General features: G+C 33.2%; 4 protein-coding genes across 5 annotated transcripts in view; 1 reads left to right on the forward strand and 3 right to left on the reverse strand.

The window, feature by feature from the left end:
• Positions 1–4,270, reverse strand: part of LOC115702345 (probable alkaline/neutral invertase D) — a 5,057-nt gene extending 787 nt beyond the window's left edge. The window contains exons 1-4 of the mRNA XM_030629808.2: positions 4,082–4,270; positions 2,981–3,398; positions 2,154–2,585; positions 426–984 (exon numbers count right to left, since the gene is read on the reverse strand). Of these exons, the coding sequence (XP_030485668.1) occupies positions 426–984; positions 2,154–2,585; positions 2,981–3,367 (1,378 nt within the window). The 5' untranslated portion in view covers positions 3,368–3,398; positions 4,082–4,270. The remainder of the gene's footprint in view (positions 1–425; positions 985–2,153; positions 2,586–2,980; positions 3,399–4,081) is intronic.
• Positions 4,271–30,351: 26,081 nt separating this feature from the next.
• LOC115702346 (uncharacterized) lies at positions 30,352–34,943 on the forward strand. 2 transcript variants are annotated; one of them, XM_030629811.2, is made up of 8 exons: positions 30,352–30,840; positions 32,590–32,647; positions 32,845–32,925; positions 33,035–33,070; positions 33,267–33,506; positions 33,600–33,741; positions 33,860–34,355; positions 34,684–34,943. In XM_030629811.2, exons 1-7 carry the CDS (start codon positions 30,662–30,664, stop codon positions 34,339–34,341), a joined length of 1,218 nt encoding a protein of 405 aa, XP_030485671.2. In that variant the 5' UTR covers positions 30,352–30,661; the 3' UTR covers positions 34,342–34,355; positions 34,684–34,943. The 2 variants fall into 2 exon arrangements, with proteins under 2 accessions (XP_030485671.2, XP_030485669.2); XM_030629809.2 differs by lacking the exon at positions 34,684–34,943 and having other exon boundaries at positions 30,353–30,840; positions 33,860–34,625.
• Positions 34,944–40,817: 5,874 nt separating this feature from the next.
• LOC115702348 (NAC domain-containing protein 30) lies at positions 40,818–46,247 on the reverse strand. The gene is made up of 4 exons (XM_030629812.2): positions 45,961–46,247; positions 43,899–44,079; positions 42,987–43,258; positions 40,818–41,986 (listed from the first exon to the last, which is right to left on the reverse strand). The coding sequence occupies exons 2-4, from the start codon at positions 44,056–44,058 to the stop codon at positions 41,270–41,272; spliced, it is 1,149 nt and encodes a 382-aa protein (XP_030485672.2). The 5' UTR covers positions 44,059–44,079; positions 45,961–46,247; the 3' UTR covers positions 40,818–41,269.
• A 22,831-nt stretch (positions 46,248–69,078) lies between these two features.
• The window catches only part of LOC115702349 (uncharacterized membrane protein At4g09580), a 4,089-nt gene continuing 1,078 nt past the window's right edge, over positions 69,079–72,089 (reverse strand). The window contains exons 2-4 of the mRNA XM_030629813.2: positions 71,867–72,089; positions 71,614–71,784; positions 69,079–69,486 (exon numbers count right to left, since the gene is read on the reverse strand). The exon at positions 71,867–72,089 is cut by the window's right edge and continues 48 nt beyond it. Of these exons, the coding sequence (XP_030485673.1) occupies positions 69,355–69,486; positions 71,614–71,784; positions 71,867–72,089 (526 nt within the window). The 3' untranslated portion in view covers positions 69,079–69,354. The remainder of the gene's footprint in view (positions 69,487–71,613; positions 71,785–71,866) is intronic.

Raw genomic sequence — 72,089 nt, forward strand, 5'->3', positions numbered from 1 at the left:
TATGAAGTAAAAACCTTGACATACAGTTTAAAATACAAACAAAACAAAAAGTTAGATTTATTCTCTTAAATGAATGGTACAGGGTATTTCCGTTTGCATAATTGCTTGCAGTACAGTACGTAGTACGTGTATTGTGGACATTATCCCACATGGAATAAATAGTAGAGAATTGAGCCATATTATTATGTTTTAAGTGATATCCAAATCGTATGTCTATGAAGTTGATTAGTAAGAATTCACAATTACTATCAAGATAACTGAACCTAAAATGTATCTCTCACTATAAACAGATCTTCAAGACTAAGGGTATGCACAGTTCTGATTTCTACACTAAATGACATGTCTTCACAGTGACAACTACAAGCTTTATCTAATAAAATTGTAATTATAAGAAATGGAAAATTGAAGAAAGTAAAAAGTAAAACCTGGCCAGGATCCACCATTGTGGTAACTCCATCTGGTATTCTTTGGATCACAACCGGTTACAATTCGCCACTCGTGACTTTCAATTGCAGGATAAGCTATTTTCAAAGGCATTTCACCAACCAACTCTTCCCAACGAGCTTCAATAAGATCCATGATAGCCATGGATTGCTCTGGAGTAGCAAGAGAAGATAGAATGGCAACACAGTTACCTAAACAGAACCAACGAAAATCCATCCTTGCTGGACTGACATTACCAATGAAGTAGCCTCCACGAGTCGGCATAAAGTCAAACACCCATTCTGGGATTGAGTCAGGGATCACATTAAACTTATTTACTGCTGTGTGTGAGTACTCCTCTGTCTTGTAACGATATATGTCATTTAGTTGTTGAAAATCAAGCCAGAAGTAACTTCTCATGTGATAGCTAAGAGCATGCAAACGTTTAACAATTCGCTCTATACATTCTTTTCCTTCTGCGTCATGTTTAAGCAATTGCAAAGCACATCTCAATGCCATAAAGAAGAGAGCTTGAATTTCAATAGGATAACCATAAATGCCCTGATACAAAAGAAAACAACTCATTTATCACAAGTTTGAATAAGATGTGTTTCTTCATACAACTTAAAAGATAAGGATCTCAATAATAAATAAAGGTGTTTCCTTGACCAGAGAGATAAAGACTACCCATTACAAAGAACTTTAGCCCTTGTGCGTTTGGATTTAAGACAATATGAAAAATGCAAACTAAAATGGAGTTATTGCCGAAAAGGAAAGACTAGTGTTTGGAAAAGCAAATGTTACTTTACAATCCCACATCATCAAAATAAACACTCTTAAAATACATCAGAATTGAAAATTAGAATGAGAAACTCTTAAGTTAATCAATCAGGTTAAGCTCTTTTGCTTAACTTCAATCAGTTTAAGTTGAAAGAACCTTTCCATTTCATTCATTATATACAAGATCTGTAAAATCATTTACCGTAAATTTGTCCTTGCGTTAAATAAATTTAACGGAAAATATATATTAAAAAAAAAAGAATTAAATAAAGGAGACCTGCACTCCATTAAAAGGCTTCTAAAAATTTCACGAAAAAAACATCACCTGCTTTTCTAGAAATCTCATTTATAAATAACCAAGAATGCAAGGGATTACGGAACAAAGAAATATATTGGTGATACATCCAAAAAAAATATAGTTATAGCCTAAAATTGTAGAAAAACAAAAGTGAATAGAGAAGCTAATAGGAAATTTCTTAATTAAAGTTATTAATTGATCTCCTTCAAAGACAGGCTTAATGCTTAATGCTTAATCCAAATATCAGTGTACAAAATGGAAACTTCTGTACTCAAATTTCATTCAGCTAAATCTATGCAAATAAACTCCAACTTAAATACATTATTATAACTGCGAAATCATCATACCAACATTTTAAATAAAAACAATCCCTCCAAAGACGATGGGTAAAAATGGCATTCCATTATGAATTCAAATAAATGTCATTCCATAGTCGGCACTGAACAAAATAAAAAAGGTAAAGTTTGGAGCTACTCAAGCTACTTTAAGCTCCATTTCGAAAATAAGAAAAAAAAAATGCTACTTTAAGCTGCATAATATAAGTTAAGTGGCTGCTAAAATATCATTTATGCCCTGAACTCAAATACCATAACAAGTATGATTCAGATTTATTGAAAAGCAGGTAAAGAAGGAAAAGCAAGAGAAGTCTTACCATTCTTCTATCAATCATAGAGCACCCATCAGCACAAAGCAAAGTTGGGAAAGTATCAAAACCCTCTGACAGACAAAGGGTTAATATAAGCTTCATTCCCTTCTGACACTCAGGTGTTTCCGCCAGAGTCAAATCCCCTGTTGACTTCGTATACGCACGAAGCAGAATAATCCACCAGAAACCAGAGTCAACAGGAGCAACTCTACCAATTGCGCTCTCACCAAAATCTGCAACAATGGTATCTGTTTTCCGGACAGGATCGTGAAGAACTTTAAAGCTAGCAGGCATAGCTCCTTTCCCAAGCTTGAACCTGTCAATTCTTTTCTCCCACCCTTGAAGCTGCAGCGTCTTCAAAAGAAAGTTCTTCACTATTTCTGGTTCACCATTCATTAGAAAAGCCAGAGCACTTGGTACAAAATCACGTACGAAAACCTGATAATAACCAACAAAACTTGTAAGGACGGAGGCTTTTGCTAACTTCCTTTTTCATTATATTGTAGATGTAAATATCATAATGTATGACCATGTTACTATCCTTAATTGACTGTAAAAGGAATAGCAATTTTTTTTTTTTAAAAAAAAAAAACCAACTTTCCCTTATTCAATATCTTTACATTCTTGCCCAAACTATTATCCATTAGTATCTTTACAATTCTTTTTATTACAGATTAGTACAGTCAAAGTGGGCGTCTTTAATGTTCAAACAACAAATTCAACCAATTTTATATACACATCAGAAATTATATAGCTATATTGGATCTTAAAGTACCATCAAACTAAACAATATTTGTAAAGGTAAGGTAAAAGAAATCGTTCAGAGAGAAGACCTGATCATAGTTCAAAACTTCCTCCGAAGCATGATCATACGCAGCAATGGTACCAACCGGTTGGTCACGAAAGTGGACCAGAGAACGGCGGAGGGCATCCCATGCCTCAGCCACCATTGGATGTGGCTCGAAGGAGTTACGAGCAGAGGAAGCCGGAGTGTCAAAACCAGAGCGGTAACCAGGTGAGGAGCTATCCAAGTTGTCCAATCCCATTTTGCCGAGACCAACAGAGAGCTCGCTGAGTGACCTCTCGTCGAAAGACCTCTTCCTTTCAATGTTGATCCTGGGCTTGTCGAGAAGCCGAGAGAGATCGTAGTCATCCATATCAGAGATGGAGCAATGAGAGCCCACGTTTCTTAGCCCCGTTTCTCTGTTGGCTCCATCCATGTCTCTCCCAATAATCTCTCGCTACCGAAATCTGAGCGTTTAAAAGCACCAAACTTCTCATTATAAAAGAATTAAATAAACACAACAACTACCACTTTCCTTCTTGTACAAAATTAAAATAATTAGGGTAATTTTTATTTTGACAGAAATTAAAGAAGAAGATAAAAAAAAAAAAAAAAAAAAAAGCTATTAACTTCTCTAAACACCGGAGACTTTGGAGTAATTTCAAAAGTCAACTTTTCAACTTAAAATGGATAAAATAAAAAATAAATAAATAAATAGGAAAGAAAAAACAACAACAACTAAGATGAAAACAAAAACAGTGTAGTAAAAAATTAAAAAGAAAAAGGGTTTAAAATCATTAAATAATTTACTGAATGGTTTTAGTAAATCTGTAGGAAAAGTTCAGAAACCCGGAAAATCAGAATCTGAAAATAATAATAATAAAAATAATCGAACGGCTAAACTTTCTGGACGGAATTACGAAATTAACCTTGAGAATTTTATAAAGGATATTATAATACAATAATGGTAGATCAAGATCAGCCAGTATGAAAATGAAACCGGAGCAGACTAAATCAGACTTTTATCAGAAAGAAAAAATAAATCTGTATCAACAGAAAGCAGATCTGTGTGGCTTTTCGCAAAGAAAACTTCAAAAGGATTAGATTACAGAGAAGAAAGAGAAGAAGAAAAACAGTGAACAGCTTCGACCTTAGAGGAGAGCGAGAATGGCGAGAAAGAAGGAAGAAATTATCCGGCGAGTGATCGGAAAATGGCAGGCTTGGCTGGAGAAAAGTCGGCTTTGAGAAAAGTATTTATAAGTATATAATAGGAGGAGAAAAAGGAAAAAAAAGGAACATAAGTAGAGCAGTTTCTATTTATAGGGAAAGAAGAGATACAAGTTTCCCAATTGCATATCCAACTGCAAAGAAGTAAGTAAACCGGAAATAGCCGGTCAGACAGCACGAGGAAATTGCCTACGTGGACAAAACGACACAGTTGTTACCTTACTTTGACCTTATATTATATTTTGATTTGAAGTTTTTACTGGCCACTGCCAAAACCAATAGCCAGCTTTCATTTGTTTGGATTTCTTATTATCCATATGCTTTTATTTTATTTACAAAATTAATAATAATAATAATAATTGATAAACGCGTTTCATTGTTGAAAGTTGGGAACTTACGTGATTTTCAGAGTTATTTAATTGTTAATTGTTAATGTGGGTAGGTGAGGTGAATAATGAATAGTTTCATAATTAGGGTTGCATTGCAACATTACCATTAGCCTCCTTTTTAACTCCTTCTCCCTTACTCCTACCTAAAGCTAACCCTATTTTACATAAATGAACCAACCATTTCTTTCTCAATATTGCCCTCTATACTTGACATATTCCTTTTTCTTTTATTTTTTTTTATAAAGGGATATTCCCTGTATTGATAACCCATTATCTATTATGGGCCAGTTTGACACAGCTGTACTGTGGGAAAAAACAGCTGTAGTTGTGCTGTGAGAAAAAACAGCTGTAGCAAAAGTGTTTGGTAGATTAAAGTACTGCGAGTTGTTAAGATCTATTATAATGATAATGATAATGTTATAATCTAGTTTATTATAATCACAAATATGTAAAAACTTATTTTATATAATATTTTATTTTTTATATATTTTTTTTTCAAATATAAATTTACATACATTTGATAAAAATAAGTTATAGTATTTGTTTAATATGTTTTATCAAATGTAAAAAAAAAATTAAAAACTCAAGTATATAAAAAAAATTCTAGGTTGATGTTGTTTGTTAATATTAAAATAAAATATAAATTATTTTTTTAAAAAATAAGAGATTTAATAATTATTTATTTTATTATAATTAGTTTATTTTAATTTTTTTTATTTTTTTAATATGTAATAAAGAAGTAAATATGGTTTTAGTACAAAAAAAAATTATTATAGTCTTTTAATCAAAACAACTTTTTCTAAAAGTTGGGTCGGAACAGCTTTAGCTTTTAGCTGTAGCTTCTCCAAAAATTCTTCAAAAAGCTATTTTTTGACAATTTGTCAAACATATTTTTATCACAGTTTTTTCAAAAACCAGCTTTTAGCTTTTCCAAAAGCTGTGCCACCCTATACCATTAATCAATTCGTAATACATACCTTTTATAATTTATATTCTTTTAAAATTTTAAAACATTATGTAACTCTCCTTAAAAAAATATTATGTAACTTATTTGTAGATTGGGATATAAATTGCGTACCAGCTAGGGAAATGAATCTAATTTATATGTCAACAATCCGAAAGGAAACATTACTAATATCATAGATTTTGAAGTTTTAGTAGAGACTTTGCTTTCCTATTTTATTGTGTAAAACTTACTTTATGATTTCTTTCTTTAATAGAGTACCAAGTAATTAAGAAATATAATAATATCTTTATATATTTTCTGAGAAAAATACCAAATATATTTTTTTCTGACTTTTCTTTAAATACATATATTAAGAATTTGATAACTTTTACACTCAAAAAAAAATGTATAATATAAAAAATTAAAAATCATTTTGTATTTTTTTTTAAATATATATTTGTATAAAAATGTTCGGTATAGAAAAAGAATAGAAGGAGAGAAACTATAGGTAAGAAAAGTAAAACTAAAATTTGGTATAAAAAAAACGTGGAGAGAAAATTATTGAATGGTGTCTGCAATCTTTTTTCCCAAAGGAAAATACTGTATTTTTAAAATTTATAAATTAAAAAGAAATTATTTATTAATTTTTTTTAAAAAAAATAACATTTAAAATTTGAAAAATTTGAAAAAATAAATATGAAGTTTAAAAATATTAAAATTGAACGTACTCCTAATATTAAAAACAACAATAAAAAATAATAATACTACAAACAATATATTAATATTAATATTTATATATTATAATTAATCTAAAATATTTAAATTAATATAAAATAAATAATATTAATATTTATATACATTTATAAAACTAATCCTACTAACACTATTAAATTTAACAGAATATTTTTATATTCTTTAAACCAATAAAAATATGGTTAGATAGATACATTTTATATATAAAAATATATATATTACTAACTTATTTTTACATTAAAAAAATACTATATTAGTAATTTAAAACCAATAAATAAATATATTTTTTTCTATTTATATACCACACACAATAAATAAATGCATTTTCTATTCTTTCTTTCTAATTTTTTATCTCACTTATATATTTTTTTTTACTTATATGTCTTTTTTCTTATATTTATATGGAAAGAGAAAAAAAGGTATAGAGTTAGTGAGTGGCTCTCTAACATTTATTAGATTTTCAATTCAAATAATTTAGTGGAACGAAGAATGGTGAAATTTAGCAAGGATACTTATTAGATTAGTAACTACACATTGTTATCGTAATTTTTATTCATTTGACGTGGTATGTTCACGTGGCCAAGATCAATGACACGTAAGAGTATAACTCGTCAATAAGAAGATCAAGTCATCTACTCAATACTTCAACTAACGGAAGGTCCGAATACTTAAGAGGGATAAAAAATGACGAACCAGTAATCCTAAGGGAGTTGGCTGGCCAGCCTCCAAACTTTGTGGGGCCAGCCAGCCTACACCTGGCAAGTGCATGGCCGGTCAGAGCCTTCATCTATGGATAACAAGTTAAGTTGCGATTTAAGCTTCAACAACTCAAAAATAGGGGAAATATCAGCTACTTCTCTATTTTGGAGGGGTAATTAACTCATTTAAAGTTTATTATTTAATTATGTAAATAAGACTTTATTTTCCTATTTTGAAGGGATATTAGTGGTTAATCTTCATGTTAGCTCTACTATATAAAGAGCATTAGCCTAACCTTAATTCTCTAAGTGTTAAGTCTCTAAGCTCTCAAACTTTAAGTCTAAAACTCAACTTTTTCTTCTCTTCTTTCTCATACGCCATAGGCATACTCTCTCTCTCTCTCTCTCTCTCTCTCTCTCTCTCTCTCTCTCTCTCTCTCTCTCTCTCTCTCTCTCTCTCTCTCTCTCTCTCTCTCTCTCTCTCTCTCTCTCTCTCTCTCTCTCTCTCTCTCTCTCTCTCTCTCTCTCTGATAGCCACTTCAGATTCCACAACTCTTGTGATCTGAGTGGTACTATCTTTGGTATTAATACAAAGGAGAGTAGATCATTACCCGCTAACTCAGGGGGTCGATACTCTATAAAATCTTGTGTCTCTTTTACTTTTTTATTCTTATTGTGTAACACGAGGTAAACATCAGTAATAAATACGACTCCGGTGCCTGCTGGTCAAATCTGAGGTCAACACACAGCATAATAATTACATCATATTTTAAAATATAAGATGTATTTAGATATGAGATGTCAATTACTTATGAATTTCTAATATCTTGTTTTGCAAAATAGTTAGTAATTACATAAGAAAATAATAATATTAATTTTAGTACTTAATATTTAAAATGAAAAGTTTTTAGAGAGTGTATGAGAATTAGAGAGTTTGAAGTCTCTCAATTACTTTTAATTACACAGTTACAGTGTAATTATGTAGTCAAATAAATGTAACACTATGTAAACCTTCAATTGCACCTAATTACAATTTCATATTAGCTTTCCAAACGTGCCCAAATCTTGTACCAAAATACCCAAGAATATATATTTGTTGGTAGTAATTAAGCAAGTAGGGTTGTTATTTTTGTCTCTAATATAGTAGTACTTTCTTATGAGTATTTTAGAGAAATTTTAATTTAAATTGAGGGGCATGCCTTTTTTTTGTAAAGGAGGGTGCGTATTTTTTTATAAGTACTTTTTTTTGTAAGGGATAGGGCATACTTTATTTTCTATGTGGCATAACATGTTAAAATTGATACAATCTTATACTTTATGATATTAAATATAGTCTAAAGTAAGAAAAAATAATACTGAAAAAGTTGGCTTTAATGATTAAGTCATTAGATATAAGTTTTATTGGTATATGTTCAAAAAATATATTTTAAATGTTTAGAATTTAAACCCTTGAACTTTGTTGACCTCGCTTTTAGCCAACGATAATGAGTCAAATTAAAGTGATTGAGAATAAATTAAATAATAGAATATAAATAATATAAAGCAAAGAAAATACTAGAATTTATAGATGTTCGGCCCCTTATAGTTGATAATAGTCTACTCCCCTTTGATTGTATTGACTTATGAGAAGATGAACAAGAATGCCTTGATATCTCTTGAAAGCTCTTACAATGATCTCTGAGTAATTTACTCTTTGATTAAAGTTTTTCTCTTAAGTGTTTTTTCTTTGAATAAAATCGTGTCCCTGAATAGTGAAATGAGAACACTATTTATAGGGATTAATTACATGAAATTAGTTTCCTTAAATCAATAAGAAAAAATGGAAAACTAGTTTAACTTTCATAATTACAATAAGGAAGTAAGAAACTTAGGTTGATTGCCTTTCTTCTCTGAAGATACAAATCTATCCCATGAATTTAGGAATTATGCTGTGACTTGCAAGCTTGGAGATATTTGAGATATATCTCTGAAATTACTAACTTGCATCTCCTGGTCCATGCATGCAAACAACCTGTGTGATGGAAGCTGGTCGGATATACATTCTTACTTTGCTCAGATATCACAACTTCTATCTGTGAGCTTTAGAATCAATTCCTCCTGTACGACTAACTAAGAGTAGAATTATCTGCCCAAGTTAGGAAATGTACTCCGCGTGTCACCTAGATAGATGCCATGTCATTGTCAAGAAATTTGGGTAACATTTTCCCTGCAAGTCCACGCGGAATCTTTATGGTCGCATGTGGACTTCCTCGGCCACAAAGCTGATCGAATGGGTGACGTGTGTCTTGTTTCCATCTTTGATCCGACATGATTTGATCGTGCATCTATTCGATGTCTGGGACATTTAATTCTATCTTGAAAGTTGTACCTTAAATTACGCATTGAGGTTGCACGACACTGCATGTGTGACGTCTATACCATTTGCAATGAGTTCTAACGTTCAATTTTTAGGAGAAACCCAAAAAATTCAAATTTTGGATTAATTATCCCTCCCACATGCCTATAAAAGGGGTTTCAAGCTTCAGTGGGACTCTTTTAGCCATTTCATTTTTTAAAAAACCAGAGCAAAAATTTCTTTCTTCATTCTCAAATGTTCGAAGAAAACTTTATTGGAATCTTCATCGCTGAAACCCTCCAAGCACATTCAGAAAGCTTCAAACAGTGAGCAAGTTATCTTTTTCTTTCTTTATGCAATTTCTATTGAATATATGCATTATTTTTCAGAATTTTGTGTTGCAAAATTTTTTTGTTCTGAGCATGGAGAAGTTTTGCCAGCATTTCTGCAGCAACATAATCATTTCCCAAAAGGCAATATAGTCTATCACACCTAAGACTACTAATGGTATTAATCACAAGCCAAATAAATCCTAATTTCATTCGGAAGAGAACATGCAAATCCTACATTCCATAGTGGATTTAAAAACGCAATTAAAGGCGAGAAGGTAGACAAATACAAACCTGTTAATTGAATCGAAGTCACCAAATTGATCTTCGCTGGTTCTGGTTGAGGTAAGCGAGCACACCTGGCACGAATACGATTGGCTAGGGAAATCAGTGAGTCAATTTCAGAGTGAAAATAGATGTTTGCCAACTCACTCCTCTGGAAATGATTGATCACAAGGGGTGAATAATTTGGATGATAATTTCTCAGACAAAAGGGAATTTAAAGAGGGTTGTCGAAGGCTGGGTTCATTAAGTGCTAAAACTCTTCAGGCTCTCAAGAAAATTTGAATTCAAACGACCGAAAATCTGAAATTGGGAGAAAATTGGGAGAAAAGTGGTAAATGGTATCTTCTAAGGGTATTTATACCTAAGGTGGCTATCCACGTGAAGAAGAATGAATGATCCAAGATCGTATCTCTAAAATTATAAAAACATCCAACGACTCGGAGGTTTAGAAGCCTAGCATGTCAAGTAATTATTGCACTCTAGAATCGAGGCACAAATCAATGATAAAAATGCTTTTCTTAACTTTCATGCCAATAATGAACAACCGTTGAAGTAAAAGCTTTCTTGGAAAGAAACTCTTCAGTTTATGTGCTCCTCCACCACTAGATGACTACCATGTTTATTTCTAAAATTAAAGGCAGAACTTTGCCTTTCGTGACCAATTAACACCTAGAAAGTAACAAGAATATTATTTTTAAACCTCCACATGTTCACTCATATGGATTAGGACTAGCTACCACAATACGCAGTATTCTGGAAGCTTGGGGGTAAATGTTATCCGTGTTTCCAGCAAGGGACATGTGGACTCCAGGTTAGCATCTAAAGCCCACCAGTGGGCCCAAATAAGATAACCTGGGTCAAGCCCAACTCAGATAAGACCTTTCAGGAAGGTATCTTAGCTCCATGCTTAGGCAATAGCTTCTGCCAAGGGCAGCCCGTATCTAGAAGGAGTTCTAATACCGTGATTCTGGAGGGCCAGACAGCGTGTTCCTGGAAGACTAGTCCTGTTTCCCTTTCTATCCGAGCACACAAAAAAAGGAATTAACTCTCCTCAAATCTCCGATAAAAGATCGTATCAAGCGAAAAAGAAAAATTACCTAAAATGGAGATCAAGTAATTAATTCATAATTAATTACCCACAATTATAGAACACGGTAATGGCAGCTTGATCGTGTCATATATTCCTAGTCAGCTTGTCAACCCTTTCATGGGTTGGGCCTTACGAAACAACCATACTTTGTTCAAATAAACTACCCATTAGAGGAGAAAAGGGAAACCAAGTACAATGCCTCTAAATAATATAAATACCTAACAAATTCTTCGAATAAGGGTTAAATTCTCTTGCAATACATGCTCAGGCAAAAATAGAGAACTTATACTCATTGTATTCCTAATAGCTTTTCTAGCCTAAATACATATTAATATCGACTCATGGACTAAAATTCTTTAACGCCTTAACGTAAAAAACTCCAAGTGTTGTTCTATTCATTTCTTTGAATTATCTATTTCTTCAGTTCTAATTTCTAATAATTAGTTTAAAAACTCATCACCATTAACATCATTAACTAGAAGCGAGTTTAACAATTTGTAAATTAAATATGTCACATGAACATATCCTTACGTTCATATTTAATTTCTTTAACGATTTTGACGCTATATTCAATTTTAAAAAATACATTGCTATAAAAAAAAATTAAAAATACATATAATATTAACAATTAATTAAGTAGGTATGACGGTGTGAAATGCACATCACCTAACCTTTTTTTTATTATTTTACTTATGAGATAGAATTTGGTCGTTACTTATGTTGCTTTTGAAACACACATGTCTTGTACATACCATTCCGTATTTTGTAGCATGAATCATGTGTGAATTTTTCTACTAAAAAGAAGTCAATTTTATTTCATTTAGTTTTAAGAAATTCTAATATTTGAACTTTTCAATAATATTTCATTCAGCATATTAAAAAGATTCCTTTTAGTATTCCAAAGCAATATACACACACTCAGAGACGGACCTACTCTTATCAATGTGGGGTTATAGTCCCCACGAATAAAAATATTACCTTTTAAAAAATTAAATGTATTTTTTTTAATTTGATAATTATAAACCAAAATAATAAAAAAGCCCCCATAAAATTAAATAAATATAGTAAGAGTGATTATAATATAAGTATAAATATTTTTTAATAATAAATAAGCCCCCACAAAACAAAAATTCTGGGTCCGTCACTGCACACACTAGTACATGAATCACCACGAACAAAATACAACCTAAATGATATAGGATTTTCTCGAGAAAGGTTTATCATGCTATTTTTATTACCAAAAAATAAAATTATCATAAATATAATTTTAGTCACAATTTTATATTGGGGATTTTTTGTTAATATACGTAAATCATAAAGTAACTACACAAACGCCCTCAACTATTTTATAGTATGAAGATACCGCTCCTCTACTCCTACTCTACCGAATTACAAAAAATATATACATTTCTTATTGTGGACATTGTCCCACATAGAATAAATGGTAGAGATGTGAGCCATATATAAGAACATGGGCTACTCCACTCATTGCCAATTGGTTTTGAGATGGAACCCCATGATTCTCAACATGGTATCAGAGCCATATCCTTGCGGGCAAGAATTGGTTTTGAGATGGAAACATTTCCTTTGTTTTTTTTTTGTCTCCTTGAACAGTACCATGCTTTTTATTTTGTTTTTTTACTTATTTTTCTCTCTCTTTTCTATTATTTTAAAAATAATTTACAATCAGTTTAAATATAGTATTATTGTGACTTACATTTTAAAGTGAACATTTGAATATGTGAAAAGTATATATTTTTTTGTTGTTACAAAAAATGTGTAACTATATTCAAAAGCAACCTCTTTTTTTTTTTTTATTATTATTATATATAATTTGTTAACAATAAGGTAGCCAAACTTTAAATTTAAACAAATTCAATATATTTACTAATTAGTTACATGTTATTATAAGAATATGACCTAATTAATAAAACAAATAAATTATATTATTAAATTTTTTAATTCAAATAATATTATGTTACATTGTTGTTTAAGATACTTTTAAATTATTTTTTTTTAATAACATTTAAATTACCTTCAAAAGCAACATAATCATCACCGAGGAAGATTACTGTGATATAAAAAAATTATATTTAGCTCTTTTCATATTTTATTAAGAGATAAAACAACCAAACTTTAAATTAAAACAAAATTTATATATTCACTAACTTTTGGTTACTTAATCGTTAGTATTATTAAAATTATAATTTCAATTTAATATTAAAGTATGTATTTTATTGTTTAAAATACATTTTTGTTACTTTTTGTTTATTTTAGGTGACATTATATTGTCTTGCTGATTAAGATACTAATATGTTACCTCTACTTGCAATAATAAATTTATAGATATTTTTACTAACTTGTAAAATTGATTGGTATATTAAAGTTTGTTTGAGTTTTTTTTGATAAATCACACCAAATATATCACTTATCCAATTACCAATTAATTTTATTTGAATTGAAAGTTTTTTTTTTTCTATTAAATAGAAAAAAAAAAATAAAAAGTTACATTGAGCATCTTTCTTCTTAAGTTATTTAAAAAAAAAAAGAATCTATCAAAATGGTTTGTTAAAATAACTTTTTTAAAATACTATATAATTTTTTTTTAAAAAAAATCTGAATAATAAAGTATTTTTTAGTAACCTCTTAAAATCGATTGATGTTTCTAAATTTGTTGATTTTAATTTTTGGTTGATTAAGTAGAAAAAGAAAGAAAAAAAAAGTTTATATTTATTTCGGCAATTTATCTCGTAAAATCTCAACATGCAGAGGACCATGTCACTCACTTGCAAGCAATGTTCGAGATACTGTGACGATATAAAATGCGACTTAATCCTCTCAAGTGTGTCTTTGGTGTCGATCAGGAAAATTCCCCAAGTTTATGGTGAACCAGCGAGTAATTGAAGCTAACCCCGCGAAGATTAAAGCTTTGGTGGAAATGCGATCTCCGACCAAACCAAAGGAGGTCCAAAGCCTTACAAGTAAAGTCTCTGCTTTAAATCGCTTTATATCACGTTCCTCCAATAAGTGCAAAGATTTTTTTCAAATTTTAAAAGGCAATAAGAAGTTTTAGTGGGCTGAGATGTGCGAAGAGGCTTTTCAAGCTCTCAAGTCACATTTAGGGTGACCCCCAATCCTTTCAAAACCGATGTCCGGAGAAATCTTATCCATCTACCTCGCAGTGTCCGAATACGCGATTAGCTCAGTATTAATCCGCGAAGACCAAGGAAAACAGTACCCGGTGTATTATGTCAGTAAGCGTCTCTTAGACGCTGAAACTCGTTATCTGCAGATGGAGAAACTGGCATTTCCCCTGGTAATTGCGTCAAGAAAATTGCGACCTTATTTCCAAGCTCATAGCATTGAAGTTTTAACAAACTACCCTTTAAGGCAAGTTTTGGCGAAACCAGAGGCCTCAGGAAGATTGTTAAAATGGTCAGTAGAGTTGAGTCAGTTCAACATCACGTACAAGCCTAGATCTGCGATCAAGGGGCAAGCCCTGGCGGACTTTATACTTGAGTTCCCGAGCACTGAGGTGGCACTTATAGAAGAAAAAATTGATCCTGATGTACCAAACAGTGAAAGATGGACTTTATATGTTGACGGAGCCTCCAACAACGAAGGCTCCAGAGGTGGTATAATACTCATAAGCCCCAGTAACTTTAAGGTACATGCTGCACTTAGATTTGAATTTTTTGCATCTAACAATGAAGCCGAGTATGAGGCTTTGACTGCAGGATTGAAACTCGCTCTTGAGATGAAGATCAAATATTTACAAGCCTTCAGCGACTCTCAAATCGCTGTATGCCAAGTGAACGGAGAATATCTGGCTAGAGGCGGACGTTTGGCTAGATACCTCGCCCTAACTTGTGAGTTGCTGCAGAAATTCAAAAAAGTGATTGTTTCTCAAGTACCCCGTGCTCATAACTCTCATGCAGATGCCTTGGCCCGTTTGGCCTCAACAAGAGAAGCTGAGTTACTCGATTTAATTCCTGTTGATGTGTTAACTCACCCAACAGTAAGTCGAACCGAAGTAATGAAGATAAATACTGCCAGAGAAGTCACATGGATGACTCCAATAATAGATTACTTGGAAAAAGAAATACTACTCGAAGATAAGATAGAGGCTAAAAACTGCGGTATAGAGCTGCTCGATATGTCATTTATGACGGCAGGCTTTACCGCAGAAGCTTCAGCCAACCGTTGCTCAAATGTATTGATGGAGCCGAGTGCGATTACATACTCCGCGAAGTACATGGTGGCATCTACGGCAACCACGCCAGGGGTAATTCCCTTGCTTTAAAAATAATGCGGCAAGGGTATTATTGGCTGACATTGCTAGTAGACGCCTCAAACTTTGCTAGAAAATGTGACAAATGTCAGCGGATAGCCACGTAAGCCAACCAACCTCCAAGCCAATTAAACTCCATAACAAGTCCTTGGCCCTTCGCGGTCTGGGGCATTGACTTAATTGGAGAGTTACCCAAAGGGAAGGGCGGGGTAAAATACGCCGTAGTCGCAGTCGATTATTTCACCAAGTGGGCCGAGGCAAAAGCCCTTGCGACTATTATAGCTGTCAAATTGCAAGAGTTTGTGTATAATTCCATCATCAGCAGATTTGGCATCCCTTACAAACTTATCTCCGATAACGGAAAATAATTCGATTGCAAGGAAATGCGCCAACTGTGCGATAAGTTGGGTATTAAAAAAGTGTTTTCAGCAGTTGCCTACCCACAGAGAAATGGGAAAACGGAGGCCGTGAATAAAATAATTAAGCATACCATTAAGGGAATACTCGAAGAGCGTAAGGGGTATAGCCGGAAGAGCTTCCGCAAGTTCTATGGTCGTATAATACAACCCCTCGATCCACGATTGGCGAAACTCCCTTCTCGCTTTCTTATGGGTGCGAAGCCATGATACCAGTTGAAGTCGGGGCAGGGTCCCTACGAAGAGATGTTTTCAACATCAGTCAAAATACGGATAAGCAATTGCTCCAACTTGATCTTTTAGAGGAAAAGCGCGATCAGGCCCATCTGAAGAATGTGCCCTATCAGCAGTGAACTGCTCGCTATTTTAATTCTAAGGTCAAAGAACGAACTCTACGAGTAGGGGATTTGGTTATGCAAAAAGTCATGCCAAACACGAAAAAACCCAGCACATGGAGTTTTCGGTGACAATTGGGAAGGACCGTACCTTATCGCTGAAAAAATTGGCCATGCGACCTATCGGCTTGCAGAACTCGATGGTACTGCAATCCGAAGAGCTTGGAATGGCAAAAGTCTGAAGTTTTATTATCAGTAGTACTCGCAATATATCAATAGTACTCGACGTGTATTTATACTTAGTCAATTTATTTGTATAAATGTTCTAAGTATAGGGGGTATATAGCCTACTTTGTACTATTGATTTCTTGTAATAAGAGTTATTGATTTCTCGACGTTTCAAACTTTTTGCCTTAGCATTTTTTTAAAGTTATTACACCAAGTTGTAATTAAAAAAAATAGATTACGATTAAGTCTGTAGAATATGCGAGTACCCGTGTACTGCGGAAAGCAAACAGATAAAAAAATATCCTCGAAACTTAGAAGATTCAAAAAGAAAGGCAAAAATCTGGGAGAAGAATTTGGGTCTTTGGAGTTTCAGATGAAATGAGGAAAATGAAAATGAGAGGGAAAAGTAAGGGAATCGTTTCGTATCAGGGAGCTTAAATACCAATGACCCACATTAATTGGGATCGTGACACGTGGCAATGAGAATGCTTAAGGTCATTCCATCCAACGGTTAACCATGGGCACGCCTACACGGAAACCGAAGAGTTTCGTGACGTGGGATCATAGGTAGGATAAAATGTAATAATTACAGCCGTCATTTTTTAAACCCTTGATGGGACAACCAAAGGTCACTACCTCGTGACATCTCTTCGCCTGCCTCTCGATTATAGTTTCCCTCATGACCGCATCTGTCAGTCGCGAAACTAGGGGCATGTGTTATAGTGAGATTTTTCTCACCTAGAAACTCGAGACCAGACTCCTATTTGAAGGACACGTGTACTCAATTTCCCCAAGGAAAGCTAAGATGTGAATGAGAGACTCCTCGAGTACAAACCTCGCCTGAACTAGACTCAGCGAGATGATGCGGATATGACCAAGTCTAATCGCATTCGTATAACTCGCACTATGTTGGACCAAGGAATGAATTTAACCTGCATATATCAAGATATATGCGCGTATCCCCACGATCCTCCTGCGAAAACATAGAGATCAATTCTCTATGTTGCGAGCTAGTCCCGATGACCCAACAGCCTCGATAAACTAATATAGACTCGCATGTCTTGGTTCTATCAGCTCATTATATGATGTTCGTAAAAGCAACTTTACAAGATCGCAAACATCCTGGACTCAACTACTCTCGAATGCATCTTAAGCCAGCGAGCTTATGCAAGAATATGAACAGCCAACTCGCACTAGAGAAGTCGCATACATTGCTGTATTTAGTGAATTAAACTGGAAACTGTTCTTCATTTATTATGTTTACGTTTTTAGCTTAATTATTGTAAATCAATGTATAAACGGATTGATAATGAATGCAATCCTTGTGTAAATGATAGGACACTTGCTTTGTATATAAATGAGTGATCCGCCGTGAAATAAAAAGAACAGAATCTTGGCAACAGTGGATTAAGCAGACCGAGATCTGACTGAACCACTATATTCCTCTTGTGTTCACTATTTTTCCAGTCTTTTGCTAAGTATTTTTGTTCCTGATTTGAATACTCGCTATTCTGAGTCGAGTACTCGCACTTATTATATATTTATTATTATTATCTATTTTTTGTGTTGTAAAAATTCCTTCAACAACAATAACATTCTAGGATGTCTCGACATGAACTCATTAACAATGACCTTGATAGCGAGCTGGAGCTTTTCCCCTATCTTTCCGAGGTTGATGATGTACGCCTCGTTGCTTCTTCGCTTGAAGGCATAACGCTTCATTTTGACAATCGAAGTTCTTAATAACAAAGATTACTCTATCTTTCTTACAAACTTTAGATAGCCATGCTAATAATTTCACTACAGTTTTAATTTATGTGAAAAACCAAACAAAAGAATGACAATTATGCCAAAGACCATATTGAAAAAAATATATTCCCTTTACAACAAAAAGATGAATATATGGTACCCTACATCATCAACTTCTCTAAAATAAATAACCATTTGATCAAACGATAGATAAGTGCAACCCAAGTAAAGGGATATCATATCTTGTTTATCATAATTTTAGACATAAAACATATATGGTGTAAAGTAGTTCAAATGTTGCAAAATAAATAAATAATTGAATAGAGTAGTTGTAACTTAAAAGTTTAGATTTCATTCCTATAGTCTGCTAAATATGGGCACCCAAGTCCAACTAGGTAGCGTAAGTATGAATTAGTGATTAGGTGAGATTGACACATTTATCATATTTTTATATCGAGATGTTTATCTTCATTATTCGGCAGGACCTATATTGCTCATTCAATCACATATTAATTTAATGAATTTATCCCACTTGCTAATTAAGCCTATTTTTCATTAAATAATGAACATTATCTCACGTTTTGTGAGTGGGAGATATTATATTAATATGAAACTAAACAACAATACTTTGAGTGCGGAAATAATGAATATATATTTACAAAGATTGATATTGTGTACCCTTTAGCTATTGATGAATATAAGTTACATTAATATGGAGATCTTTAAATATGCAAAATTAAGTATTTATCGAGATTTTTGAAAATTAAAATATTTAAGAGTTAAAAAAAAATAAATGGAGAATATTGATAGAAAAATGTTTTATACGTGGTTCAGGTATTAATAAACTTAAGTCTACGAGTCAGTTTATTAGTTTTGATGGACAATATTGATGAATTTACAGTATTATGTTAAAAAACCCTAACTCTTTCCTCTTAATTTATAAAAGAAGAAGAAGATCAAGGATAATTTAGCAGAGTTTTTGCTATGTATTTTTAGCTTGCCCTCTTTTCATAGAAATGAAGGGGAATTTATACTTTTGGGTATGGGTATAGATCGCCCCACCCATCTAAAAATTCTGCTTAAATCTCACTATTGGGGTAAATTACATGCAATGTAAAGTTGATTGATCGATCTAGTGGGTAGCATTATGCCCTTGCGTGTTGCGGCTGGATAATGAGGACAATTTTGTACTATTTGGACACATGTCACACAAAAGTTTAACCTTTAAAAGTGAAGGACACATGACACTCAAAACTTGCTCCATTATGGGTAGAAATCTATTTTGTCCGCTTGGTAAATAAGAGGGTGGTGATGCGTGCACTACCATGCTCGAGTGCAGGGGACAAGATCTGATTCTGTCAGGAAAAGTATAACTGACACTTGGTGACCTAGTGTATGCGGATGTTAACCACAAGAGTCTCTCTCCCAGACCCTTCCGAGTCCAGGAGGGACATTTCTCATCCTGCTCTTGGGAAGCACATGCTGACGCAAGTAACCTCTCGTCCATCCCCTTACTCTGGACGACTCTTAGTTCAGGAAGACCTCCCAACCGTATCTTAGGATTCTAATTACATGGAGATGGACATGCGTTTCTTCCTTTAATGCCATGTGTCTCGCTCTATAAAAATGTAGATAATATTTACCCTCAAGCTTTTAGGACACTTTGTGGTCTAAAAGCTTGCAACACTCTTTTGCTTCTAGTGGGGAATCTCAGACACGTGGCGCTGGCTAAATTCGTAGATATATCCCATGATTTGCCAACATGCATCGGCATGATAACCACATGTGTCATTTGTGTGGTCCACATGCAGCGCTTCTGATTTATCTGCTGACGCTGCATGATCGTTGGGATAACATTCCTTTAGTAATGATGACATGACAATTGAGGTGACCCCTCAATTAATGCGTACAAGATAAAAGACTTGTTTAAATATTCTGGTCGTACATTAAATGCAGTCATTTTGGTTCCCCATCTGTCGGATCAAAGGATGCTTTTTTGGGAGGAAAAATTTGGGTTGTTTGTTTTGATTTCCCAAGATTGTAGTTGGATTATAAATAGTTTCCAAGAACTCATTTTTCCTCTTTCCATCACCCTTACTCTTCATAATCCCTCCTCTAAGTTTTTTGAACCAGAGCTTTTATTTTTCAAGCACTTCTTATTACGTTGCCTCCATTAATGGCGAATGTAAGAGGCATTAAACAACCTTACTCAGTACTTCCATAATCTTCCTCATTTTGTTTTCCAAATGTTGAACCCCTAAATCTAACTGTACTTCACCCCCAACATGAAAAAAATTTGACGGTCAGGTCGGCTACAACCGTTTGATTGACTGGGTTCAACATTCTTGGACATATATGGATGACGAATTTCCAAACTCTATCCAAACACCATGTAAGTTCTCTAACACTTTGTTGAATTTACACTATGTCATGTTTATGATATGAATGCTAAGCTCAGGCTAGGTCCAAAACGTACGAAGGTCTTGATAGATCACTCGATATTAGGAGAAACAAGATTTTTGTATGCAGAATCTTTTTCCATAAGCATTTTGGTCGTGTAGCGAGTTAGGATGTGTCCACCAGTAACTCGTAGGTTTTACATGCCGATAGGAATTTAAGGTTAGGGCTGCACGGAGAATTAAGATTCTCGAATGTACTTCTGTAAAGTTCATTCTTTTAGGTATGCAGGGAGTTGTGAGGAATCCACTATGGCCCCTGCTTTTTAGAGTCATTTGTGTCGATGTCATTTTCGGTTGTTTCTGACGGGTTCTCAACTGGTCATTTCGAGTCTCTTGTGACAAACTTGTTCTTGGAAACGGTGGGATCCAGTGGGGACCTCTCCATACAATTTTAGAGGAGCCTTCCCCGATACCCAATTCCTCATTTAGATTGTGGGTATTTGATTGCTTGGTGTGCTTTTTTCTTTTGTCAGTGATGGATTTGAACGAAGAGTATCACCTTGATGTAGTGGAGATTGAAGCAACTCTGCCAATGTTCTTGATGGAGGAAACCACTTAGGGAACTCAAGAGGGGATTCTTGCAGAGGGAAACCAATTGGCCACTATCCTAGAAGAAAGCCCATCTGACACCCCCAAAAAGTCTAATAGAAAAAGGAGAGTTAGGGCTTCGCCTTGTGTCCAGAAGGTTAATGATTCCATTTGGAAGATGGATCAAAAAGAAAATTACTTACGCTCGTACGAGATGCTTGAGTCATATGCTACTGGGGCTGGACTACTCTACATTCTGCGGCTGATGTGGCATAGGATGGCCACTCCGGAGGAGTGTGCCTCCGTGAGCACGGATGGGTTCAGTGCCTGGAGTTGGTCTCATATTTAAAGCGAGTTCACCTCCCACTTAGACATTATTTCATGTATTTCATCGACCGCATTGGAATAGCTCCTTCCAGCTAATACCTCCATCCTACAAGCTCTTGGTTGGATGGTGTACTTTTTGCAAAATGAAAAAGTTTGAAGTGCCCTCCCCAGAGGAAATTTTGTTTTTTATGCACTGAAGTCTCATCTAATGAGGACTAATTGTAAGAAATTGGGATTTTATAAGCTTCATAAATACTCTGGCGCGTAGTGTCCCACCATCTTTACCAAATGCACCCACAATCTCAAGGAATATTGGTTTTTCTCTACTGGCTTTCCAATGAAGAGGGTGCCTACTCTCCACCTCAGTTTCCAGCTCATAGGTAAACATTCTTTCTCCTCTAGTGTCTTAATTCATTTTTCTCTCTCGTCTACTATTTTGGTTCAAATGCTGAGTGAACTGCTCTATTTTTTATTTCTTTTAACAGATTTTGTTCCTCGAAGTGCCGAGATTGAGGAAATGATCAAAAAGAAGGCTCGGTATAAGACTTTATTAAACCAGCTAAAAGTGGAGGAGTTTGTCACTACCCCATTACTTTGGAGGCATGGACTCATTGTGGCTTTCCAAAGCATTGATAATGTTAGCTACAAAGGTCATAGTCAAACTCCTAAGGATTTTAGGGATAAATTGGCCCGTGATTTGGCCAAACTTGTCATGGAAGCTGCCAAGGAGGATCATATTCTAGAAGAGAGTTGGAAGCTCTGACATTCAAATTCGTTGACTAAGGCTAAGGAGATCCAGGAAAGGTATGCTGCAATCTATCAAGATGAAGGCACTCTGTGGGCCAACACTTTTGGGAGAGGTAATAGGCCTTTTTGCGTCTTGCATACCCCCAACCTCCATCATATTTTTTAGTTGGATCAAGAAGGATTTGATAGTTACTTTTTGAATTTAAGTCATGTTAAGTGTCTAATGAGCAAATTCATAGATAGAATAGACGAGATTGTTAGGAGTCCTAGTAATCCAGAGTTCCCTTAGACAATATTGTAGTGGACCCTTTTCAACTATGTCCTTTCCATCCTTTAGAGAATATGGCAGCTTTGTTGGCTGGACAGACATCACTCTCTTTGTTCGCGGGGAAACTTATAGCCACTCAGTGAATGGTTGCACCCACATGCACACCCTTCTAAGAGTATTTGGTTTGAATGTTGTTCATAATTTTGACTTTACTGTTCTGGTATTGGTTTGCTAACATGTGCTTGTTGCTTTTGTAGAGACTCTTGAGGCAAAATGCTGAAAAATTTTAACGATAAGTTGGCTAAGTCTTTTGCCAAGATGGGGGGAACCAAGGGATTAGGAAAGGTTAAGTCCAGGGCTTCCTGGATTCAAAAGCCAAGGCCTCCCTTACCTCTTCTTCTTTGGATGTTGGGGTGATATCTCCACCTTAAAAGGAAAACACTACAGGCCCCACCCCTACTGGTTCCACGGAGATTGAAAAAGCTCTTGGTATGATAGGAGGGGCGTCCAAAGATTTGGTTGCCACTGGGAGTGGCGCGAACCAAGTAGGCCATCCAAGACAGCAGGCCCTAGCGAATGCTCCATTCATGGAGGAATTAGCCCGTGAAGAGAAAGAGAACGCTAATGCCTCAAAAGATAGCTTGGATGGGCTTATGTTTCCCAAGAAAGGTGTTTCTGAGACCCTAAAGCGTAAGACTCCTCTGCCACTGTCTTATAGGGTAACTAAAAAGCCTAAGTCCCATACGATTAGGTGGCTCTCTCCCGGGGGAACTGGTGATCTCCAAGGATCCTCTACTCCACTGATACCAAATCCACCAAACCAACAAAAACAATTACAACAAATCTAACCACAACAGCAGTAGCAGCAAATCCAACAGCAGCAACGACAACCACCAACACAACTACAACAACAGTAGCCGCAAGTCCAACAACAGCAACAACGATAACCAATCCAACCACAAAAATAGTACCAAAATATCCAACAACAATAACCTCAACAAAGTTACCATTAGCAACAATAACAACGCCAACAATCCCAACAACAAGAACAATTGGTGGGCATTGTTTCTGCCAAGGGCAGACCCTAGGCAGTAACAGAGTCAACCACTTTCCACCACTCTTCTCAGGGTTCCTCCCTAACTTTTAATTCCCTCTAAAGCCCAAGGACCCTGGTAGGAGCTTTTAAAGCAACTCAAGTCTGTAGAGAGTTTGTTAAGAAGGCGCTATGGCAAAGAAAGGTCCGTCCTTCCAAAAAGGGTTGACAATCTCTCAGCCGTGAAGAGAGCTGAGATTACTGAGGGAATTTTCACTGCTACTCCCGTGGATTCTATGATTGACACTAAGGCTTTGAGTAATCGACTGATGCCCAAAGTAGAGAGAGAAGTTGTTGTCTTTGCTGCCGAGCTATTAGACCAAGCGGCTATCAGTGCAAGGGAGTTGACTTCAGATAAGTGGGCATCCTACAACAGTAGTGACTTATTGCTTTTGCCCATGGAATAAAGCAACAAGCTATAGGGGTAAGTCCTATATTTTTCCCCTCTCTCTTTCTTTTTATTCCATTACAATTGTGTGCTGCAGGCTCATGTTTTTGTGTTGCCAACTGTCTTTGACAGTCGAGATGACCTTGAAAGAGGTTGGAGAAATGGTCGTTGAGCTTGACAAGGCACATGCTAAGAATCAGTCTCTACAATTTGAGAATAAGGCACTACTTGCTGAAGTCGCGCAAACAAGTATCAAGGTCTCGACACTATAAACAAAGTCAAGGCAGATGCTAAAGGTTGGATTGAGCAAGCTACAATCGAGTGGTAGGTGAAGATTGATGCTGCAGACAAAAAGGCCAACAAAAAATACTGGGTGCTATTTGAGAAGTATAAAGCCAAGTTAGATTAGAAGAATAAGTCAGAGCTAGACCAACTTAAGATCCAAGTGCTCTCTAGGGTGATATCCACACGACTAACCTGGTAAAGGACAAGCTTGAAATGTAGCTTGCAGACAAAAATGCTACTCTTCTTTCTTCATTAGACCAGGTGGGCCCTTTACAAAACAATGTCCCCAAGAAGGGACTAGTGATCAAGGGCAAGTTGACGATTTGCATAAATATGTCAAACACGTGACAAATGAAAAGGACTCCTGGAAGGTTAAACATGAGCAACAAGTTATAATCACCTAAGGTGTTTGTGCCACCAGTAATGCTCCCTTGAACACTATTCAGGAGATGAAGAGTAAAATTTCCCACTAACTGGCCAATGGGAGTAAAGCTTTTATTGTTTTAAGGGCCATGCAAAGGGCTAGAGAGACTGCTAAACAATGAATCCGTGATGCTATCAACTCAGTGACTCATGATAAAACAATTCGTCTTCGATCTATTAACTTGTCTTACGTATTGCTCCTACATGGCTTGTGTTGACCGAGATTTTCGGCAACTATTAAAATATGATTATAATAAAGAGCTGTAAGAAAGTGAGATGAAGATTTTTACGTGGTTGGGGCGTTAATGAGCCTTAGTCCACGAGTCTTTGTTATTAATGGATGTATTTAATACAGATTCCACACTTGAGAGAATGTCTTTCTCATAAATACAGAGAATGTTCTTGGTGAGTATTTTCTCTTCTTGCTCTTTTGCAAACCAAGATTCTCGACCCCATTAAATGAGCTTTGAGGGGGTATTTATAGTGTTTTGGTGGGGTAATCCCTAGAATTGTTCTTACACATGTATCTGTAAGTATCCATAAAGTTGGGCATTTCCAATGAATATACCATGGGTGATGCATGGTCAAATCCCTAGGTGCTGTAGGGTTTTTATGAAGAATGTCCTTTTTGCCTTGTGATTGACGTGACTCTTCGCAGAGTAGCCGTCGCTAGACTTAAATGATCATTACTGTAGCGCTGCTGTTTGGGGGTTGTGCCGTCAGACTTTATTGCGTGTTACAGTCCCAACACGCTTCCTCCCATGCGGCATTAAATGCGACTTGATTGCTCGAGAGAGATCTGACACATCCCGGAGAGGCTTCACGTCATGCGAGCTTCCCGGAGTACCTTGTACTCCGGGTGCCTCCTCCGGAACCCACGCTAACTGCGCTTCCTTGTGGCGCACAAAGACTTATCAAATGTTTACATGTTATCTGATCCACGTGTCCTAATTCGACTAGTCCACGTATTTTGGGCGAATTCAGGGGCAACAGCTTGGCTTGTGGAAGAAGGATCCTTCCATCCTCATACATTTTGAGGGAGACCATGAAGAGTGCCTGCAAAGGGTTCTTACTGTCGACAACAACACATATCTAAAAAAGTACATTTATGAAGATAACAACGGCGAGTCAGACAAAGACTCAACTGGCCGTACAGAGGCAAGACACTCAGCGGAGGCAGTGGCTTCTTTCGAAACTACCTCCCAAGATCTTTAGGGTCTTCCCCAAGATAACCCAACAGACACTTCGACTCTGACTCAAAAGGAACCCCTAGTCCAACCTAAGAGCTACCTAGTATTTCGACCAAGGAAGTCCTTCTAAGCTAATTCCAGGAGCAGCACATTTCCCAAATTGGGAAATGAGCTTCATCTCATAATTCCTCCCTTTCTTCATTATGTTTCAACTTTGGTTTTGCGAAAATAATTTAGTGATGCCCTAACTGTGGGGCCGTTTGTAACAATCTTAGAGACATTTGTTGTACCTATGCTTGCTTTATTTCAAGGTTTATTACATGCTTCTTTTTCTCGCCTTTGTTTGCTTGATATTCCAACTGATAGATCGATATTTAAGACTTTGCAAAGGTTTTGGTTCTAACAGTCTAAACATGATGCTTTATGATCTTTCTAACTTAATCATTGTCTTGTTAAACCTTTTGAAGTATGTTACTTCATACATCTTGTAGGTGTCAACTTTTGTTAAAGTTCTCGTCATGGCATTCCTCAAGCTTTTGGTGAATTAACCTTACCCAAACGAATTGCAAACTATGCTCTCAGATCGTTACAAGAGTAGAAGAGTTTGCCTTTCGTCCACATTTTCCCCAGTTAACTACCTTAGGCAAGATATCACAACACCCTTATGTTATTTGAATTAGTGAGAGAGGGGGGATCAAAAGAGCAACAGAGTCCTAGCCAGGTTCTTTTCAAGAAGACGAGGCTGGAATTGTGTTACTATTTTAAACGTCACTTCTTAATCAAAAGTAGCAATGCTGATTCAACATTCAGACAGATTTTTTGTGAGTTGTAATAGTAGAGCTGCTGGACTGTAAAGAATTTCCAAGCGTGCTTTTTTTCTTACTTCTCATGGGAAACTTGTCAATATGGCCAACAAGTCGAAGCGACTGCAATGGCATTCAAGCGATGTTCCTTTTGAGGGATCATGCTGAAGCCATATTGGGTGTGCTTTTTGTTAGGACCATTTCGAACCCTTTAGTAGTCTTCAAGAAATTCCTCCTTCCAAGAAAGAGGGTTAAAGTTGTACTAGGGCTCAAGTGATGGCTTCACTTCCAAGAATAAAGGTGAAAATTAAACTGGACATATAATAGACTTCAAGCGATTCCTCTTCCAAGAAGGTAGGTTGAAGACGTAATGAAGCTGTTATCCGTATTTTATGCAAGACATGACACGTGGAATTTTAATGGAAAAGGCTAAATTGGTCCTCCGTGAGTTAGAGTCTTTAAATGAAACACAGAAGTTGAAGGGTCTCCCCGAGCTTAGAGCCATCTAGGGAAAAAGACACCCAAAAGCTTACTTACGACATCCTCTGCTTCTCATAGAGTGGGATAAAAGTGTTGCACCTGAATCCTGAAGGGATTAACGAGGAAGCTCATTTTGAGAGGCTCCTAAATAAGCTCTAGTAGGATCGGATACAGATATCAACCCTCATAGGTGATTGTGGATAACAACTTTTACTATGTGCCAGGTTACCAAGTGCGCGCATCACCACCATCCTTTTACGATACGAACATTATAGAATACTGCTTAGAAAGAAGCAAGCGTAGAGTAACATGTGTTTGTCACTTTAGAAGGTTGAACCTTTGCATGACACATGTTCGAGTGGTACAAAATGGTCCCCATTATCCAACAGTAGTGTGCACGGGCATAATGTTATCCACGAGACCAACCAATCAGCTCTACATTGTATGTAATTTAGATATATAATTTATATATCTATAAATATATTTTTATATATAATTTTTTATTAAAAATTTATATATATTATATAAAATAATTTATATCTATATCTATCTATCTATATCTATATATAAAGGAAATCATTAGAGAGGTTAGGTGGCACTCTACATTTTATTTCATTAACCTTTTCTATTTTCTCAAAATTTTATATTTTTATTAATTTTGTATTCATAAAAACTTATTATAATTAGTGATAATAAATATTCAATTACAACCTTTCAACTTATTTTAATGTAATTAGTGATAATAAATATTTAACTACAACCTTTCAACTTATTCATAATTTTAAAACCTTTCAACTTATTCATAACTCTTTTATTTATTGTATTTTATCACTATATATGTAGATATATATGTCCTCTTTTATGCAATATATATTTTGATTTGTGTTATTGTTTCTTCTCTAATCTTTGTTAGGCAACTTATATGTAATATTTTAAGTGTATAAATATATTTATTTATATATATACATGTTTATATAATAGCATATGTACTTACATTTGTATCAATTTTACGTGTAGGTTATGTCAATCAACAAGCATTCATGTAAAGAAGTTTTTGCTATGCTAATTAAGGAGAACTAGCACCAATCTTAAAGTATCTTTGAAAGCCTCATGAGTTTTCTACTTTATTAAATAGCACATTTGTCATACATGTTAATGATGTTTATCAAGTAAATGATGAACAAATTTCTTACTGGAAAATGTTATAAGCTCCTCACATAGAATGAAAGTTTATTTGATATACTTGTGTGGCATGATCTTCTTATTACTTTCTAATTTATTTATTTTGTGGTTATTTTAAATTTTAATCTCATATTATTCTAATTTTTAAGATTTATTAAATAATAATTAATTAATTAAAAGAGAAAAATTAAATAATTAAAAAAATAAAGTTAACCTACCCAATTAAAAGATGCAAAAACAACCGAATTTTATAATAGTACTAATTATTTTAGTTTTATTATCTATTATTATTAATTAATATTATTTGATATGATCATTCTTGCTTACCAAAAGAAAAATAAGATTATAATACAATATAAATTAAAATAAAAAATATATAGTATTTTTAATTAATATATTGATAATAGGTATAATAGAGTATACTAAGTAATTTATTATAAAATAAATTTTGGTTTTAATATTTATATATTAATTACATATATAATGCTTAAATAATTATTAAAATATATAACAGTTGTTTGAATATTTTTTTATAGAATATTTTATATATGTTATTTGATTATATATATTCCAATTATTAAAACAAAATAATATGTAATAAAACTCAAATATAAAATCTATGCACATTATTACCCATATAAATATTAATTTATATATTTCATTTATTTATATTTATATCTTATATATCTATATATTCATATAAAGGTAAATATAAAAGTGTGATTCACATGACAACTACTATTTCTTTCTATTGTTTCTAATTTCTAGGTTTTTTAATTTTTTAATAATTATAAAAGAAACAATAACAAAAAGAAGAATGTACATTAAAATTGGTTGCATTCTTAAGAATATAAGAAGTTCATATTTAAACACCACTCTATTAGTTACTAAGTCATTATATGTATACAAAGTATAAATATAGAACTATGCATTTATATTAATATGCATTATATTAATTAATATTATGAAAACTCTATATTAATATACCATCTTATTATTCAAAAAAAAAAAATATACCATCTTATTATTAAGTTGTATATAAATAATATATATATATGTAATATAATAAAGAGATATGAGCAACTTCTTATTATAAGTCATTTTTCTTATAAATATAATTTTTCTAGATACTTTAACATAATAATTTGTTGTACATAAAATATTTTTCATCAAATTATAGCTAACTTTAGAGAAAGAAGCTTTTTGGATACACAAATCTACAGATGAAAGAAAATTTCTCTATTTAGAGATTAAGTGAAGAGGATTATATTTTTAATTGAATTTTAATTATTTTTTTTTTCAGCAAAAAAAAAAATATTTATAATTTAGATGTAATATATAATATATTATGAAAAATGTGTATGATCTCATCTCAATAAAATAAAGAGAGATTTAAAAACGTCTTCCAAGAAATTAAAAGATGATCGAGTATCATTTATATTTAAATAAATATTCTCAATTATGAAATAAAAGTACATCTCAACAAAACATAATTATTATTTTTGTTTTGTCTTTATAGCATATTATTTAAGCTTATATAAATTGTTAGGATAAGATTATTATTTTTTATTGTGTTTAATAATTTAGAAAATATATGTACCAAAATATTGGACGTTTGAATTTTTGTTATAAACTTAAGTTAGATTAATTTGATAAAATAAAATGTACGTAAATAATTAGCTCGAATCAATAAGAAGCTGCTAAATTAAGGGAATTTATATAGTTTTGATGTTTTATATTAATATTATTAATTTAAATTGACGGTGACTCTTTAGTTAGTTTTTAGTTTGTCGTATTTTAAAAAATAATATAGTTTAAAAATATTTGAAGAGCGGTTGGAAGTGCGACATTGTTACCTAGTTCACAAATATATAATAATTTTTTAATAGTATATAAAATTTATTTTAATTTATTGTTATTTTTATTAGTTTTAAATAAAAAAAATAAATTTTTTAAGGAGTTGATCGAGTTGACCGAGTCAACCTGCCAATTCGGTCAACTCGGCCAACCGAAATCTGTCAATCCGTGACCTGCCAACCAGCCAACCCGTGCCCTATTCGGGTCCAGGTTCGGTTTTATTTTTTTGAACCCGAAACTCGATAAATTCGCCCCAAGTTTAGCCCAACTTGCTAGCATTGTGATGGTCTTCCACTCGATCAATAGATGATGGGTAGTTCATGAGGAGAAAAATCGTATGGTGGGTACTACGTGGGCCGCTTTTGTTGGAAGTTGCAGAGGTAACAGCAACTACTTGATTGCACTTAATCCAAAACTCGAAGATCATCACGCATATCCTTGAAACAAAAAATACAACATTTGTGCAAAATTGTGGATACGACAAAATCATTTACCAGCTTAACATCTCTTCTCCTGGAATATCAATTTTTCTTTTTTGAGTAATTTATCTGCTTAATTTGGGAGAATTTTCGAAGAATTTTGGTAGACGTAGTAAAAGTTTGTTTTTGGTTGGAACGAGAACGAAGAAGATGTGGGGATTTGGAGGAAGGTATTACTGGGGGAGAAAAGAGCGATGTGAGAAAGTTGAAGGAATTGTTGTAGTGTTCGCATGGATGTCCAGCCATGAAAGACACTTGAAGAGTTATGTTCAGCTCTACACCTCTTTGGGATGGAATTCTCTCGTTTGCCACTCTCAATTTCTCAATATGTGAGTTCAGTGGTATTCTTTTTTCTTTTTTTTGCCAGTTTTTGAATTATCTTTTATGGGTTTTGTGTTTCTTTTATAATTAGCTATGTGGGTTTTACGGGTTGACTTGGTTTCAGAAAACCATCTAATTTAGTTTTGCTTGTTCGATTTGCTGGATTATACCTCACTTGTGGAGCTCTATGTATGGGTTTTGCACTGAGTTTTCTTCTTTTGTTTATGCAAAATGTGGTTTTCTTAAATGTATTCCAGATACAACTAGATTGTCGTTAGAGTGGAATTTTATTACTGTTGATACGTCTCCATTGAGATAGTTCAGTTTCGATTTCTCTCTTAAATTGGGTTAGTTCTGGGTTGGTGGGTCATTGATTACGTTGACTTTTTTTGACGAAGACAAACAATTGTAATGGGTATAGTGTACCAAGAACAAAATACATATACAGACCTATTTTGGGATTAAAAAGGGCATACTTTATTGCCAAAAAAGAAAGCTTGATTATGGGATTTTGAAATGTTTATTCTTCCTAGCAATTTGAGAAACTTACACCTACAACAAAGACTGAACTGTACGAACTCCTAATCAGCTTTTCTTTCAAGTTCACTATATTGTGGGAATGCCTTCTCCACTGTTTATGCCTCTGCAACTTGAAAAATATAATTCACACTTACAACTCAAGCAGCTTCTTCATCTTCCAGACTACAAAAATTGATCTATAGAAGACATCAATAACTATAAGCATACCAAGTTTGTCCTTCCTATTTGGACACTTAACCTTAGTCTACTCTCAATATACGTTCCTTCGTCCGCGTTTCGGTTGGACCATTCGATCTCAATTTCTTGCCTTCGAGAAGATCCATCTTTGTTTCCATCATGATTAAGGCTGAATAGTCCACTGTATACTCCAGTAACAACTTTGTCTATTTGGATGGCCACTTTCACTAGAGTACTCTTTCCAAAAGTGTTTTTGATTCTGTTTCTTCTTGTTCATTGATACCCGACTCTAGATTATTTCATTCATATATCTTGGGAAAATTGTGGAAAGCTTTCCTCTTAAACTATTGATCATTACAGACTTATTTTGTATGAAACTTAAAGGACCATAAGCACACATGATGATTATATTCTGTTGGACGTAGAATATGACCATTATACCAACTTTTAATGCAATTGTAACAAGTTCCATCTTGTTGGTTCGGTTGCAAAATATGACTGCATCTCACTGAATGAATTATTATGATAAGATCTACTTGGGAAGCAAAATATTTAGGTTGCGTTTGGTTGGAGGTAATAAAATGGAATGGAATGGAAAGGAAACAATTTTCATTCCATTCCTTTGTTTGGTTGCATTTTAAAGTATTGGAATGGCATTCCAATGGAATGCTCTTTCCACCATTTTGGTGGAATGACTATTCTATTTTAAAAAGAAAGGAATGGCCATTCCAATGTAACAAGAAAAAAAATTTAATTATTTTTTTATCAATTTTTTTTATGCATTTTAAATTTTATTCCATTCCATTCCTATTCCTATTCCTATTCTCATTCCTATTCCTATATTTTCATTCCCCCCAACCAAACGCCTCCTTAATGTTTTAGACTCAAAAAGAAATTAATGGAATGCCATCTATTTAACAGAATTAGACTTTGGAAATACATTAGTGCTGCAATGATTCTGCCTTTCTGTGTTGGTAAGACTAAAAAGGCAGTTCTAAATTGCTTCTCTTTTGTTCGAAAAATCTCTTTAATTTATGCAGGTTCTTCCCCGAGAAAGCAACACCGCTTGCCATTGATATTTTAAAAGAGCTTGTAGTGGTGAGTAAACTTATAGTTGCTGTGAAATTTGCATTTATATTCAGATTTAATAGAACACCATATCTAAGTAATATAGAAAAGTTGTAAATGTGCCTGACCAGATTAGGGTAATACAAAACATGTAATGTAAAAGTCACCCTGAAATATGATTGATCACATGGGATTTACAAGTAATCGCATATATAATTTGCTTGCAGGAACTAAAAAGTAAGCCACGCCCAGTAGTATTTGCTTCTTTCTCTGGTGGTCCTAAAGCCTGTATGGTCAAGGTTCTTCAGGTAAACCACTTCAAACACGGGATGTTCCAATGTTAAAGGACTTTTTTTGTTTTGAGTTATGTATTTTTACTGTGATTCCAGTTAATGAATGCCATTTCTTCTTTGGCAGATAATTGAGGGAATTTGTGAAACACAATTGGATCTGGTATGCATTTTCTTTTCTTGCTACTAGTAATTCTGTCATGATAACTGTAGACGCTTCACTTTATTTGAGCATGAATGTGTACATTGGCTCAACTATGAAATAAGGTTAACATGACTGCCATAGTGATGGCTCAACTTTGCTGATTTTTTTCCTCTCTCTCTCTCTCTCTGTCTTTACTTTTTTATTTTTGGCTAAGGATGATTACCGGCTAGTTAAAGACTGCATTTGCGGCTACATCTATGATTCAAGTCCAGTGGATTTTACCAGTGATCTAGGAACCAAATTCATTCTTCACCCAACTGTGATGAAAATGTCCAAACCACCAAGAGTAGTATCTTGGTTAGCTCATGGTATTGCTTCTAGTCTTGATGCTCTTTTTCTCAGTAGGTTTGAACAACAGCGTGCAGATTACTGGCAGACTCTGTATTCTACTGCTGTAAGTAACAAAGTGTGCATTAATTTCTCTTCAATTCAATAATTCTACTCTTGATCTTATTCTTTTCTATCAACCACTGCTATTCTTATGCAGAACATGAAGGTTCCATATCTTATATTATGTTCAAAAAATGATGATCTTGCTCCATTCCAAATTATCCACAATTTTGCTCAACGACTGCAAGAACTTGGGGCCGATGTAAATCTTGTAAAGTGGAATGACTCACCTCATGTGGGTATGTTTCTTAACTTAAGTACTCCCTGGATATTGCTAAATTATCTAGCAAGATCGAACTGCATTCTTATTCCTAAATTATGTTTATATTTTTCAAACTCAACCTGATGTTGCCACAGGCCACTATAGGAATTACAAAATTCAGTACGAGGCTGCAGTGACAGAGCTCCTCCGTAAATCAGCAGGAATCTATTCTCAAAGAATAAAACGGCTTGAAGGAGAAAAATTAGGCAATGTAGAGGTAACGCATGACGAGACAGTAGAGCCAATTCCTACTTTAACAAAAACAGCAGCGAGCTCAAATAGTTTCCAGGGGATTTCTCTGGCTGCAGGTGACAATCTCTACTTGCCTAGCTCAGTGGAGTACTACGAAGGCAGAGATGTCGGGTCCATGCAAGATGAACATAGACAAGAAGGTCTGATCCACCTTCCTAATCCACCAACAAGCATTAACGTTCATGGCGTCCTTGGCCAAATCTTGTTTGACGTTTGTGTCCCCAACAACATTGAAGGTTGGGATATCCGTTCATCAGATTCCATTAGCCGACGGAGGCATAATCAGTTTAACCCAATCAAATGCATACGTCGCTCCAGATTGTGAACTATATGTAGCTGGTGAGAATCTTTATATATGGATCTGCGTAAATTACCTTCAAACTGAAGAGAGGAAAAACATGTAAAGAAAAAGAGAACTCTGAAATTTTATATTGTTAAACTACTTTGACTTGTCTTCCGTAAAAATTATACTGTAGAGTGAAGGAATGAGGTAAGTTTTGCTGGCTATGAGAATAAGGGGATCTTATATTTTACTTTACTTTGTATATACGTACATACATACTTTAGTGGGTTTTTTTATACTATAAATATTTTTATATATTCGATAAATTACCGTATATTTTTAGCTAAGTTAAACATTCTTATTTCAATTACATAATACATTTAGGAGGATTCGTGCTACTAGAGGGAATGTGATTTGGAGACCTCCGTGTTGAAGGCTCACTAAGGTCAGGAATGCTAGACTTCCCTACCGACTCCCTAGCACCTCTTGGATCCTCATTCTCATAATAAGCATTCAAAGTTTCCTCATTCAACTCATCCTCTTAGGGCTCGTTTGGTACGCCGTATAAGAGTCGTATTGTATTAAATAATAAATAACACTATGTTTGGATAAAACAATGTATTGTATTAATTATTACGACCAAATTTTTTAATACAATCTATGTTGTATTATTTAATACATAACAAATAGTCCGTATTAGCTTGTATTATAATATTTACAAAGGATTCGGGATCAACACCAATCTCCAATCTGAACCTAGGACCCAGACCGGGACCCGGACCCCGACCCAAACCCCGGACCTAGACCTCGGATCCGGGACCGGGACCAAGACCCGGACCCGAACCCCAGACCCTAGGGGTGTTCATCCGATCTAATCCGCACTTTTTTGGTCAAACAACATCCAATCCGCACTAAATACGGATTTCATATTTTGGATCCAATCCGGTCCGCATAATAGTTTAAATCCAATACAATCCAATCCGTAATAGTGCGGATTGGATCGGTTATTTTGGATCGGTTGCTTTTTTAATGATAAATTATTTAATATTTTATAGAAAAAAAATTTAAAAAAGACTATTGTTTCTTAATCTCCAATAATAATCTATTTACATCTCCATTTATATATACATCAAACCAATATACAAATATGTCAATATATATGTACTCATTTTTAAATTTATACTAATATATATGTATTCATTATTAAAATAAATAAGTTAGTATATATATTTAAATTTATGTGTATATGTCTATGTGAATAAGAATAATTTTTCTATATTTTTTATAATAAAACAAATAAAATACACCAACTCAATATATTACTAAAAAAAATTAAGAAATTAGAAGTTTGTGTCCTTTTTTTTATTACTAGAAAATTAATATATATTATATATTACAATTTTTTAAAAATATATAATTAAGTGCGAATTGGATTGGATCAGTTACTTTTTGAGGTCAAACAACATCCAATCCGCACAAGTGCGGATTTTAGATTTTTCAATCCAATCCAATTTGCGCAAGTGCGGATATTCGCATTTTGCAGATTGGATTGGATTGGATCGTACGAATTAGATTGGATCGTACGAATTAGATTGGATCGGATACTTAGTGAACACCCCTACTAGACCCGGACCTCGATTCGAACCCCGACCCGTACCCGGACCCAGACCCAGACCCCGACCAGGACCTAACATCCGATTCGAACCCAAACCCAAACCCGGACCCTGACCCGATATCAGACTCGGACCCTGACTCAGGATCCAGACCAGGGACCGGGACCCAGATTAAATAATACTAATACAATACTTTGTGGCCCAAAGGCCCCACACATGGAGAATCTTAAACCGAATTGGGGACAATAATCCCACTGATCCTTGGCTTATAATAAGGGATTTTAATGCTTTTCTTAATTTGGATGACAAGCAAGGGGGAAACCCTGACAGAGGTCCTTCCCATGATTTCAAATGTTTCCTCGACTCTTTTAATTTAGCCCCTCTCGAACCAAAAGGCCCCCTTCTCACCTGGAACAATAACGTAGCCGCCCCAAAAAACATTCAACAACGTATTGATTGGTGCATTGTCAATCCGATTTGGTCTAACCTTTTCCCGGATGCTCTCCTCTCACATTTGGGTTTCTTCGGTTCTGATCATCGTGCTCTCGAGCTTGTTACCAAAGGCACAACCAGGCCTTCCCCTGATCAAGATAAAAGCGATTATTTTTTGAAAATGTTTGGCTCTCGGAGCCCAATTGGGATAACACCCTGAATTCGACTTGGAAGTGCCCTTCTAGTAACCTTGAGGTCATCCCCCGCTTGGTTGCTACTCAAACTAACTGTGCTGCTCACTTAAATGATTGGAACCACAAAAAAAAATTTCAGTTTAAAAGGCGCATTTCTCGCCTTGAGAAAGATCTCGAACAAGCTAAGAGTAGCCCTAACTGGGATCCCAATACGGTGAACAAAATCAAAGATCAAAATCAACAACTAGAAACATAAAGTTTTTTCTAAAGGAGGTAAAGAAACCCTTCTCAAGTCAGTCATTCAGGCAATTCCCACTTATACCATGACCTACTTTCGTCTTCCGGTCACCACATGCCATTCCCTTGAATCTATCATGGCTAACTTTTGGTGGGGCTTTAATGAGAACAATCGCCCCAAAACTCATTGGCAAAGCTGGCATAAACTCTGCAAATCCAAGAGTCACAGGGGGCTTGGTTTCCGCTCCCTCGTCCATTTCAATCAGGCTTTGCTTGCTAAACAAGCCTGGCGCATCCTCAAGCACCCAAACTCAACTGTGGCCAAAGTCTTAGCAGCCAGATACCACCTGAATTCCACATTCATGACCTGCTCCCTAGGACATTCCCCCTCATTTGTTTGGCGTAGCATTTTTTTGGGGAAAAGAGTTGCTACACAAGGGCCTTATTTCGAGAATAGGCAATGGGCAAAACACCTCTACTACTCTTGACAATTGGGTTCCTGGGCATAATAGGGTCACCCCTATAGGACCGGTCCCTGATAAAGTAGCTTCTTTTATCTCTACCAATATGACTTGGGATTTGCTAGTCTTCATAACAGTTACCCACCCCACATTGTACAAGATATTCTTTCTATCCCCCTTCCTATTCACCCCATGGATGATAACCTAATTTGGAAACTCACAAAATTTGGAACTTACTCAGTCAAATCAGTATATCATCTAAGCTTTTCATCTACCTCACCCCCAGATATCCCCTCATCATCCTCTCCCTCCCCCTGATGGAAAATCTTGTGGCATCTCCACATTCCGCCTAAGGTAAAACATTTTGCCTATCCCGCCTCCACATATACACTCCCAACCAGAAAGAATCTTGCCTTTAGGAAAATCCTCCTTAACCCCCTTTGTGAACGTTGTGGTCATCATGAAGAAACAGTTTCTCATGCCCTGTTCTTCTGCAAGAGCGTTCGAAGTGTCTGGAAAGGTACAATCTTCTATCACTATATTTACTCTTTACCTAATTTTACTGCTTCTTTCCATGATATTGCACATATGATATATACTAACTTAACAGAAAGAGGAGGTAGATTCTTTCCTCTGTGTTACTTGGCTTATTTGGCATAACAGGAACAAAGCTATCAAGAACCAAATGCAGGATCAAAGTCATGCAATTTTCAATCTGGCCAATAGTTTTCTGGAAGAATAGAAGTCTTCCTCCCAAGTTCGTCAGCTTCAGTCTCCAGTGACCAGGCCCCCCAACATCCATCTGGGTTCCCCCGCCTCAGGGCCACCTCAAGCTGAACACTGATGCTGCAATCCCGAAGAATAGTGCAAAAGCAGGTTTTGGAGGAGTCATCCGTAATAGCGAAGGTCAAGTTGTAGCTTCTGTCGCTTCTTCTCACTTAGGAGGAGGCGATGTGGCAACGCTCGAAGCAAAAGCTCTCCTCACATCCCTTCTTTGGTGCATTGAAGAGTGTTTTCCTATCCATCAGGTAGAAACGGATTGCAAGACAGTTACTGACGCTTTGACAAGCCCCAAAGAAGATCTTTCACTCTTTGGTGACACCATTCGTGAAATTAAGACAGCTTTATCTCTTCTCCCCGACCCCCATATCACCCACATTAGCCGTTCTGCTAACATTCTATCTCATCATTTAGCTAATTGGGCTTTGGGGCTAGATGAAGTAGCGATTTGGATTGGTGATGACCCTTGTAATTTAGTCTCTTTTCTTTCTCTTTAAGGGCATCCCTCTCTTAAAAAAAAAGAAAGTAAATACGACGATGGCGTAGCGACAAGGTTGGGTGACACTTATATTTATTTTAATATAACTTTTAATTTAAAATTAACATCATTTAAATTTATATAGTATTTAAAATTAAATTTTTATATTCACTATTTTTATTTGTTTGAATTATTGATTATAATTTAAAATTAAATCAAATTTAAATTAATAAAATATATTTCTTAGTAACCTTTTCTCGAGGTCCCAGATACTAATTTCTAATAATCCCAGAGAAGGTTGTCCATTTTTTGGCCTGAAGGTTTTTGTTGATGCTTTTATGTCTTGTTAAACATTGAACTTATTATTAATGTAATTATTGTGCCAGCAAAAATATGATTATAGTTGGTGTGTTAATGCGCCATCACAAGTCAAACTTTGTTGGCGCAAAACTCTGTCACCTTTGCTGGCACAATCACGTGTCAGCAAATGTAATTTCTATAATATTGTATATATTGTTTTCCCTAGCGTTTCTTATATTTTTCTGGTAAATGATTTAGCACTTGTCTATTTGACACTGGGAAAAACACATTTACTGATGAGGCTTTGGCAGCCCTTTCTGCCAACACAAATTCACATTGGGAATGGGAAGTATTTGGGCATTTGCCGGGCACATGGTACTAAATTACTAATTGTCAAGAGAAAATAAAAGAGGGCAAAAGTCTTTTGTAGTATAATGTTTTTATGTAATGTTAGGACAAAAATGTTAAAAATGTAAGGTGTCATATCGTTATTGTACTTAATAGTATTGGATCTTATAGTATTGTACTTATTTATAAAGTGTCACGTTAAATAGTGCTAAATACCACTTATACCTAACTTGTAGCAAAATGCTCCTCAAAATGTTAGACATACAAAATAAAATAGCAAAATTCATAAAATAAGTACAGTGTACTTAACTACAGTTAATCAACACTCTTAACTACAGTTAATCAATTTGTACATCAATTAATAAAAGCAAAATTCATAATCAAGTGGATGGATTCAGTGTACTTATCTCTCCTTTTTATGATTAATTTTTGAATTAATAATCTTATTATATATATTATTGGATACAAAATTCAAGCTGCATGCTTCATGCATGTAGTACTCAAGCACAATATTACATTCACATTGAAAAAAACATATAAAATATTGACTTATTTGTTTTGTACCCTAGATTTCTAAATTAGACATGCATGTAAGTTGGTCCTTAAATTTTATTTTTTGATAAATTGGTCCCCAAATTATATAAGTTTTTGCAAATTGGTTCTCAAACTTTATTTTTTAGCAAATTAATTCCCAAATTTTTATTTTCTTTGAAACATTAAGTCTTCACTCTTAAATGATAGTATTTTATTTATTTATTTATTTTTTTATTAATTTAAAATATTTTTATACTAATATATTATCAAATTAAATAAATATATATTTTTTGATTTATATGTATTTTTTTTCTTCATATATGTCAAAATAAGAAGAAAAAAATAATTGAAAAGGCTTAAATATTATTATCATTATTTTTTTTTTTTATAAATTACCGAAATAAATTATATTTTAAAATTTATTTTTAATTCATTATTGATGCAAAATTTAAATAATCAATAAATATATATACGATTAAAAAATTATAATGATATATATTTATAAATCAACAATAAAATATACTATAAATGCTAAAATATAATAATATGAGGGGGCTGGAATTCTCTCTAGCCATTATATGAGTCCACTAATATTTATTCTATTTTTTTTTATTAATAATATATATGAATAAAGTATATTTTAAATATTTTCTTGAAAAACTAAATATTATAATTATACAGTATATATTATACGAGTACTAAAAATTTAAAATAAAAAAATATTAATATTATTATTTTTATCAAATAATTAAAATTTAAAATGAAATTAATATAATTAATAATATTAATATATTTATTCACCCAAAAAAATTATTAAAATTTTTTAAAAAATAAAATTATTTGAACTTAACACAAAAATTAAATTAAAGTATGTAAAAGAAATAAAATTAATAAAATGCTAATATCTGATAGTGAGAATTTAATGTTGCTAAAGAAATAAAAGTTTGGAGACCAATTTATCAAGAAATAAAGTTTGTGGATCAACTTGCCAAAATATATATAGTTTGGGGACTAATTTATCAAAAAAAAAAAATAAAACTTGGAGATTAACTTGGCAAAACATATAACGTGCAGTGCAAATATAAATATTTAGAAGACTGAATTAATTAAAACTTTATGTAATTAATTGCACTCTCAAACGTGACACAGCAAAAGGGTGAGTCGCATATACTTGTTAAGGAGCCATTTCTTTTTCCAAATACAATCATTCTTTTTGTCTAACAATATTAATGCGCATGCAAAGCAGTCATATACTAATATATCAATATATATATTATAAATGTTCAATTAAAGGAAAAAACAAATTTAAAAAGCATATATATAGCTTTATATACTGTTCCTACTAGTGATTGGGCATGGATTGTGTTATTTATTAATGTAAATAATTTCGATATATAATTGTCAGCATGAGCTATATCGTTCTTGCTTCGATCTCGTCCATCTTCTTCTAATCCAATGATGAAGCTAGCAAACAAAATGTAACCATATATATATGGTCGACATAATACGTACGTACACATACGTATATATATACTTGATCATCATCAAATATGCATATATATATATTTAATCGATCAATGTATATTGAATTTGTCACAATTGATCAGGAAAACACCCAAGAAAATGGCGGTTCTGAGTTTCTTGCCTATAATTTTGAGGGACCAAAGGAGGCAAATCATCAGAGCCCACAAAGGATATTATTGGATGATCAGTACTGAGATGGGATGAAAGAAAACTGTCCATGTTTTTCCAGTCAATACATTGACTAGTAGTACTGGTACTGCTACTCCTTATTTCGTTACTACTATTTTCATAGTTGTCATGATGATGATGATGATGATCGTTGTTGAGAATAGTATTAGTAGCAGTACAACTGGTGTTATTACGCTGAAAACTTTGATGATCATTATTATTGGCGGCCAAGTTCGCCGAGATGGAGGGGCTGTCGAGCTGAGGGAGGACCTCATGATGATGATGAGTAGTGAGATGGATATGGTCTACCGAAGGCAGAGGATATACGAGTTGATCTTGATCATGTACATGTACTGATGAAGAAGGAATGAAGCAGTTGTGGAAAGCAGTACTAGTTGCGGCGACATTATTTGGATTATGATTAATAATATCAGCCATGTTATGTTTTTCTTCCACGGAAGGAGAAGAAGAAGAGTAAAGAGGCCTCATCATGTGGCTACTACTACTACTGTTTTCTCTTTCGTAGTAATTACCATGATTCCACATTTCATAACCTTGTCTTTGATGATGACTAGGGCTTGGCTTTCTGAATGCTCGACATACAACCCAACCTTCTTCCTGCTTCCCCACAAAAACCAATGAATATTAATTTTTATTTTTTCTTCACTCATACTTAATTAGTACTACCCTCAAAGGCCACTTTCACTCTAAATTAATTATATAAATCTTTATTATATATGTGGTGATCGGAGCAGAAATATTAAAATTTTAGAAATGCAAATTACGCATGCAGAGACACCCATCCATTAGTCAAAAACTTTTTGATGAACATCCATATAATTATATTAGTCAAGTTTAATATTCTACTTGGAGAAGAAAAAGCAAGTCAAAGTTTTCCTTGTAATTAAACATGTACTACTATAGCTTTGGCATGGTGTTTGTATTTGATTGCTTGAGGATCGAATACAATTTTTCTGATTTACCAAAAAAATAAAAACATGTACTACTAATAATAAAATTTACTTAGCTTTTTCAAGAGAGCCAAGGGTATCACTCAAATTTAATATAATAAATTAAAATTAAATATTGATGTTTTTATTTATTATTTATTATGTCCTTTTCTTATATAATGAATGAAGATTTTCTATGCATGGGCATGCTCTAGCTAGCACACGCACTAGCTACTAGAAAGCATATAATTCAACAAAACTAAAAAAAGTTTAGTCAATATTGAAAAATATATAGTTTATTTCCAAACGAAATTATAATTAGTTGCTCACAAAACATTTCGAAGTGGAACAATGAACCGATACACTGTTCAACATCATATAGAGACATATTTAAAATTTTTTAAGAAGACTTATAATAAAGATATGAATAAGCTATATGCTTGTGTCATAGTTGCGTGTAATTTGTATCATGCAAAATATTATTATTATTATTAAAATATTTATATATATATGAGATGTATCTACTATTGAATTATAATGTATAGTATTAACAATGTGTCATGATCTGCTAGTAGTGGTATGATGATAATTATATCAAATTAATCATAATGAACAATACATTTTAATTTTGGTTTTTAACTATGGAATGAAAAAAGAATTAGACTTGCCTGGGGTGGTGCATGCTCGGATGTTTGGAGGCGATACTCATGCATGATCCAATCAGATTTGCGGCCATTGGGAGCTCGTCCCTTGTAGAAGACAAGGGTCTTCCTCATCCCAATGATTCTGTTCTTGGAAAGCACAGCTTTGTCTCTTCCTGTTGCCTTCCAGAACCCAGCTGCCGTCGCTCTGTTAGTTCGAGTTCCTGTCGGGTACTTCTTGTCTTTGTGACTAAAGAAGTACCATTCATTCTGTTCATCGTACCCTAGGTTGCATCGAGCTGCAGTACGGACGTACAAACTCAATTAATATATATATATATTTATATAATATTATCATCTAGTGCTCTATATAAAACAGTGTCGATGAATAAATTAACAAACAATATAGCATGTTCGAACTATATACCTTTTTAGAAAAAAATGAAGTTTTTGTGACACAAATGTCGACTAAATAAAAGAGTGATGTTTATGTGTGCGTTCTCAGTTTCTTCCTACTAAAAAGTGCCTTTATTGTTTTTTCTTCTTTCAAGATTCCTATAGCTCCAAAAACGTCAAATCCCTATATCTATATGTCCAGAGCTTGCTATATGTATATGTTGGTCCAATAATTAAGTATTAATCCCATATACATTAATATAATAACTTTTAAAATTGATGTTTAAAGGTAATAGCCACCATTAATGTCTAATAATGATATGTATATATATTTCAATATATATAAAATAGTTGCTATACATAATGATCAGATTTTATACATGTGTCTCCTATAATTTCATGTAAGCTGCACAAGCTCAATAACAATTCTCTTTATAATTTGTGCCATTATTTCTATTTGAGTTTTCCTAATCACAGATTATACATACACAAAAAGTCCAATTAATATATTATATAGATTTTGTTTGAATATGCTAGTATTACCTTGGATATCCCATGGCTCAATTTTATAGAGATCAACGTCAATAATGACATCAAGATCAATTTTGAGTGCGTTAATCTTTCTTTTGAGATAGTAACCCACAAGTTCTTCTTCTGTGGGATGAAACCTAAAACCTGGTGGGACACAAGATTCCATTTCCATTGCTTTAAAGATTATAGTCCTCTGCGATAATGACAAGTCAAAGAGAGAAATTGAGATATATTAGCTAGAAATCCAATATCATTGATTCTTGACCATGTTATATCATATTATCATACACATAATATATATAATCATCAACATAATTTCACACAACAATAAATTTTGAAAAACGAGAATGGTGACTATAATATGAGAATTGCTAAAAAAATACTATGGGAGCTTATTACTTTTTTTTTTTTTTTTTTTTTGTGTTATCCTGCTATTGGTGTAATTAAGTATCGAGTACTACATAAATAAAAAGTGCTGGGCACTACTAATGCCTAATAGCAATACTCCTATAATATATTTATGGGTGATTCTACAAATGAATCCCTAGGGATGTATGATGCACCATCTACTTTCTTCGGTATTCAGAAGAATTTTTAATCTAATTCTCTTTCATATTCATGTACGTTATAACTATTTAAGATATTATATAAAATTTTGAGAAATTCGGAATAACTTACAATATGGAAAACAATGTTCAAACTATCTATATTACACGCGTATAAAACAATATAGTTACGCGTGCAACACATTATTTGAACGCAGTTTTCAGCGTATTAAACTTTTTCGAATTTCTTAAAATTTTACAGAATATCTTAATAAATAATTATAATTTACATAAGCATGAGAAACAAATTTGAATAAAAATTTATTTCTGATACTAAAACATATAAAAATGTATCAATGCATCCCTTAAGTACATTATAGAATTTTCTTATATTTATATCTATTAGAATTAAAAACAATAATAGAAAACGCGGAAGTTATATCCACACGCATATTGACCTACAAACGATTAGACCTACAAACGATTAGAGCTATATATATGACTACTTATTACTCCGGAACCTAGTTTGCTAATATAATTCAAAAGCTTCATAAGTATATATACATAAATTAATAGGGTTCTCATGATTATCAATAGATGAAGATATAATGGTGTTTGATCATATTCAGTACTGGGGCCCTCCTATCTATAACAACGGTCCGTGGCATCACGTTTATAGTATTTTCAGCTTGAGACACATAATGATGGTATAATCTCACCCACGATAAAGGGTAAAAAGGAAAAGAGAAATTATGGCAGACCATTAGTAATGGAACCCACCAAACAAATTAACTGTAGTAGTAATAGGTGATGAAGCGAAGAGAGAGTAGTGTTGTATATTTGGGTTGTTATTATTAGTTGCATGTACCAACTTATTATATCTAGAGAGATATAATAGAGAATTATTTTGGCCGAAAAGCTTGACTTTTGCTGGCAAAAGCATGTTCGATCACTACATTTCTTTGAGTGCAGTGCACTCTGTCCTACTCTCCAGTTCATCTCATGTGTTGGTGGACAACAACATTTTCACGCCCACCACGCTACACAATTATATATATATATATACAAATATTATGTTTTTTTTTATTATTTTTAATTATTTTTTAAACGGAAAATAATAAGGGATTTATAATTAATGTTATTATAGATAATCATATTTTAATTATCCGAGAAATTATATTGAAGACAGAAGTCAGACATGAAAACACATGATGAATTTCATACACATACATACACACGGCTATGTGTGCTCTATTTGCTTATATAACTGTGTCAAAACAAACATGCATTTGGAAGATTAATATTACTGGATATAACCGAAATGGGGAAAATTTTAAATAATCTTAGAAAAACATCTTCAAGATTCAATTTTTTAAAATGAAAATTATTTCGGAACAAGCAAGCCTTATTGATAAACGATTTTGTATATAGTTTACAAAATCATGCAAATTAACAATAATATGATGATATTATGTATATATATTGCTTGATCCCCGATGATTGGGTCTCGATCGATCGAACATACTTACAAGAATTCAGGCTTCAGATCCGATGATGATCAGCTTCTCGAAGTAATTACTGACCAAACGATCTCGATAGAGATATAGAGCTAGTTAGGTTATTATAAGTCAGAGAGAGAGAGAGAGAGAGAGTGGTTTTAATAAAAAGGAAATGGATGGACGTATATAGCTATGGAAAGGAGCTGGTTTGTCGTGTTTTGTTGTTGTATTGTTGTCTAAGACTTAATAGAAGAATGTTTCGTATTTATATATATATACAAATCAAGGTGAGAGAGAGAGAGAGCTTTACTTAGTGATTGCGCGTGGGGTGGCAGATTGGGTTCAAAGGTTTGTTTGGACGGCGTGACAACAAGTTTTCACGCCACCCCTCTCTCTCTCTCTCCACTGCTATTATATCTATCTACATATTTTGTGTCCAAATTAAGATTTTTCTACTTCCATTTCACCAAAAATGCATTACATAATAACATTTATTTTTTAATTATTATTCTTGTTGTTTTATAAATATATATATATATGTACATAAAATGAGTCGTTTTCTTAACATAAAAAACAAAAAATAAAAAACTTATTATCAGATATATAATAAAGTGTTTATATAACTTATTATATATATATATATTTATTTGTGTGTGTCTTACTAGCTAATAATAAAAATATGACATTATAAATTTAATTTCTCTCAATAGCTCTTCCCACAATCCAGCTCCTCTTGTCTGGTTGGTGCGCCGCCCTTTCCCATTTGGATCCTATAAGCTTCTGACACGTGCATGCCACATCAGACAGACTCAAGCTGTCTTTGTCTAATAGCTAATCATTGGTGCACCTCTCCTATATATGTTTTCCTTAAAAATTAAATGCAGATGAATCCCACCAGATAATATTTACTTGTTATTTATTTCTTTATTTAATTCATTACCTTCTTAATTAATTTATAGTGTCGTTTAGTTTATAAGTAGCTTCCATCTCTTTCTATGGTTACGCAATGTTTAGTGCGTTCAGCAATTTGCAGAGTGTCTCTGATCAGAGTAGTGTTATGTAAATATCTATATATATATATATATATATATTAATAAAACATCATGATTTATATACAAGTATAGTACATATTTTTTTAAAAGGTTATTATTATTTAATATTCTCTTTTTGTGTATATATAGACTAATATGATAAGGATATTATTAAGAAAAGACTCAAAAAGATCAAGACGTGTTGGGGAAGGCTAGGCTTTCATTCATATTAATTCTAGCTTTGGTATAGTATATATATTATTCAATGGTTAGAAAGTTATGTCTATTTTAATTTATGTATACAACCTTACGTCTTAATTATAATATATACTATGTTCGTCATTATTATTCGTTCTATAGTTTTTTTTAATTTAACTATTTGTAACCCTTGCGTGCATTTAGTTTTAAATTATTTCAAAAATATAGGACCCAAACATACATAAATAAGAAAGTAGTATTATGATCGAGCTTGTAGGAACAATTTTTTCGAATAATACTACTACGTACGTACTATATATAGTGTAAATATATATACGCACATACGTACATAGCCAATGCATGTACTGTTTCAATACTAAATTTTACGGTATTCATTCTTACAATATACTAACAAATTCTTTATTAAGCTCTCATCCGAATATTGTATCAATGGACAATGAGAATATATATATATATATATATTTAATTTTTATGCAATATGCATATTGAATTGGAAATGGGATTAGGAACTCATCATCAAATTTGTATTCTTTTTTTTTTTTTAAAGTAAAACGGGATTAAATTAATCTATCATTTGATATAAAAGCATAATTATTGTTTAAGTATATCTAAAGTTTCGAGTTTGTAAGCTTCGTAAATTTAATATTTTTTTAGCAATATAACACTATAAAAAAAAATCATCTTTAGTGATAATCTTTTAGTCACAATATAATTTTTTTTGTGACTTTTAGTCACAATTACTTGTGACTAATTATAGCATAGTAATTAGATACAAGTTGTCATTAATTTAGTTTTAGTCACAACAAGTATTGTTACTAATTAAATACACATTTAGTCACAACAAATTGTGATTTTTGTGACTAATGTATTTAGCCACAGATCTTTTAGTCACAAACACACTTCAAGAAATGTCATTTTTATCAACACATTTTTGTGCTGGCAAAAATTTTGTATTGTGCTGGCAAAATAAAATTTACTTTTGATGTGTTGGCAAAAAGAGTTGGCAAATCAACGTTGGTATTAGAACTTATTCTGGCGCAAAATGAAAAGTGCTGGCAAAAATGACTTTTCCCAGCACGTAAATGCAGTGGTAAAAGTTAGAATTTTTCCACTACAAATGTGCGCTGATAAAACTTTGACTTTTTGCTGGAAAAAGTGACATTTCTTACAGTGAATGTAGGAATGATAATTTATATTTAGCCATAATTTTTTTTTTACTTTTAGTCACAAGTTTTATTGTGACTATAAGTAAGATTTTTTTGTAGTGTAAGTTATTCAATGTTAGTAAACTTGTAATTTTCGTTCAATTTCGTTAATAAAGGTTCTGTTTTGAATTTATTAAAATTAAGAAGATCTGATAGTAACTCATACTATATGTTTTCGATTTCTAGGCTCAAATTTAAAATTTGGATTTTAAATGTGTCATGTTTAAGATACTATAACGTAGTCCTTATTGACCAATTATTGGGCAAAAATTACTATTTTATTAACATTGTGTACTTGTGCTGCTAAAAAATTTGAGTTTATAACTCAAAAATTTAAGTACATATACCGCTACTTACCCTTTCATAAATAACAAATAAGTTTCTTTGTTTTCTTTTTATTTTAAAAATGAGTAGAATTTTATTGCTCAACAAACAATTTACAACCGGTCAACCAGCTTAACAAAAGAGCGGATTCAAAGCCTCAAACAAATCTCTATCCACTATACTTGTTTTTTCTCTTTTAAAATGATAAAACCTATTACAAATTTCACTTAGTTCCCAATAACAAACATTCCTTGCTTCCCATATTTAATTTATACACGGAAACATTAGTGGCAGCCACCAAAACATCCCTATATATGAAATATATTCTTTAGGATCTCAGCAATAACAAAATAAGTACTTGTTTCAATTTATCCAGAAGAATTGTTCATTATTAATTGGTTCGATATTCACTCCATTTGATGCACACAAAAAGCTTGTTCTGTTTTGTTAAAATTAATAAACCTAATATAATTAATCATGATCGTGATAGTTGAATAGTTACCTGAGATAAACTCATGATTGAATTTGAAGCGAGATATTGATGACTAAGATTAGTGTGTGAAAAGTGCATAGTAGTTGGTAGAGTTATTATTTTTAATTATGTGATCTTAATAAAAGATTAATTAAGATAAAAGTATTTAATTTAAGTTTGTGTTAATATTTGATTGGGGGCTAAAACGATTAAAATAATTGTAAGAGAAAATCGAGTAAAACACAATATAAATCCTAGTTGAAAGCCCAAAGCATGCATGCAGAACAAGGGCTCCTGTGGACCTGTAGTACCATCAACATGTCATAAAAAATAAATAATTGGCTTAATTTCATGAACTATTTATGACATGCACATTAGTTAATACTCAGAATTAATTTCGAGTTCAACCAATTTATCAACTTGATTTCAATATGAAATTTAATCGAGTTACCTATTTTTACCCTTACTTATTATTTTGCCAAACTTAAACATGTTAATTTTATGTCATTTTCTAATTAATCATGTCATCATGTGTCTTATATATTGAGTCAACTTCATGTTCATAAATTTCACCACAAGAATATGGGCAATATCAATGAGAACAAATATTGTCATTAAAGAGGCGTTTTCATTAGTAATAATTATCAATGACGATATTTTGTTGGTAAAAAAATCATTAGAAATAGCTCGTTGGCAAAATGTATTATAAATGATGATATTTTAAATCGTTGTGAAAAGAAATATCAATAACGACGATGTTGTCATTGATAATAATTTTTTTTAATATGTTGGAATATTAATGACGACAATGTCTTCATTGATTACATTATCAATAACAACATTATCGTCATTGATATACTTGATTTAAAAAAAAATCAATGTCTTCATTGATTACATTATCAATGACGACATTATTATCGTTGATATACTTGATTTTTAAAAAAAATATATTATAAATCAATTTTAATTTTTTTCTTATAAAAATTAAATTATATTAAATATTTTCTTTTTAATTAATTAATATATAAAATCATTTAATTAAGAGTAAAAAATTAAATATTTTTTCATACTTGTTGCCTCGGGTTTTTCTCAAAATACGTGGCCACGGCTACGTACGACACGTGGACCAAAAAGACACCTCACCCGGGAATTAGCTAAGAGTCGTATATAGAAGAATAAGTGTAGTTCGGGGAGTGAGCCCCCGGAGTTGTACAAAAAGCATGCCCTCCTCTCCGGGAGTTACAAATTTAGTAAGGTACCTCCGGGACCAGAAGGGCTTATTCGAACAGTCGCCTCGCATTTAATGCAGCATGGGGAAATCATCTAGAAACGTCCATAAGAAGACATGTCGTCAGGCAAGGTAAGCTTTGTTTAAGGTGATTACACAATAATCAAAGGGGCTAGTGACGGCTCTATTATGAAGAATCAAGTCAATCAAGGAAAGATAAAGATTAATCTCACCTAATTCCTACAATACCTACGGCATAGGTTATGCATGCCCTATTTGGTATCTCTTGGGAACTTGTGCTCATAGATGGCTGGCACTGAAAGACAAGTGATCCATTTTTAACTATTCCCACTAATCCTTTTATCATCTTATTGTATTTAGCTAATTGTGCTCGTGGATTAGTTTTTCCCTTGTACAGCTCGATGTGGGGCATCTTGAAATTATTTGGAAGCAGAGCTTCCGTGATCCTTCTCACACAGGGTTCTAGATCCTCATCTTCTAAATTCGATAACACCCCACTCTGTTTCTTGACCAACTAGGTCGAAGCAACTATCTGTTCTTCCAACCTTTTTGTATCACTCTCAGGGAGGTTGCGCCTTCCCATCTTGTCACTCAAATGGTTCTTAAGGTCAGCTCCACGTGGCCTTGCTTTCTCTTTTTTGTATCAAAATCATATTTGGCATCTAGTCACCGTCGAAGGTCTGTTGTGGACCAGCTGTCTTCGAAGTGACCCACAGTTATTCTACCATCTTGGTTAACCGAGTCACTAGGGTGGTTTCTACGCCCGTTGTGCGCAGGTACTTTCGCACCTTGTCCTCATGGCGTAGCTTTGCCTCTAGGGTCAGAAGGGCGTCTGGTCTCAAAAGCACCGGTGGCCTTCTCTGCCTTTAAGGGTTGACCAACCGTGGTATTATCCTTTAGAGGAGGCCTAGGTGTGGGCTTTTGTGAGGGCTTGCCCGCTTTGCCCTTACCCTTATCCTTAGGAGGATTTAAGGTTCTAGCCTCTGTTTGTTTTAGGGTACGTTGCTTGGCCACTACTTCCACTGAGGGTTCACCATCAGATTCTGCCAATTCTCCGAACTTACTCTGTAGACGCTCCATCATCTTTTTCATTTTTGTAGTGAGTTTTTTATGTTCAGCCAACTCCGCCTGAGTTGCCTCTAAATCTTTGGTCACTCTCAACAAACTAGGATCATGGTCATAGTGATACCCATCTCTGATATAGTCGTTGTCTTCACCGTCTTTATCATCCCCTTCGAGGTACTGGCCATCACCAAGGCCATCGGGTACGTTCTCAGTATCCTCCGCTCGGGTCTCGGCGCGGGCCATACCTTCTTCTTTGACACCGCCAGTTTGGAGGTCAGAGGTGTGGGAGTCAGCCTCCTCCATTACTGTGTCCAGCGTCACTTTCTTACTTGTATTCTTTTGCATGTTAAGCATAGCTGAAGTGAGACAACAACTAACTAGTAAGAGCTTAAGGAAATACAAATTATTAAATAATAGATAAACAAATTTTTTACGTGGTTCAGGTGTTAATGATCCTTAGTCCGCGAGTCAATAGTATTAGTCTTCTTTGGCAAATGTTTGAGTATTACAAGTGTTTACAATAGCAATATCTGTATTCCTTTGATTTCTCTCTAAGAAGAAAGCTCTTTAGGAATTTTAGTAGAGTTCTGTAAGTAAAAATTGTTCTCTCTTAGTACATAAAAATGGGAGGTATTTATAGGCCTCGAGGTAGGCGAGGGCATACCCTCTTTCCTCACTAGGGTTCCTTACTCAGCACGCAAATGAGGTTGTGCAATACTACAAGACCATCTGACCGTTGATTTGGTAGGTGGCTCTTTCATCGTGTGGTGCTTAATCGGTGCAGGTTATCACGTGCGGATAGGGACACGTGTCGTTCAAAGTTCTTTCCTTTAAAAGCAATATCCTAGACAAGCCATTAGACAATAAGCACTACAGTATGCGCACAACTATAATCTGACGCAGGAGACAATGTCTGACTTGGTGTCAGACGAAGTGTAACCGTCAAATATATCTTTAGGTTAGGGATAACAAACTTGAAAAGAAAAATATCAGAAAAACAAAAACACGATTTTGTATGTGTAAGCTTGATGCACGGTGACATTGAAATTGGGCATCGCTATCAGATTGTACCATTTCTTGTTAGAAGGATTATTTTTGGTTGTCGGTGTATAAGTAACCAATGAAATTCGTTTGTCATACTACACATATAAATTATAATGGACTTAAGTCAACGTACACACAATAATTTATAATTATTTTTACAACCATAGACATTAATTTACTAACTCAAGAAAACATCATTGAAATGCTGTTATCAAATAGGACCTAGCAGTAAATTAATATGCCAACATATATGTACTGTCTATTGATGATACAATTCTAATAATTAAGATTTAAGAATATTAAACTTTGGTCTCTTGTACACTTATCCTCTTAAATAATATTGATCTAACACTGTAAATAATAAATTTTTCAAAAATATATGTATATTTACTATAACTATAATGTTCATAGTAATATATAAGAAAATAATTTTAATTATAATCTCTCTAAATGTAAAACTAAAAATGTCCATACCACACCAAATGTCTCTGTGGTAGAATCATCTTAAAATTTATATATTTATATAAATAAAAAAGTATCTATATTAAACCGGTGACAGACAGGTAATTTGAGCACAATTTATTGAATTGACATTTCTTGTAAATTAATAAATTTGTTTTAACGTGGAAGAAAAAAGTGATATATTCCGTATGAAAATGTGAACACCACAGAAAATTATTGAATTCTAATTTCTGTGAATTATTGGGTCCCATCCTTATCATGAACAGAATCTAGTAAAATCATCACTATCTGATGCGATCTACCGACTTCACCTTTTCATTTTATTTTATTTGCCTTATTAATTATAAGTTAATTAAGTCCACAATTGGATATAGTTTAAGGTGGGGTTATTTAGTTACTCATCATCTGCGAAATATCTAACAATGTAAGACCATAGGAAAAGAAGCAAAATTATAGGTCATTACTAATACACATTACATATTATATAAAAGTGGGATATGATTTTGTCCTGTAATTGTACTTTCACGGAATGTATTCTGTGATATACGTCATTCGTTAGATGAGGAAATTATTTAATCTGAGGACTGAGATATTGATCTAGGGTAATTAGGTTTAAAAAATAATAACGTACCTGACACTCATTTAATGTACCCTGAGACACATCTAATGTACCACGAAATACATTACGTAAAAGTACATCACGGGACAAAATTGTGTCCCTATATAACGTAATTAAATATATATTTTTTATGTATAAAAGGTAACTTAAACAATTCCCAGCTTATTTTTAAAGGTTAGCGGATAAAGCTAGTCTTTAAATGATGGATGGCGTGTTAGGAAGAGTCTTAAAAATGGATCTTCTGCTAGATTCTCCTCTTCAAGTATGTATGAAAGGGACTCTGTATTTTTTTATTAAATAATTGATAATAATAATAATATGAAATGCATGCACACAAAAACAGTATTCCTAGAAATTATCATGAATTTGTCTTTATTATTATATCTCTATATATAAAAATTCAATTTTTTACTATTTAGAATTTGGTTTGTGAAATTTAAAATAATTTAAGAGGCTAAAAATAAATTCTATGATTATAATTTATTATTTTAGATGGGTATAAAGCAAGTTTCAAAACTATCTATTTTGATACTTTTACTTTATAATCTTATTTTTATTTTTACATAAAAGAAGTTGTTTAGAAGTTTATTTTTGTTATCTAGTATATATATATTATTATCATTAAAATAGTATTATATTATTATTTGGTATATATTAAATTAAATTTTCTTAAACAAAATAGTAATAAAAAAATAAAAAAGAGAAAATATATATAAAAGACGTAATGACATTTTTTTTTCACTATAATAATAAGTATCTATTAAAATATGTCAAAAAATATATTCATGATGTGATCAAGTATTCTTTAAAGCACTCCAATGCTCTTATATTTGTTTCACATGAAATCAAGGTTACCAATCATACATCAATTTTAATTCGATTTTTAGAACGTTCTTACTAGTCAGACGCTTTACAGTGCGTTAACTAGTTACGTACTTTTACCATGTTCGTAATATTAATATCACTTCAAAAATAAAATCGTCACAAGTAAGGTGATATGAATTGGACGAATTATATTTCAGATAAAAAAAAAAAGAATTAATTGGGAGAACGTGATATTGGCAGTGAAAATTAAAATCGAAAATCATGAAACACTTAAATTTTAAACCCTTTTAATCTAGTACACATTATGTAAATATATTAATTAATGGTGAGAGAGAGAGAGAAAAAAAGATATAATTGTGATGATGATATGGGGGGGCCGGTATAGATCTTGATGAGTTTGTGATCTAATAGATGATATATAGATAATAGATATAGATATTATGAGACAATAATAAAAAGAAAACTTGGAATGAAGAGAATGTTAGGTTAACGTTCTAGTAATTGTGACAAAACATAATGATTATTAATGGAATCAAGTTCAATTGATTATTGTAGGAAGTTATATTCACACATTTAATTTATACATACATTCATGATATCATGATTTTGCTCTTGAAAAAATTGAGTCATTACATTTTACTTTTTAATAGAATGAAATAAATTTTAAAATACATATAAAAATTGATAAAAAAAAAATTATTAAATTATTTTTCATCTTGCATTAAAATAAATTTTCCTTCCAATTCAAAATGAGATAGTCATTCTACTAAAATAGTAAAAGATTATTCAATTAGAATGATATTAATTTTAATACTTTAAAATGCAACTAAACAAAAGAATATGATAAAAAATATTTCCTTTTCTATTTTATTACCACCAACCACATGTTACTTTAGTATTTTTGTTCTTATTCTATAGTCACATAAATTACAAGTAATATCTTATATATAGTATTATTGAGAAGCAATAATAATGTGATGTAATTATAATTTTTAATACGTGAAATAATCTTTAATTAAGAAGAATCATCTAATATAAGATAATTGAAATTAATAAGCTAAATACATTACACTACTACAAAAAAACTCTAATATCAATTAAAGTTGGACATGACAAGTCATTGTTGTCCATTTTGTATTGGATAGAAGTATTTTTCATATTTAGTAAAAAAAAAACATGAAAAATATATCATATCTGTCATTGATGGAAGTGAAAAATGTCCAACTATCGAAATTTTTTCATGCCACATGAAGTACAATAATTTAATATTATTTGTACTTCATGTTTATCAACGTTGCACATAGATCTATATTCAGTACAAAAAATTTAATTTCAGTGATAACAAAACTTGTGACTTAAAGTAAAAGTTATGACTAATTATAAATTATTATTCTTATGTTGTGACTAAAAGATCCGTAACTAAAGGTATTAGTCACAAAAATTATAATTTATTGTGACTAAATGTATTTTTAATCATAATACTTGTTATCACTAAAACTAAATTAGTGACAACTTATATCTAAATATTATGTTTTAGTCACAAGTAAGTTTTTATTGTGACTAAAAGTCATATTTAATCACAAAAAAATTATATTGTGACTAAAATTATTGTCACTAAAAGTAATAGTTTTTTTGTAGTGATTTATTTAAAAAAAAAATTAAATATTATATAATTTGGTTTATTTTAAATTATTAATATTATTTTGTGAAAAAATTATTAATTTGAAAAAAAAAAGAATAATAAAAAATTAGATTAGGATATTATTAATGTTTAAATACTCATATATAAACTGTCTCAAAAAGATTTTTTCACAAAATAATGCTCAAATCTTAATTTTTGTACTATCTTGCATAATTTTAACTTTTTAAGACCTAAAAGAGTGCTTTTCACCAAATTTACTCAATTTTCAATATTTTTCAATCACGTAAGTTTGTCACCTCACATTTGACATTATTAAACTACTGGAAAAAGAATTTTTCAATTTGGTTGCAACTCATTTTCGATAGATTTATAGTTTTCAAGCAAATTGAAAGGCATACCGAAAAGTTAAGATTTTTGACATTTTTCTGATTTTCTTGTTTGAGCATGTTTGTTTTATCATATATCAATTGTTTGAAAAGATTTTGCATGAAAATTTTGCATAAAATCAATTTTTGGTGAGTAAATTGTTTAAAATGATCTTCTATAGCCAAAACGAGTAAAACTTGCCAAAATCTCTCATTTTTTAAGATTTTTTTATTTTTCCAGCTTGTACGCTTCATATTAATCATGTTTTAACTGATGCAAAAAGAATTTTTTTAAAAAGGATGCATAAAACTAATTTTTGGTACATATGTTATTCTTGCTTAAATTTTTTGAAAAACTTACCAAAATGTCTCAATTCTTGTCATCTAATTGATTTAAGTTCATGAACACATTTATTTTTTATACTTGATATACAAGAATAGGTTTGAAATCATAACTATGTCATTATTTATATGTATCTCTTACTTTTGAGGATTTTGACATGTTTTTTGGTAGATTGAATATTTAACTTGTTTTGACTATATATGAACTTTCATCTTTATATGCATTTTCAAATTTCTCTTTACCTATTGTGCTTCATTGATATAAGTCATATCTTGTATGATTAAGGGGGAGAAATATATTTAGTTTGACCTTGCTTCCTATGCCATCCTTTTTGATAAAATCAAAAGGGGGGGGGGGGGGGGGGGATATTGAAATTGATTATTTTGGCATTAATCATATTATGCTTTCAAGTATTAACAAATTTATTGAATATATGATTAAGGTGGAGCTTTGTCATGTCAAGAAAAGGTAACAATAAATATTCAAAGGTAAACTGTGTAAATCAATATATGCATATATTAAGGGGGAGCTAAACTCTACATGTTCCAATTTCCTTTTCTTTTCCTTTAAATAATTAAATATTTTGATATCATCAAAAAGGGAAGAATGTTGACCAAAAATCAGTCACTCATTTATTTTGATGATAAACAAATAATTGATTATTACTTGTTACTAATCTTTTCTTGATTATTTTGCAAGTAAGTTCACAAAGTATCAATATTTGCTCGGTAAAGTCAAACATAATCAAAGAAGTAGATTCAACAAGTATATCAACTATTTCATACTTCATAAGAGCAAAAGTTTCATCAAGAGATCAAGAACTCAAGACCCTATCCAAAAGAGGACTTCAAAAGCTCAAAGTCAAAAGTCAAAGTCAACTCTAAGAGAAAAGTCAACTTTGGATCAAAATATGCAAATCAAGCTAGGAAGCTCATCTACATCAAGACTACACACGATCAAGCGCTATACGTTTACTTTAGTCTTGTTAAAGTGATTTGCATAGTACACTAAGGTTTATAAGTTTAAAAGTTTGGCTCACTAATTTGTGCGACAAGTTATTTCACAAAAATGATATCTAAGTTTTTTAAATTGATATTTAAGATCACATATCATTTAACTAAGAGAACGCAACTAGAACTTTTAAAATCGGATAAACGAGTAAAAAATTATGCATGTTTTAGTTTGAAAAAATGAACCTTTTGCCCCTGTTAGCCATCATAATTCTTTTTCCCAACCGAAATTCTGGTTGTAACCAATCCAAAATTCTGGATCACGGCAGAATTGGCCTCAAAAAATGTGCTAACAGCTATAACGGCTAGTTTTCATTCTTACTCTATATAAACTTATTTTTAACTCAAAAATTAAGGTTGGTTGAGCTTCTATTCATCATATAACATCATTATAAGTGTTCTAAGCTAAAGAATTATCATCTTTTTATAAACACACCAACCACACACACTTGAGCCAAACTTGTTCTTATCTTCTCTAGTGTGCTTGCAATTCTCTCTAGGATTCCACATTGTTTTTCATCTTATTAGAGAGAGTTTACTTTGTATTTCAAAATTACATATTCATTGTATTAAGAGATGAGGTTGGCACCAGTAGAAAAACAACTCAGTTGTAGGTGAGGTTGATATCGATTTTTGTAAACAACCCGAGAAAAGTGAGATTGGCACTTTAACAATTCAGTGAGGTTGATAGTCCTTCGAAGAAAACTATTATGAGAGGTTTAGAAAAAACCTTGGTGAAAAATTTCCCGGTTGTAAGGGTTAGTTAAATCTGTTAACTTGGCGCGATAGAGGTACCAAGCCTCATCAGTAATAAAATCAATAGTGGCAATTTGACTTGAATATTTAGCACCATTAGCTGCACCAACTCTAGGGAAATCAATGTTGAACCTAAAATAACATCTTGAGACAATGTTACCAGATCTAGAGCATAGTTGATAGATATGTTTGGATCCAGGAGGCATGGAGGAGTTAGGAGAAGAAAATGAAGAAGGAGAGAAGCCACGACCAATACTTAAAGAAGTGAAATTGAGACCTGATTGAACAAATCTTGGAAAGACAACATAGGGATTCCAAGTTCCACAACCTTGAGTATTGGTATTGGAACCATGATTTGTACGTATCTAGTATCAACAAAGTTGGGAAAATGAGCAAAACCTGGTGGTTTAGATCGATAACCAAAATTGGTAGCAAGATTAATAGTGTCAAGATCTTTTTTATGGGTTTCCATTTGATGTTTTTGAGACAAGAGCAAAGTCTTAATTTCAGCAACCGAATATTGATCATTTCTTGAATTAATAGAAATCACATATGTATCATAAAGAGAAGGCAATCCTTTGAAAATGGCAGTAACATGTTCTTTGACAACAACTTTGTGACCAACATAACCTAAACGAGAGTTTTTAATAGAAACAAGTATTCATAATTGATAGAAAGAGATCCTTTCTTGCACTTTTGGAGCTGAGTATAAAGATCAATTTTTGTAGAAATTTGAGTAACAAAATATATGTGAAGAGTTTTACAAATCTGAGCCGAAATTTCACCTCCAACAATCTGAGTTAAGATCCCAACGGACATGAAAGAGAGCTGCCAGGAATAGGGAAGTTGATCCTAGACTTCCCACTCCTGAAAATGAGGATTAATTTGTTCAAGAACTTCATATTCTTGAGTGAGAAACTTGATCGAAGGCTGAAACAAATAAGAGATGAAGTTTTGAAGTCGATGATCGCAAATAGCTGAGAGAACATGAGGACGCCAAAGAAGAAAATTATTGTCGTCAACCTTAATTGAAACTTTGTGTGCAAATACAACTGGATTGAAAACTGAAGTCGTTGGTGCCGCCATTGATGCAGAGGAAGGAAGAACAAAGAAGAAAGAAAACGATCAAATGGAAAGAAAAAATAGCGAAAGCAGAAAAGCTACTATACCATGTTGGATATTGAAAAGTAGAGAGAAAAGAATGATGAAAGTACTATTCTCATTGAATAAACACTATTTTTATATACACTTATATACAAGCTAAGGATAAATAGAATAGACTCAAAGAGTCTAACTGAATACAGTTAAGAGAAAGGAAGTATAACAAAATCCTAACTACCAATAACTAACATAGCATCTTAGCTAACAGTTAGTACTAGAGTCAACTTTTCTTCTAATTGCAAGGTCGGCGTCTATTATGGATAATTAGACATAAATTCTTTTAGTGGAGACTAACATAGCATCTTAGCTAACAGCTAGTACTAAAGTCAACTTATCTTCTAATTGCAAGGCCGACGAATATTATGGATAATTAGCAATTATATATTATTAGCAAAAAAAACGTAACTAGTTAAACTTTCTCAAATTCAAACATTTACTTTTACATTTATAGTTGTTAAAATTAATAATAAAAAAATTCTAATTTAAGTGAAAAATAGAGTTTTTCGTTCTTAAATAGTTATCAAAAGTTGTTATTTTTCTTCGGCTAGGCTCTCTGACTTTTTTTGGGCTTAGGTGCAGTTTAGTGGGGGTTGTATTTCACTACTTTCATTCGATTTTCGCTAATGTGATTAGTCTTGTCTCTGTGGCATGCTTTTGAGTGTTTTAGTCTTGTCTCTATGACATAGTTTTGAGTGTTTTAATCTTGTCTGTGTAATATAATTTTGAGTGTTTTAGTCTTGTTTATGTGACGTGATTTTGTATTGTTGTTGGTTCTTCTTTGCTCTTCAATGGCTCACCATTACATCATTGTTAGTGGTTGGGAATAACAAGTTTTTTGAGACTAAAGGAGTTGTTAGTAGTACAATTACGTACCTTACCCAATAGTTGAGTGCTCAAATTACGAGGTTGAACCTGCTGCAATAGTTTTTACTGTTGTGTCTTTGAGCAGTGGATGAAACAGAATATAAGTATTCTTAAGGTTAACTGTGATGTTGCAATCTTTTTTATCAGATTTTATTTTGATTTTTTTGTTAAACGATCTGAGAATTAGGCGATTAATTATTTAGTTCATTTTTCTAATTCTAATTCTAATCATGTCTACAACGAGAAAATTCTAACTGAATTGCAGACTATTATATTAATCAATTGTTATTAATAAAATTCTTTGATTTATTAAAAAATATATATTGAGGATATATTAATTAATGGTGCACCTTTGATGGTACAAAAATGTGTCATGATCTGAAAATTACGAGGGGGGCCGGTGGCAATTGTGGTGGGGTTCTTGCTTGATATATACAAACAAGAAATAATAATAATAATAATAATAATAATAATAATAATAATAATAATAATAATAATAATATATAGTGCAAAATAAGCAAGTTGAAATTTTGGGGCGGTTTGTGGGACTGCTGTGGGAGGCTATTTGTGCGGCTTCTTTTGTTGTTCAAATTTTTCAAGCTGCCTCTCATTATATCCACAATGACAATCTATATATATATATATATATATATATATATATTATGTATATCTCTATCTATCTATTCAACAAACCCTTCTAGATAGTATTATGTACAGTGAAACAATGGATTGGAGGGGAGAAATTGATTAGGACATGTCTCTTAACATTAACTTATATAATATTGTAAGTTGTAACAAACAAATAATATAATATGTTTGTGGGGCTTGAATGACTTAATCATTACTTGTGCTCTATACTCTTTTTTGTAATTTATATATAGGGAACAACTCTCGTCTTTTCTTGTCCCATGCCACCCAAACATGATATGTATGCTAAAAAAATGATTTTACAATATAAAAATTAAATAAAATTAACTTCTTAAATATAAACTACCATGACTTTTTTATTAAATGGAATTACCATGGTCTTTAAAAATATAAAAATATTCATGGTCTAGGTCCGAGTTTACGGATTCAGTTTAAGGTTTAAGTTGGGGTCAGAGTCCAAAATACTAATTAAAAAAAATATTTAAAAATATATTTGAAAGTGACTTTTTTTTTTCAAAATTTTGATTCAATTAAAAAATAAAAAAGTACAAACAATTTCATAGAACATGTTTTTGGAAAACACTTTCATTTTCCTTATTAAAAAAAACATAAAACTTAATAAAAAATTATTACAAAACGCATCCTATAAATTAATCTTTTTATATATGAAAAATACATTAAAATATATGTTATCCCAAATTTTACACAGGGTGATGTAGCATCCAGCATGGTGACACGTGGAGAACGTTGAGAAGTCTGGACGGGTAATTTTCCCTCAATGGACTGGCCAGAGAATTCTATACTTAAAGCTGATAAGTTTCTGTCTTCAACATGAATCATCCAAACAAAACATGTACGTGATAGTCCACACAGAACTTCATTATCTAGTGAAGTTATATCCTCCGAGCATGATAAAGCGGATGAATAACATTTTTAAAGATATTTTCCATAAATATATCCTTATTTAATTATTCAAATCAAATCTCTATTTCTATAGGATTGACACGCACCAACAAGAAATAATAGGAAATCGTTCTAGTTTTCCTTTTTAGTTTTATCGGTTTTGGGAAACTTAATTATGGTATTTTTTTTCTTATAAATAGTGGAGTCATTCCACGGTACATGAATCTGAAATTATATGTTCTTGAGAGTTATTACGCAGTCAAATTATTGTAAGATTTTTTACTAAGAATTGTTAAGAAACTCACTTGGCTAGCTCGTTGTGATCTTGATAATTCTATAAAGTAATACAAGTAAAAGAGGAGTAGGCTATTACTATAATCACGGGGTCGAATGTAATATCCCAGAAAAATATAATGATATTTAATTAGACATATTTTATTAAAAAAAAATATATGTGATTATATGGACAGTAGAATAGGATTATAATCTTAATTAAGTTAATTTGAGTTAATTAATAAAATATTAAATGAGTAATGAAGCGTAATTTATTAATTACGGAGATTTTATCAAATTATGTGAATATTGTATAGATCATTTTTGAAATAAAATATTTTCAGGTTTGGCGACCGAAAAAACGACGGATTAGTCGAAAAATGTCACGGCAATTTACGATGAGAAATATTGGAAATATACCTGACTAGTTTAGAAAGTTGAGTTGTTAGTTTATTTGGGAAAATTTGAAATGACCAAAATACCCTTAGGCTTTATTTAACTCAAGTACTTAATGGAGGGGCAAAGTAGTCATTTTATTAAGAGATTTATTAATTTGTCTTTTATGGAATCTTGTAGGCTGAAGTTAAGGTTTACAAATTGGATTTTATATTTATTTAAGTTTTAAACAAATTATTCAAGATTAAATTAAAATCTCAAAGAAACCCCCCTTTCTCTTCCCCTTCTTTGAGAGCCCTAGAACCAGCCGCAAGTAAGAGGTTTTTCTTCATCAATCTATCACTCTAAGCTGAATTAGCTAGCCCTAGGTGCTGCTCAAGCCTTGAGGTAATCCTCCATCTTCTCCTCTCTGAATTTCCTAGGTTTTAAGCTAGGTTTTGTTAGTTTTCTTTGAGATTTCAGAGTTGTAGGCTTAGATAGGTTCTGAGCATGATTTCTAAGTTAAATTAAGTTTTTATGTGTATGTTTTGGTTGATTAATTGGCTATTTAGAATTGAATTGGGAGAAATTGAGTTTAAGAACTCAAATTTTGCTCAATTATGGTGTTTTAATTATCTTGATGAATTTCTGAGATTTTATTGAATGTATACATTGTATTCATGATATAGAACTGTTTTGTGAAGTTTGGGAACAATTGGTTAGGTTTGGAGCAAGTTTTGAGACTTTGAAGATCTGAAGTTTTTGAGTTTCTGTTGTAGTGAACTGGAATTTCGGATGGTACAGGGTTGTACCAACTGAAATTCCGTTTGGTGAGTTTTTAAGAATTGTTGATTTTTGTATTTTAGCCATAACTTTTCACTCGGGTGTCCGTTTTAGACATTCTATATATCGTTTCGAAGCTTATGAAGAGCTTTACCGTATGAGACATAGATTAGAGCCAAAAGATGTATTTTATTTTAGGGTGTTTTCACCATAAGATTCGGTAGAAAACCCTAGGTTATTTTATGTGGGTTTTAGACAGTGTTTTCGAATAGACCCTTATTGATTTACCGTTATCGTGACATAGGACCCTAGATCGTCGAGCATCATTCCACTCAGGTCAACCCACACACCTGACTTTAGACATACGGTAAGAAAATCTATTTTCACTGCTAAGCATGTTAAGTAAGAAACAATTATCATCGTGTGTGGCTCGATTACGATCAAGGAAAAGATACGGTTATTACCATTATTGAGAATGAGTAAAGATACGGTCATTACTATTATTGTGAATGAGTAATTACTCGCTTAAAACTGCAGATAGGTTTCTTATTTATTTTCTCGGGCAATGATAGTGATATATGTAGCTCGTGGGCAACGAGTGGTAAGGATGTTCTATGAAGCATCAAAGTCGATTTGTCTTATGAGACAATATTTGTTTATGTAATGTTTGAATACACATTGAATAAATGTTTATATTGGATGATAAGTTTGTTGGTTATGCAATTTTGTAATTTCTCGTGTTATGCGTTGTTTATATTTCATTTGCTTTTCTTGCTGAGTCTTTGTGACTCACAGGTGCTTCGTGGTGTAGGTAAAAGGGAAAATAAATATAGACCAACCATGAGTCAAAGGTCTCCCGGCGATGTCCATATCAATTGCGGTGTCTCGGCTTCCAGTGGACTGGATCCACCCTTTTGACTGTGTTTTGAAAATGTAACCTTCTATTGTAAAAGCACTTTTGTAATGTGATGTAAAAGCTTTTAATCAGGGGTTCCCTAAATCTAGCAGTATTTTGAATAATAAGACAAGTTTTAGTTTAATTTCAAATGTTTTAAATAAATCGCACTTTTAATTATAGATTAATTTATAAAAGCACACACACACACACGTGGCGTTCATGCAATTCAGGGTGTTACATCGAACCTCTATAAATTGTGTGTTCTTATTTGCTTAAATAAATTATTCATTATTTATTATCTCATTGCTTTAATTGACTCAACATCATTGGCTAAAAGCAATGTCAACATTTTGATGCTTTCATTGAGAGCAAAAGAACACAATTCTGTAATTTTGATTCTCCACTAGTTATCAGAAGAATGGTTGTTAATACAAGGACCCAATCCACTGGTCCAACTGATCCAAGGGCTACGGATTCTAATGTGCAAACTCCTACCAACTGAGGAGATCTAGTAGTGACAAATCCTTATCCGAGCACGCATCTGCCTCCACGAGCTCCACCAATAGTAAGACGAGGAATAACGACCCCTCTGACAAGGTTCACTCTGGGTGCACAGGAAATTGGAACTGCCAGTTCTGACTACGCTGGAGAGACTGGGTCAGGTACCGAAGACCCCCTATCAGAGAGCCCTGAGTGAATATTTTTGATGATACTGAGTTGCAAAATTATTGAGATGCCTTAGGGCATATGCAAGATCATACCAACACTCTTCACCATGATCACGAGGATACCCAAGCTGTGAATTTGGCATTTGAACAACAAAAACTCAAATTCCATAAGTGGATGGATCAATAGATGGAAATCATGGGGCCCAACAAGCAGCTATTGATAATCGCACCAAGCAAGCAACTGAGATGATCAGGCGTGCTTAACAGTTAACTAGACTAAAACCAGTGGAAGATACGCCACTCATACGAGATATGGACAGGAGAGAAGCCTGTATCCCAAATGAACAGTAATACAGGCCAGAGGAACATCCGACCAACTATACTCAATATACCCAAGATAATGGGTCGTCCAATCTGAGGCCACAGGACCAGACTGTGGGCCACACAGTAGACGAGCAAGTTTTGCCAACCCATTATCTTGGAGGGGATGGCCAGTATAATTTCTGTCCTTAGACGGATATACCAAACCAACCAATTTTTGATAACGGACAAACAAAAAGGCCTCCAAGTGAATTAGTCTTCAACATGTTAGGACCTGTAAACAGTTTAAGAGATGATCAAAATCACAGAAGAGGAGGTCGGGACAAATACTTTAACCCTCCTCCTAATACTCAACCAATTAATATGGATAACTATGTGCTCGATGATGTTCTATGCATTCCACAGGTGACATAAGTTGGTCAATAGGCAGGTCAAGTTGATCCAATAGTGCAAGCCCTTAACCAAAGCATGACCCACGTACCACATGCACTAAGTACTCATCTCGTACTAGTGTTGGTAGGGCTTAACCGCACCTCGAGTACCATTAAGTATTGTACCACATGCACTATGTACTTGTCCCGTACTAGTGTTGGCAACACCGTGTCGTACCCTTAAACATCATATATTGTACCAATGCACTCCGTACTGCTACTGTACTAGTGTTGGTAGTATACAAATCACATAAGACAACATGCATATAATACACATACACATATACGTATACACATTTTACATTAATCTTACCTCGTTTCCTGATTCAGCAGTGCTGGTCAATCTGAATGAAAATTCACGCGCTGAACAGAGGCCCTATGTCTCAATCACGTAAATCGGGTAAACAACTTGCTAAAACCTTCTCGGGGAACTAACCTCAAAATTAGAAGTTTTCCTATCGATAAATAACATGGAAATGCCCTAAATATCAATGAAATACAGAAAAATGAGACGTTAGAAAAACTACCAAGAAAAACGGCAGGCCGTTTTATAAAAATAGTAGACTATTGTTTTGGATAATTTGCCAGTAAAAACGGTAGATCGTTTCCTGACAAACAATCTATCGTTTTCTGCTGCAGAAAAATAATAAGTCTCAAAATAACCCCAAATTTACTCCAAATCTCAAGATACTCTCCAGAACATCTAATTTGAGCCTAATAAACATAACACAAGCATCAAACACAAGTATAACTCAGAATAACCAAAACCACCATGGTTAACCCAACTTTTAGTTCATGAACTCAAACTTGCTCAACCAAAAAAATAACCTCAAATAAGCTTTAAACAACTTCAAATAATACAATAAACCAACCCAAGATAACCCTAGTTTTAGACATAACCTAATCTTAAAATTTGCATGCTTGAACTAAAAACTAACTTCTAAAACTTAAAGAAAAAGGTTCTATGGATTTACCTTTGATCTTGGCTAGCAATCTCCCTTCCATTCCTACTGAAATTCCTTAAAGATTGATGAAGAATCCTCTAGTTCTTCTGGTTTCTTTTGAGTCGAAATGGGAGAGAGGGAAAGGCAAGAGGTGTGTTTTGCCTTTCCTTTCTTAGTTTGATTAACTTAACAAAAGTTAAGCTTTATCCCCTTAGTTAAAAAAAAAAATTAGAATTAAAATCTACAGCCTTCACTAAAAGATAAACCTAAAACCACTTGGGTAATTCCAAAATTACCACTTACTTAAAGCTTATGAAATTCTTAGGCTTAGGAGTAAAATGGTCCAAAACTATAACTCTGCTTAATCTTGATATTCTAAATATCAATATACATATACCTCGCTAAAACAAAGGTTCTAACCCAAACTCATGTGACTCAACGACCATCCATCACATTTCCATTATTACCGAGCAAAAATCATAATGATAAATTTTACATTTAGCACATATAATAAACTTAGAGTTTAATAAAATCTTTGGAATTGAGAAATTAGAATCCTAATGCCTATTCCTTGAAAATAGGGACGCAATATATATAATCACATATAATCATAAAATGCAATTATTTAATGCTAATTGCCTCTCTAATCCATATTCTAAGTACACGTTCATTACAATTATCCCCCCCTTAAAAGGATTAGCTTGTGTCGTGGACTTTGAGGGTTCGTGGACTAAATATTTTCCTTCGATAGAATTTTCTTACAATAACATCTATCAGGGTACAATAGGGATGGCTCCCTATTAGATGTTGTATGGTAGGAAATGTCGTTCCCTAGTTCATTGGGATGAGACCAGAGAAAGGAATTATTTGGGTCCTGGGTTAGTTCAGCAGACTAGTGAGGAAATAGAAAAAGGTTAAGACCCGAATGCTTGCTTCGAAAAGTTGACAGAAAAGTATGATGATTCTCAGTGCAGAGACATAGATTTTAGGTGGGAGAACATGTTATCCTACGAGTCTCACTAATGAAGGGTGCAAAGTGCTTTGGGAAGAGGGTCAAGTTAATCCCTAGGTTCATAGGGCCATTCAAGACACTCGAGAAGGTTGGACAGGTAGCGTATCGGCTAGCCTTACTACCAACACTATCAGTTGTGCATAATGCATTTCATATTTCGATGCTGAGAAAATATGTTTCAACACTTCTTTGAATTGTATTAATAGGTTGCGTAAAATTATAATATGTTTACAATAAACTCGACCCCAACCCTAACCCCGACCTGGACTTTGAGCTAGACCCAAACCCATCCCTAGACCCCAACCTCAGACTCGGGACCTGGGACCCAGACTAGGAACTGGATCCAGACTCGAACCGGGACGCGAGACTCGGTCTTGAACACTGATCTCAAACTCGAACCAAGATCCAGACCTAGACCCAGCCCCAAACATCGGACCCCAGGCCTGAGCCTAACCCGGACATGGCGTGGGGTTTTGGGGTTCCCAATCTAGGTCCAAGTCCAGGGTTCGGTTAAGGGTCTGGGGTGCAAGGTCCAGGTTTACGTCCGAGTTCGGGGTTGGGGTTGAGGTCCAAGTTTGAGTCCGGGTCCCAGCTCCCAGTTGGGGTCCAGGTCCAACTTCGAGTCTTGGTCCGCATTTGAGGTCCCGGTCTGAGTCCGAGGTTCGGCTCGCAATCCGTGTTTGAGGGTTTGTGTCCGAGTTCGAGTCTAGGTCCTAGGCCAGGGCTTTGGTCTTGGTCTTGGGTCCAAGTCGGGGTCGCAATTCCGGGTCTCGGGTATGGGTCGAGGTCAGGGTCCGAGTCTCAATCCAAGTCTAGGATTTCGGGATCAATCCCTAGCCCTTTGTAAATATTATAATACAAGCTAATACAAATCATTTGTTACGTATTGAATACTATGATTTACATTGTCTTAAAATATAAGATCGTAATAATTAATACAATACAATATTTTATCCCAAAATAGTGTTATTTATTATTTAATACAATACGGTCATTATACGATCTAGCAAACGAGCCCTTAAATTCTAGCTAAATCCCAAATATAATAAATCACCAATGACCTAATTGTAATCAAATTTATGGATGGGAGTTCACTAAAATTCCAAAATTGGCAACATAGTATCATATTCCCTTGTTAGTAATTGATTATTTTGCTCCACGACATTTTTATAAAATACATACGCTTAGCTTCAAGTTATAGGTAGCACAAGCACAAAAATAAATATACAATCCAAATTAACCCTGTCCGTAATAACATTTTTTCCATTACAACAAAGAAGCATGAATTGTTGTTGTGTACATGATGATGGTGCATAACATTACAAAATTCTTAAATATGCTTCACTGAGTTTTGTATATGAACCCATCTTTCTATTAAAAGAATGAAATTAACTATATTAGTACACCACAATTTCCAATATAATCTTTTGGATAAAACTAATCTATATAATTGTTAGAGCTTACAATTTAGTGTGTAGGGGCACATAATAAGCCCCCTTTGACAGTGTGTTCTTATTCATAAATTCGCTTCCTCTTCAAAAGGGTAGGAAATATGATGAGGGAACCGATGAGGAAAAGCACGAACAATGTCTTAAAATCATATAGATCTTTAACTGACTTCAGATCCCCGAGAGCAAGGCCAGCCTGATTAACAACCAAATCAATACCATGAGAAAATCACTATATCTGTATCAAAGATTAACATTTTGCTCTACATATCAATAAAATGTGTCATAAATTTACAATAGGTTAACATCGCTGAAAACCAACCTGCACAAGCGCGACAAGCACAGTGCAGCTTATGATGTTCTAAGTTGTGCATAATCGGCAAAAACTACCTAAGCACTATGAGACTAACTTTAGCATCTGTTATGACCAATAGCAAATTCATATAAACTTCACTAAGCAGCTAATGAAGCAATTTTATAAAATCTGAAGAAAACCATTAGTCTCTGCGGAAAGAAATTGGCTTTTACATCAAACATAACATTTTCATACATCACAAACAAAATTCATAAATTCAGTTCATAGCTGCTAATAGATGGTGAACAAAAATTCATGCACAAATTTAGTATTTCTAACACACGGAAAATTGTCAACACATTTGAAGTAAAACTAACATAGAAATGTAGAGGAGCAATGTTTAATATAAATTGCAGAAAGAAAAGCTTGATTTCTGTGTAAACATTCTTGACTTCCAAGTACAAAAAGCAAATCACAAATTCAACAAGGCTGCAAGCACCTAAGAGATTATGACGAGAACGCCAACAGCCAACAGGAACATAAAATGAATTATCCAGTCCCCAACGAATGACAGAATATGTAAACTCACCAAATGTATAACTAGAAACAGTATGAATTATGCACTCTAAATGTTTGGACAGTTGGTAAAATGGGTATTAGAACTATTCATCAATCAAAATTAGTGATCGAGAAACATACCCAAATTGGTATCAAAATTAAGGTATATTTCCAACTCTCGTTTGAATTTTTATTTCTTAAGATATCTTTCTACTTCAATCGGTCATTTAAATTTTCACGTACCAACGTACCATATCCAAACAAATATGATTTTTATTTTTTTTCACTTGTACAAGTAGTAACAATGGTTTTTTCTTTTAAATACAGTGGACAAGTGCTTTTTAGGATAATGTAATTGATCATTTTCAATAATAATAACTGATACATAATAAAATTGTCTTACATAGTAAACAAAAATTAATTATTTGAATAAAATTGGATTCTTTCAGTAAATGACCTACGAGAAGACATTAACTAGAAATTACTAGTCCACTACACAAGCCAAGGAATTTCGTAAAGATTAAGATTTCTTCAACAGAAATTACACTAACACATGGTTCAGAACTCAGAACTTCTATCATTCTACAGCTTGAGGATGATTCTATAGCTTCAATCATTTGTCAAATTAAGTTTGCAGACACGAGTACATGAGCATTCCCACATTCAAGGATAAAACTTAATCACATATATTCCATTATCAATCAAGATTCTTGCAGTCGTAGACAGCTCAAACACCAAAACAAACCTTATTAAGAATCATGAGACCAAAACACAACTGTCAAACCATGCATGCTAGGGTGACTACTATGATAACTCTCACCTAGTCTCCATAATCTGCAATATACGTTCAACATTTTAAGATAATTATCTCTTCACATTACAATCTGAGGGACAGGATACTACTCGAATCTGGTTCTACTAATTAAACTACTTGTAGGTCCTTCCATTCAACATAGTTTCTTCATTCACAACCTGTAAAGTTACTACTATTCCTAAAAGGTAAAAGTGTTGCAAACCACATATGAGTACAGCAGTTTACAGTACACAGCACCTAGTAGCAGCAGCAATTAATCCACCAAAAGCGGGTGCACCCAATAGTACAAATGAAGTAGTACCCAATAGGAGGGAGATCGTGAGAATATAAATGTAAGAATAATCAGACTATCGATATAAATACCGCGGTAACTTGCATTGCTAACTTAAAGGGGGGAGTGACTAGATAAGATGGCCTATGTAAATCAAACCAACACTACACTTTTTACTTAAAGGTAAAATCATGAGGCAGAACCAAGTAATCACTAAAAATAAAAACTACTGATAAAAAAAGTGACCAGGTAAAAACTTCATTAACCAGCATAAGCAGATGCTACTATCTACACTATCTTTTTCCCGGAAGATGTGCATTTGTGCAAGTAGATTCGCACATAATAATTATTATTGGAGGAAAAAAAAAATAGGACAAACACTTACCCTGACTGTGATATATGCTGCTGGAATAAGACCAATCAAAGTTGCCAAAAAGAAAATGTGAAACGGTATGTCAACAATTGGGGATGCCAAGTTGATAAAAAGGTTTGGCAATGTTGGAGTTACCCTCAAGAAAAGCATGTAATTAAGAAGCTTTTCCTTGCGCTTTGCAATCTAGAACCACAAAAATTAAGTTTAAAGATCAAGCCAAAAAAACGATGGGAAGTGTAACTAAAACTAAAGATAATAGAAGTACCTCTGCCTGGAAAAATCTCAACTTTTCTGGCCACAACCAGCTAACTAAAGGCCTTCCTATTAACTTAGACAAGAAAAAGCACGAGCAAGCTCCAGCAGTGGCATTAAAGACAACCAAGAAAAGACCTTTGATAACACCAAAAAGAGCTCCAGCTAGCAAGGACATAAAAATTGTCCCAGGAATCATAAAGGTCTGCATGAAGATATACGTGGAGCAGTAACCC

Source organism: Cannabis sativa, chromosome X, assembly GCF_029168945.1.
Source record: "Cannabis sativa cultivar Pink pepper isolate KNU-18-1 chromosome X, ASM2916894v1, whole genome shotgun sequence".
Taxonomy (NCBI): domain Eukaryota; kingdom Viridiplantae; phylum Streptophyta; class Magnoliopsida; order Rosales; family Cannabaceae; genus Cannabis; species Cannabis sativa.

Bases quoted from the DNA above. Each gene is read 5' to 3' on its own strand.
- LOC115702346 (XM_030629811.2), top strand. From the start codon at position 30,662: ATGTGGGGATTTGGAGGAAGGTATTACTGGGGGAGAAAAGAGCGATGT. The intron at 33,071-33,266 runs GTATGCATTTTC...TTTTTGGCTAAG, and splicing joins GTGAAACACAATTGGATCTG to GATGATTACCGGCTAGTTAA. The intron at 33,507-33,599 runs GTAAGTAACAAA...ATTCTTATGCAG, and splicing joins AGACTCTGTATTCTACTGCT to AACATGAAGGTTCCATATCT.
- LOC115702348 (XM_030629812.2), bottom strand. From the start codon at position 44,058: ATGGAAATGGAATCTTGTGTCCCACCAGGTTTTAGGTTTCATCCCACA. The intron at 43,259-43,898 runs GTAATACTAGCA...TCCGTACTGCAG, and splicing joins TGAGCCATGGGATATCCAAG to CTCGATGCAACCTAGGGTAC. The intron at 41,987-42,986 runs GCAAGTCTAATT...GTGGGGAAGCAG, and splicing joins CCGAGCATGCACCACCCCAG to GAAGAAGGTTGGGTTGTATG.